Here is a 72,089-nt window from a genome sequence, read left to right on the forward strand (position 1 = left end):
CCATGGGGTGCAAGGCCCAAGGACTTTGGCCATCCTCCACTGTACTTCCTGGCCACAGCAGAGAGCTGGCCTGGAAGAGGGGCAACCGGGACAGAATCCGGCGCCCCAACCGGGGCTAGAACCCAGTGTGCTGGCACCACAAGGCGGAGGATTAGCCTAGTGAGCCGTGGCGCCGGCCTCATATGAAGTCTTAAACAGTCTTTCAAAACCTGAGTTGATTACTGAATACCAGGGTATTTGTGATAAACTGAATTTCTTAACTAGTACTTGGATACTTATTTACATCAAATAATTGTGACATTTTAATTTCTGTTTTCTTCTTGATAGGAACTACTTAAGTAGAAAATATATTGTTTTATCTACATAGTTATAAATGGAAGCATTGGGTTTTAAATTTCTGGTCCTTTATTCAAAGAATATAAATTCAAAATATTTACTCAGTTTCTTCTAAAGAATACATATTTTTGATTCCGGCCATCTTGGTTCAGTGGGTTAAGCTGTGTTGTTGCTTGCTTACAGTATCAAATATCACAATGTCAATTGGAATCCTAGCTGCTCTGCTTCCAATCCAGTTTCCTAGCAATGTGTGGGGGAAGGGAGCAGAAGATGGCCCAAGTGCTTGAACCTCTGCCACTTCTGTAGACCCTAGGATGGAGTTTCTGGTTCCTGACATTGATCTTGCCCACACCCTAGGTGTTGCAACCATTTGGAAGTGACTCATTAGCTGAAAGATTCTCTCTCTTCCTCAATTCTCTGTAACTCTGCCTTTGAAAGAGCAAATCTTTAAACACACACACATTTTCTTGAAAAGTTCTGCATCACTGTCAGAGTGAAATCCATACTTCTCATGAAGTCCTGCTGATGAACCTACCAAGCTCATTGGTAGTCATATATAATAACACTAAGTCATCAAAAACACATTCACTCCTCCAGAGGTACAGAATGACATACACATATCCAATTAATTATGACATTGTTCTCTATCTTGCATTATTTGACAAGGTCTATACAAATTTTCTTTTTTAAAAAGATTTTTATTTGTTCGTTTATTTTGCCAAAATGTTAGAGAAAGATCGATTGATCTAGTATCTGCCAATTAACTCCCCAAACGGCTGCAAAAGTTGGACTCAGCCGGGATGAAAGCAGGATCCAGGTTCTCCATCCACATTTCCATGCAGGGGTCCAAGTATTTGGATCAATATCTGCTGATTTCCCAGGTGCATGAGCAGGGAGCTTCATTTGAAATGAGGCAGCTGGGACTCAAACCTGCACTCCAATACGGGATGCCAGCGTAATGGGCAGTGGTTTATCAACCCAGGCCACAATGTCAGCATCTGTAATATTTTCAAAGTAGAATTTTTGACTCTCCTCTTTGACCTCCTAAGGTTCAGAATAAACTGTTGTTTTTTCAGTGATAGAAGAACACTTGCACAAAATTGCACAGACTCTTAGTGTGTAGCATGGTAATTGTCCATTCACATGTTAGACTCCATCAAGGACAATAGCCTAGTCATGTTATTATCCACTTAATGGTTACCTGGAATTATGCTTGTTCTTTTTTCAAGTTACAAGGACCAAGGCACTGCTTATCTTCCTTTTGCTCTCTTCCAATCATATAACATATGTTTTGACACTTAATAAAAAAAATCAATAATTGCTTTATGAGTGAGTTAGTTTGTGCATTATGTATATAAATAATGAGCAAAATATAGAAAATATAGCTTCTGACTCATGGAATTTATGGATCTTTGATGAAAAATAGACTTATAAGAGAACATTCAATCAAATAAAAGCAGAACAGAAGTTAAAAAGCTATAGAGAAAAATGTATTAATAATATGTTATTAATATAATATGTAATATTCCAATAAAGTAAAGGCAAAATCAAAATACAGAGACACACCACATTCGATAGAAATGTATTTCACAGGGCTAAAATGTATTACCTCAAATGGTGCTCATTAAAAACAATACATGGAAAAAAAGCATTGAGGTCATACACATTAATTGCTGAGTTTATTTTATAAGGGAGGTAGATTTTAGTATCGCTGTTTATTCATACATATGCATTATATCTAAAAGGCACATTGTCAGAAGCATTAGAATATTGTTAGTAAGTTCATGGTGTCACTGTTTATTGTCTTAAATCCTTTTTCCATTCAATTCATCAGATATTTATTGAACACTTGCCATAGAGAATGCCCTAAGTTCTGGAAATTTATTATTATTTTAAGATCAATGATGCAGTGACTGAACTTTATTTCCAGCTCAGGTATGAAAGACATGAAACGTTTGAAACATGAGTCCAAAAATGTCAGTAGACTGCAAGACTCTGACTGCTTCTATCCCTCAGAAATGTTATCAGTAAGAGGTGGATAGAGATCTAAGGAGAAGGTTTAGATGTAGGGCAATATGTTCCAGAGCCAAGAACAGATCAGCCTAGATGTAAATTCAAAATGGCTGATAGTCATGCCAAAAATAATTGAATTTAGAAGTCAGAGACCTAGGACTGTCTGAAATGTGCAGACATCATGGTGTGGCAAGAATGCCAAATGAATGAGCATGCAAAACTTATATTATAGACTTGGGTTTCAGTTAAGAGGCTTTTTTTTTTTTTTTTTGACAGGCAGAGTGGATAGTGAGAGAGAGAGACAGAGAGAAAGGTCTTCCTTTTGCCGTTGGTTCACCCTCCAATGGCTGCGGCCGGTGCACCGCGCTGATCCGAAAGCAGGAGCCAGGTGCTTCTCCTGGTCTCCCATGGGGTGCAGGGCCCAAGCACTTGGGCCATCCTCCACTGCCTTCCCGGGCCACAGCAGAGAGCTGGCCTGGAAGAGGGGCAACCGGGACAGAATCCGGCGCCCCGACCGGGACTAGAACCCCGTGTGCCGGCGCCGCAGGTGGAGGATTAGCCTACTGAGCTGCGGCGCCGGCCTAGTTAAGAGGCTCTTTACAAAGCACCAGAGCTTTGTCCTGGCAATTATGTTCCCATTTCTTCTTAAATAATTAAGGCTAAAATATTTGTCATTTTTGAATACAAACCTAAATATTGACTGTAGTTCAAACAAAAATATGATTAACACTAGTGAAAGTGCTAGCATGGAATCTTAAAACAAACATGCTAATTGATGATATTACATTATATGATAAGCTTCTGTTGTTCTCACCAACTGAATATAGAAATATGAATGATCTGAGGTCAAACTTAAGAATTTCTCTTCTATATTACTTTGTAGATGTATTCTATTTGTCTCTCTCATTTCCTCCCTCATGTATTTGGAAAGGACCTATTGTTTTTCCTAAAGTCCCAGTACCTCTCCTGCTCATTTCCATAGAGGCTGAGTTAGGATTCCTCCCTACCTCACCCTATCCCATTTACAAAGAACACGACCCACAAATGATGAATCAAAGTCTGATGCAGACATAGATGAGCTGAAATACTCCAATAAAACAAAATCATGGAATCTTCTAGGAAGAAGATGGAATATAGGCCCTTTCTTTCTCAAGAGAATCTAGAATACAAGTCCTCTCTATTCCACTGAGTGGAGAAAAAATATGTAACTTTGTCAATTATTGGAAGAAGACATATAAGCTTTCAGAAATACATTTAGAGGGGCCGGCGCTGTGGTGTGGTGGGTGAAGCTGCCGCCTGCAGTGCCGGCATCCCATATGGATGCCAGTTTGAGTCCTGGCTGCTCCACTTCTGATCCAGCTCTCTGCTATAGCCTGGAAAACCAATAGAAGATGCCGAAGTCCTTGGGCCATTGTACCTGCATGGGAGACCCCGAGGAAGCTCCTGGCTCCTGGCTTCAGATCAGCACAGCTCCAGCCATTGGGGTCATTTGGGGAATGAACCAGCAGATGGAAGACCTCTCTTTCTTTCTTTCTCTCTCTCTCTCTCTTTCTCCCCCTCTCCTGCTCTATATAACTCTGACATTCAAATAAATAAATAAATAAATATTAAAAAAGAAATACATTTAGAGACTCAAATTAACTGTGATATTTTCTTTACATAAATGGCAGACATTATGGCCTTCTCTATATTTATTTCTGTTTTTAAGGTTTATTTGCAGATCCCACATTCAACACATGCCACTTCTGCTACCTCTTGAATTTTGAATTTGGTTACACTCATGACTTTCTTTGACCAGTGGAATGTAGCATGAATGTTATTCCACCACTCCCAAGAACTAAACCCAGACCTCAAGATTCCTTGTATTTTTTTGGCTGTTTTTCCTGGAATCCCGACAGTGTCTTAGGATCACACCCTGGCTTAGTTTTTTGGGTGGTGAAGGACATGTGGTGCTGTCATCATGTAGCCTCAGCTGATGGCTTGAGAACATCAAGAAACAAAGCCACTTCATTGACTGGCAACAAAACCCTGAGCCAACGGAGAGGTGAGCTGAGCTGAGAACTGCCCAGCCAGTCAGACTAAATTCCCAAGGGGCAGAATCACAGGATGTGTGAAGGGTTATTCTCTTAGCCAACTACGTTATCTTGTGGTTTGTTATGCAACCAAAACTGATATTTTAACCAACGTGAAGTAGAGAAAACATATATTAGTGTAACTGCATAATCGCTGAATCTAGCTGTCCTTTCACTTGAACACTCTTTTTTGCTCCTAATCTTCCAAATGGGATTTTCCTGACAACAACAGTGAAGAATCTTTGTTGATTCATTTACTAATCAATGCACATGATCCTCTAATCTGATCTACTCCCTCTGCATATGATATTACCTTTTTATCACATTGGAAAGCTTGTATATTCCTTCTCAATTTCTGTAATACAATTCTTTTTAAAAGGGTTTTTTTTTTTTTTTTTAATTTGGAAGGCAGAGTTACAGAGATGGAGAGACACAAACAGAAAGAGAGGGATTGAGATATAGATCTTCCATCTGCTGGTTCACTACCCAAATGAATGCAATGGCCCTGGCTGGGCCATGTTGAAGCCAGGAGCCAGAAGCTTCACCAGGTTTCCAACATGGGTGATCCAAACATTTGAGCTATTCTCTGCTGCTTTCCCAGGTGCATTAGCAGGGAGCTGGATCAGAAATGGAACAGCTGGGACATGATTTGGCGCCCATGTAGGATACTGGCTTTGCAGGTGGTAGCTTACCTTATTATGCCAAAATACTATATAATTCTTGACAGCAACTGTCAACAGAAAGCTAACAATACACCCTACATCCTCGGAGAGCTATCCTAATCATTGCCATTAAAAAACACTGAAGCCCCTATCACACAACAACATATTTATTCATGATATTCTCTTTGTCTTGAATCTCTTTATCCCTTTGTTTCCCTTCCCAAATCCTACCTATATTTCAAGAATTATTTCCTTTAGCAACATTTAGTAAGTATCACAGACTTTGTAAGGAGACAATCTCTTGTGCTCTGTTTCTGTTGACACAGCTTTGTAGCTGTCTACTTTGGTACAGTTACAGGAAGTTGTCTTTAATAGATTTCTTCTTCCCATAACATGAAACAGGAAATGTCACATAGTATGTATTTAGTGTAACATATATATGCATATAAATGCATATAAATACAATATATACAAAATACAATATAAATACATACAAATATATGTATTTAATGAACATATATGCAAGTACGACACAAAGACTTTGTTTAGTTTATTTGTATCATATTTATATTTAAAATTTAAAGATATAATTTCAATTAAACATTGGATCACCTCCTTTTCTTTTTTCTCAAAAAAGTGGATAAGCAATTATTAATAAAACAATCTAACAATTACATTTCATGATTACATTATAAACTTAATCCAAATGAAAATATATTTGGAGGATAGTCAAGGAAACATAACTATGAAGTAGAAATTACCAACAGCACATTTGTCAATTGTAGGCTTTTAAATGTATCACAAGATTCAAAGAAACTGCAAATTAAATCCAAGGGCTAATTGTCCTCTGCCTGTGGTTCCTTGAACAGTTCTCTGTGTAATTTTACTAGACGTTTCTCATTTTGCATTCTTATTTTTACAGAAATCAACATCTGTCCTTCTTTAATTAGGATACTCTACATGCTTCACATTTGTTGTTTTTAATGATTTTACCCAGTGCTCTATGTTGATTGTATTTTTTAGCTTCACAAAATTAGACTTTTCCAAAACTTAATATCATTACAGTATCGTGACCTTGAACACATTTCTTTTTATAAGAAATTTGAGAAGTCCTTTGAGATGGTTAGATTGGCGTTAAGTGGAGGTAACACACATCCAAGAAATCATCAAGGAGAAATTTCTACATGGTATGTTGTCATAAAATGACAAAGGAAGAGCAAAAAGTGGCACTTTTAACTCATGTAATAAGGTTGATGACCACTGGGGGAAAGATTTTCAGCATTTAGGGTACAAATTAAACTTTGCATTTTATACTGTCTAAATAATAAGCATAGAAGTGAACACAATGTGATAAATCTTACAATATGAAGTGTTAAGAAAAAAAATAGTTGATGCTTTGAAAAATCATTTCTTTCTGAAAAGAGACATCGGAATTTAAACATTTGGCAGTAGCACTGTGGCTCAGTGGGTTAAGCTGCATCCCATATGAGCGCCAGTTGGAGTCCCAGTGTCTCCATTTCTGATCCAGCTCCCTGCTAATGCATCTTGGAAAGCAGTTAAAGATGGCCCAAGAGCTTGGGCCCCTGCCACTTGTGTGGGAGTCCTAGATGGAGATCCAGGCTCCTGACTTCAGCCTGGCCCAGTCCCAGCCATTGAGTGCCAGTTACACTCTTGGCTATTTCATTTCCCATCCAGCTTGCTGCTAATATGTCTCAGAAAGCAGCAGATGTCCCAATTACAGGGGACCATGCCATCCATGTGGGAGACTTGGATGATGGAGTTCCAGGATCCTGGCTCAGGTAGTTGCAGCCATATGGCTAGTGAACCACAGGATGGAAGACCCCTCTCTCTCTCCCTCTCTTTCTCTCTCTCTCTCTCTCCCCATAATTCCGCCTTTCAAATAAATAAAATAAATCTAAAATTAAAGGAAGAAAGTATTTATCATTGGAAGTATGTTTTACAATAAATTGTTAAAGGCAGTAATTTAAATAGAAAGAAAATCATATCACATGAAAACACAGATTAAGTATTGAAAATGACAACTATATGTTTAAACATTTATGGAAAAACTAGCAACAACTCCTCATAACCTCCTTCAAATATCTAAACAAGGACTCTTTCCAATTCATTCTATGATAACATTGTCATAAGTCATATCCATTATAAGAAAATTAAATTTAATAATATATCAAAGATTAATTCATAATGACCAAGTGGGTTTATTGTAGGAATGCATAACTGAATTATGATTTAAAGCTTCATAATGTAATTTAACATTTAATTTGCTAATAATTTAAAAAGAAAAATGACATATGAATACTTTCATAGATGCAGAAATAAATAAACTAACAGGATCCAAAATCCATTAGTGGAAAAAACTTTTCAGCAAATTAAGAACAGATAACCAACTGATAAAAAGCATGTGCAAAAACTGTGTACATGATCTCATTGTTAATGGAGGAAAGGTACATTTTCTTCCCCTAAAATCTGCAGGAAGATAAGGGTCACCTTTGTTTTTCAACAATGCCCTAGAGATTTTAGCCATTGAAATATATGTCCAGAAAAAAAAAATCCAACAGAGTATGATAATAAAAGATGACTAATAAAAATTTCTATATTCACTGATAATTGCCTTTGTACAGAAAATAATGAAACATACAAAAATTGTGAACAATAAGTGAATTTAAGAAGGTTATAGAATAAAAACACAATATAAATACATTTTTAAAGATTTATTTATTTATTTATTTGAGAGGCAGAGTTACAGAAATAAAAGAAGAAACACAGAGGGAGAGGTCTTCCATCTACTGGTTCACTCCCCCAGATTCCTGCAAATGCCAGGGTTGGACCAAGCTGAAACCAGGAGCCAGGAGCTTCTTCTGGGTCACCCAAGTGGGTTCAGGGGCTGAAGCACTTGGGCTGCCTTTCACTGCTTCCTCAAGCCATTAGCAGAGAGCTGGATTGGAAAAGGAACAGGCAGGACATGACCAGTGCTACAGGCAGAGGCTTAACCTACTACAACACAATGCTGGCCCCAATATTAATACTTTTATGTATACAGATATACTTATTCATATTACTTCTCTATAAACAACCAGTTCTGAATTTAAATTATGCCATTTTTAACAGTATATAATATGACATACTTAATATAATCTGATAATCTGAGGACAGGCCTGAAAAATCAATGCACAAAAATTTGGAAATTTGTGAGGGTTGGGTGTTGCGGTACAACGTATTGGGCTGACACCTGGGACACCTAAATTCCATATAGGAGTGCCTGATTGGCTACTCTACTTCCAATCCACCTTCCTGCTAATGGACCTGAAATGCAGCAGTTCATGGTCCAAGTTCTTGAGTTCCTGTCACTCACATGGAACCCACACAAAGTGCCTGGCTCCTGACATCAACCTATTGCACTCATTTGGAGAATGAACAACCAGATGGAAGATCTCTCTCTCTCTCTCTCTCTCTCTCTCTGTCACTTTGCCTTTCAAATGAATAAATAAGCATTTTTTAAAAGTATGCAAAAAATTAAGAAATAGATTTATTATAATTTTAGAAGGAAATATAAATAAATATTTGTATGTTTGGTCTCACATATAATGCCAAAAGCAGAAACTTAAAAAAATTGAAAAATTTAACATCTTAACTGTTATGAGAGCCAAAAGACAAGCCGCAGTCTGGAAAACATCTATGACTCCAAATATACTAAAACTTTCAAAGCTCAATAAAAGAGTACAGGAGTACCACAAAGAACTTAAAAATCCAAATATTTGAAAAGAACCCTGGTCATTAAGAAATGCAAATAAAAGCCACAAAGAAATGAAACTGTACACAGAGTCGAATGACCACAATTGGAAAGGTGGAGCACACCGAGATTTGGTTACAGTATTGAGTAATTGGAGTTCTCAAATCACAGTGACTGGCTTAAAAAAACGAATAAGCAACTTTACACACTTTTCAGCAGTTCTTAAAAAGTTATACATACACTACCATGTGATACAATCGTTCTACTTACTTCATTTTTCACAGTGAGGTGACAACACATTCCCATATAAACAATTGCACACAAAGAGCACTTTTACATGATTCAATTTCCATAAAATTCTAGAAAACCCAAACTAATCCATGGATACAGAAATCAATTGATTCTGGAGGGAGAAAAGGAAAAGGGAGAATATTAAAAGGAAATAAAAGGAAACTTCTGGTGGTGATGGATATATTTTATGTGTTGATTGTGATAATGATTTCACAGATGTATAATCATGCTAAAACATCAAACTATGTACTCAAAATATGTATAGTTTGTTATATGTCAATTATAGCTCAACAAAGTTGTCAACAATGAAATACAGGCCGGTGCCGTGGCTCAATAGGCTAATAGGTTCTAGTCCCGGTCAGGGCGCCAGATTCTGTCCCGGTTGCCCCTCTTCCAGGCCAGCTCTCTGCTGTGGCCCGGGAGTGCAGTGGAGGATGGCCCAGGTGCTTGGGCCCTGCACCCCATGGGAGACCAGGAAAAGCACCTGGCTCCTGGCTCCTGGCTTCGGATCAGCGCGATGCGCCAGCTGCAGTGCGCCGGCCGCGGCGGCCATTGGAGGGTGAACCAACAGCAAAGGAAGACCTTTCTCTCTGTCTCTCTCTCTCTCACTGTCCACTCTGCCTGTCAAAAATATATAAAAACAAAGAATTAAAAAAAAATGAAATACAAAAATAAAATTATATTCAGCAGCTACATTAGGGACAAACAGGAGGCGAAAAAGATAACCCAGGTAAGATCAGCAAGGAAACCTTGAAGGTAAAGCAAAACAGGAAGAGTTCAGATATATTTTTTAAAAACCTTTACAATTTTCTGGTAGTTTAAAAATGAGTTTGAGAGAAATAAAGGGCTCCAAAATAACTCCAGAAAGTCTACAGAAGTATTTTTGAGACATATATAGTAACTCTTTAATGGAGGTAAAGAGAAATGATTGACAGTAAGTTTTGTTTTGGGAAGTCATCAGGAGTTCAAATTTCGAGAGACTAATTTTAGATGTCTTTTAGATAATGAAATAGTAGTTCTTGCTTAAAGATAATTGAATGTAGATGTTTGAAGTTCAAGGGTAAAGCTTATATGACAAATATAAAATTGGCAGTTGAAATAGAAAAATATAGTAATAGTAGTGGTAATTTCAGCTGCTAGCATATATTGAGCTTACTGGTGTCAGGCTGAATGCTTTAAGCTAATTTTAATCAATCTTCTTCAAAGCTCTACAAAAGTGAATATGCTAACTTTGGATCTCACAGATCTTACAGACAAGTATACTGAGTTTTGATACAATTGAATTGTTCAATCGGTATGTGGTAGACAAAGAGCTCACGACACATTCTCTGAAATAAGACTGAAGGCCAAACTCTAGGACTTTTCTCTTACCACAAGGCACATACTTGCTCTAAAACCAGGTGAGAATTAGGCAATAGACGCAAGACTGAATGGAGTAGATGGATAGAGTAATTTGTGTCAACTGGAACAAAATACATGCTAGCAAAAATTCCCAGTGCTTTAAGAAAGAATGGGACAGAACTGTTCATTCAGAATGGGGATATTTGAGAAGAAAACATAAAACAGTGAGAGTACTGCAAACAGGAGGGTGCTGCTATCCATAAAAAGAGAAGAATGACAGTATAGATGACAGGACAGCAAGAGCAATGACTTGAGACATGAAATGGGCTGTCAAGATCAGACAGAGATAAAGAGTGGGATTTGGTTGGGTCGTAGGAACGTAGACAGATGTAACAGATGTACTTAAAGAAATCTAAGGGCAGCTGACACAGCGGTGCCTGGCAGGGTATATAAACACGCTTCATTTGGATCTACGGTGATCCACAGCTAGAAGCTAGAAGGGAAGGCTGGATATTCGTGACGCTTTGTTCTACTTCGTGCTTATGGTTGAACATCTGTGATCAAATAGCTCCTTCAAATCTAGGAAACTTCCTCTTAACCATAAGGCAGTGTTTATTGATGACATTAAGATAATATGGCTTATATAATATATTACTTTTGTGATGGTAGATCCTAACATACTATAATTGGTATTTTTATAGAAAGGAAACTGTGAAAGTTTTAACAGCTTTTATCTGCTTATTTAGTTTAATATTGGACTTTGAGCAAATTTTGTCTTCATAGTGTGGTAGATATTTATATATTAATGTATTATTATATGCCTAATATAATACAGGTTTTACTATATGTATATATTAAACACATTAATACATTTAATATTTCAACAGAAGTTTCCAATATTAAGCTATTGTCTAATTTTCCCATTTTTGAAATGAAAATGCTGAGACACAAGTAAACTGTATTAACTAACAAGTAGTGGAAATCAGGATCATTTAAAAACAGCTATTCTTTTATTATTCACTTTTTTTTAAAGATTTATTTATTTACTTGAAAGTCAGAGTTACACACAGAGAGAGAAAGAGAGGCAAAAAGAGAGGTCTTCCATTGCTGCTTCACTCCCCAACTGGACACAATGGCTGGAGCTGCGCCGATCCAAAGCCAGGAGCCAGGAGCTTCTTCCAGGTCTCCCATACGATGCAGGGGCCCAAGGAGTTGAGCCATCTTCTACTGCTTTCCCAGGCCATAGCAGAGAGCTGTATCTAAAGTGGAACAGCTGGGACTCAAACCGGCATCCAAATGGGATGCTGGCACTGTAAGCGGCTGTACCCGCTATGCCACAGCGCTGGCCCCACACTATTCACTTTTTTTCTGACAGAATTCTAGATAAATTCAAACTCAACCTGTTTCCTATGATTGGAGCACCTTGGAGAGTACTTACCTTGGAAAATAATATATATGCATATATTGTCTCATATGGTCTAAAATCAACACAAAAATGGAAACAAAAATGTGAAACTTGTTGAATATTTACTATGCTGGGCACTGTGCATTAGACATGTGAAGGTTTTTTAATTCATAGAATTATAAATATTACGTTTAAATACTTTCAACAACCTCCTAATATTTTGGCAGCATTATAAATATTCTCACTTTATGTATCAACAATCTCAGAGAGATTAAAAATTATACCTGTGATCTGACCAGAAAATAAATTTCCGAGCCTGGATTCCACGCTTTGTGCTAAAGCCTTTGATCTAAACCATTATGTAATATGGTAATCTTCATAGTCCAGCTCAAAAGGTAACCACACTGAGTTACTCCATTCTCTTCCACATCTTAAGAAACCTCTTCCTTTATCCCTTGCTTCATCATTGAGATCACAATGCAAACATTTTATATTGTTATCATTTTTACTTTTTTCTCAAATGGAATTTTGCATGTATAACTGCTATGGATGTGAATGTGCGCATGCAGTGGTAGGAGTATTTATGAACATCATACACACATCACATGCAGTTCATACTGGTCTACAATTTGTACTAACCTGGATTACTCCTCTATTGCTATTGTTCAATATTATCAACAATGACATTTAGATGTTTACCTTTGCTAATAATTCCCTAACTTGAATTTCATGTTTAAATTCAAATACAGAGAAATGGGTAAATCTAATGCTCATTTCTCAAAAAATCCAATGCTTGGGTGTGCCACCATATCTCTAGTAATGAAATCTGTGGGAGTTATTCTTGGGAAAAAGTGTATTAAATATGACTATCTGAAAGTTTTCAAATGATCAATGTATTTTCCAACTGTATTAGTCAAATAAATCCAATAACTGAGAGATAGTTGCATTTTCCTTCACACCTATACACAATGTATAACTTCGCCAGATGCCAAAATATAAATTTTGATTGTCTTTACTTTTTTTTGACCTATCTGAGGGGTTATTGGAAAGTTTACCTTGAGCTTCTCTCACAAAACTGGAGGCAGACTGGAAGTGTTGTTCCTGACTCAGCAGACCACAGCTCTGACCATTCTGGCCTGCAGCGGAATGGTTGGTACACTACCTTCACAGAATGAGCTTGAAGGCATTCACGAATATTGGAGAGAGGAGCAGAATTGGGAGAAACCGAGATGAAATCATGCAGGAAGAAGACAGATAAAAATCAAATGAGAGTAAGTAGGTGGAAAAATCGTGCTGTTTTAATTTTGTTGCTATGCCTATATTTTAAATTCTCATAAAAACATCTTAAGATTTTGCAGCAAAAATCCCGCCACCCCAAGAAATATTCTAAACTCATTGGGCCACATGAGGGCACTGTGGCATTGCATTCTGGTCAAGTGACCTTTTAAGACTACTCGGGGAGAATCATCTCATTTTTCAAAACCCAGGATGATTGCACAAAGATACTCTGGGGTAATGTCCCTACATACGGATGGGCATAGTTGTGTAGACATATAAATCTGTTAGTGGCCCGCTCAGGAAGCTCTTAGACCAGAGATGGCTTTCCACACCCAGCTGTCACTGTGTTATACAGAGATTTCCTTTACTGGTTGTTCAGGCTGAACTATGATATTATGATTTTCCAATTGCAGTGATAATGGATCATTTTTGGCATTTTTCTACTCATTAGAATCTGTGCCAGTGTGATAGATTAATTTAAGGACATTTTCTGTCCTTGGTATAATCATTGGGAAAGGGTTGAGTGTGGCTGCTGCACTGGGTAACTTATAGCACAGGGTCTAGGACTTAGAGGTGGAAAAATAGAGATTGAGGAAGAAGAAAGGAAAGAGAGGGCTTGGCATAGATTGTGCCACAAGGCTTAACTGAACAAAGGTAAAAATGTCAGCCTTCTGGCTGGGATCATAATCACTGTGCAGGGTCTGGCACTGTGGCTTAGTGGCTAAAGCCTCCACCTACAGTGCTGGTAACCCATATGGGCAGCGGTTCTAGTCCAGGCTGCCTGCTTCCAGTCCTTTTCCCTGCTAATGTGCCTGGGAAAGCAGCAGTAGATGGCCCAAGTGCTTGGGTCCCTGCAGCGTGTGGAAGACCCAGAAGAAACTCCTGGCTCCGGGCTTCGAATTGGCTCAGCTGCAGGCATTTGGGTTGTGAACCAGTGGATAGAAGACCTCTCTCTCTCTCTCTGCTTCTGCCTGTCTCTGTCTCTGTAACTTGGTCTTTCAAATAAATAAATAAATCTTTAAACAAAATCCAGCATCAGTGTGCAAATTACAATGTAATGCAGTGCTAACAATCCTACCACATAGTAACTCTCCTTTTTATTAAAAATAAGCCAATTGCAATAAAATCATGGAGACTTTTCATTTGTCATTTGCACTATTTTACATGATAATCCTGGTAATGAAATAAATATCAAAGTCCTGAGTTTTATTCTTGCTTCTCAAAGTGTATCAATTGATTTTTTGTTTATATATTGAATAACTATATTGTGAAAAAGATGGGGAATTAAGAAAACCTTAAGAGCTCTTTTTGCCTTTAATCAGCATACTTTGTGAATAATATAAATGCTTTTTTAAAAAAATGAAATAAATAGTACAGTATGAATTGGCCACTTTGTATTATATCTGTGATCACTTTGGCAGCCTTTCTCATTGGTATGATACTAAATCTTTATGTCTATGAAGATGTGTATTTCAATATTTAAAATACACCCAGATAAAATCTCAGGTTTTTCATCAACTGGAATGCTTTAAAAGCTATAAAATTCTGATTCAACATTTTTCAATCTTTAGTGAAGAGGGCTAAGATTTCAAAATACAACATCCAGCTTCACCTGTTGATTAATTACAAATCCAAGTGACATTGCATGAGCTTCTTGTGGCACTATTAAAATGGTGAGCATAGTCACAGTTTTTGATACATATATGTTAAAAAATCAGGAATAATATCCTGTTACTGGAGTCAAAGGAAATATATAATAGATAGTGGCAGATTAAAGATATAGAAAAGAATAGCTTATTTAAACATTAATAAATGACAAAGAACATTTAATACAGATTCACATAAAAATGTGGAATCGTTAAGATTTTGATGGGTCTTTAACACGACTTTGTGTATCATAAAACATGGAAGATGAAATATACAAAAATGTAAAAGTTCCAGAATTCTAATAATGAAGGGCAAGGAAAAATCAGAAAGAAAAAACCTGGATCCATGGACTGATACTGAGAATTAAAAAGAAAAAAAAGGTGCTTTCAGCTTCAAATAAGAGGACTCTATATTACAAATAATAAGATAGAACAAATCTATAATCCATAAAAAAGAGATTATAGGAAACGGCAGCTAAGAGAAAAATTTAACCAGTTAAGTGGAAATCTAAAAGGAATTATCTGAAATGTTATAAGTAAGCCAAACTGAACTGGTGATTTTTGAACAAAATGATTAATGCACACACTATATCTATCTGTCTACATGTACACATATATATGTATGTATAGATATAGATATAGATATGTTCTTTCCTATATATGTGTTCTTCACAAACGTCTTCAGCAAGCAGCACACATCCTGCTGATAGCAGTGACAAATAAAAACGAGATGACCATTTGATGATGTGGTCAGCAGAATTACTGAATCAGCTACTGGTTCTACTTATTTTGCCTGGAAGGTATTTTGACTTTTGTACACAAGAAAATGTATATACAAATACAATATATGCATACAAATATTTTATTACAGTCATAGTGGTATGTTAAAATACCTGGGTGTATTTTAAATATTGAAATACACATCTTCATAGACATAAAGATTTAGTAGCATACCAATGAGAAAGGCTGCCAAAGTGATCATAGATATAATACAAATAATCTCAAATCCGAAGGAAATTTTGAGAGATTTGAGATGATTCAAATTCTTATGTAGAAAAATATAAATGGAAAAGAAATAGAGGCCATTGCATCGTATTGACATTGCAATGTATCAAATGAGAAATACAAGACAATAGACATTATAGAGAATGACTCAGGAGATAAGTGAACTGGATAAATTTACTTATGTAGTAGGCCAATCATTGTAGAAAGAGTAATTATTCTGTAAACAATGCTGAGACAAGAGATTGCACATATTTTAATATTAACATATATCTCCTTCACAAAACGCAGCATATAAACTAAATAGAATTCATATTTAAAAATGAAACCCAGACCTTTAGAACTTTTTGAAAAGATAAACAGGAAGATGTTTCTTTTTCCTCAAGGAAGTGAAAGAGTTACTTAAATAATTCACACTAACCATTAATTTAGACTGGAAGCTTTAAATATTGCATTCAAACTAAGACATTAAAAATTATCTTCATCAAAAGATATCATGAAGTGTAAAAGAAAGCAAACAAGTGAGAGAAATTATTGTATTATAAATAATTGATAATTGTGCAACATATATAAAGAACAATCACAAATCAATAATAAAATAGCATTTTTATTAAGAAAAAAAAAGAACAAAACATGGTCAGGCATATCATAGGCAAGAAAAAGGAATGGCTGAGGAACATGGCTATAGATTCTCAATCTTTTATTTATTTATTTATTTATTTGGAAGTCAGAGTAACACAGAAAAGGAGACAGAGAGAGAGAGAAAGATGTCTTCCATCCTATGGTTCACTCCCAAGTTGGGCCACAACGGCTGGAGCTGAGCCGATCTGAAGCCAGGAGCCAGGAGTTTCTTCCAGGTCTCCCACACGGGTGCAGGGCCTCAAGGACTTGGGCCACCTTCTACTGCTTTCCCAGGCCGTAGCAGAGAGCCGGATTGGAAGTGAGGCAGCCTGGACTAGAACCTGTGCCCATATGGATGGCGGCACTGCTGGCAGAGACTTTACCTGCTACACCACAGGGCCGCCCCCAAGATTCTCAATCTTAATGCTTAAAAGGAAACAAGGTTAAAATTAGAAATTAGACCCGTAAAAACTGGAAGTTGTACATGATTGTATGCTGACAAACATATAGATAAAAATGGAAACAAAATGGGACAATCACTTTTAGGAATAGGTTTGGAGTTTACAAATTTAAAACTTGTTTACCTTATGACCAAAAAATCCCAGGTATATAGCATACTGAGTTTCTGACACATGTGGACCAGAGACAAAGAGCAGAATTTCCTAATAGCCTTGTTTATAATAGTTAGAATCTGGAAAGAATCAAAGATCTGTAAATAGTTAATCTAATTGTGATGTGCTTACTCAATAGAACATTATACAACCTCCCAAAATAATTAACTCAGATACAAAAGGCAACACTGCCAAGCTTTAGTTTTGTGACATTCAATTGAAAGAAAAGTCATACGCAATTGCATATATTGATAAAACTCAAAGAATAAAAATTAAGATTTTATATAAAGATATTAGAAAATGTATTGAAGGGAAAATTTTTTCATTTTAATGCTTTTTTAAAGGCTATTTATTTATTTGAAAGGTAGAGTGGCAGGAGAGGGAGAGGTAGAGAGAGAGAGGAAGAGAGACAGAGACAAAGAGGGAGAGAGAGAAAGAAATCATTCTTACTCTGATTCATTGCCCAAGTGCCTAAACAACCAGGGCAAGGGTAGGAAGAATCCAGCAGCCTGGAACTCCATCTGGGTTCCCCACATGGGTGGCAGGAGGCAAAGGCACATAGGCTATCAACTTTCCTCCCAGATGTGTTAAAAAGAAGATACATCAGTAAAACATCCAGGACTCAAACAGACACTGTGATGTGGGATGCAGACATCCCAAGCAGTGACTTAACATGGTGTACTACAATTCCAGACTCTATTTTGACACTTTTACATCATAATTCAAAGAAGTAATTATTACATGCTACTGCTCTGGGCAGTCCAGATATTTAATCAGACTTAGATCAACTTTTAAGAATAGAAGTTGAATAAAAAATTTTAGTAAAAAATCCCACGGATTCCAAAAATCCAGAAAATAATTCATAATTAAAACAATATCCATATGCCTACACATGTTATTTGTAAATATATAACTCCTAAGCTTTGAACTCAGGTGGCTGAGACTTGTGTAGACAAAGACTTTTTTTAAGTTTTATTATTATTATTTATTTGACAGGTAGAGTTACAGACAGTGAGAGGGAGAGACAGAGAGAATGGTCTTCCTTCCGTTGGTTCACTCCCCTAATGGCAGCCAAGGCTGGAGCTGCACCGATCCGAAGCCAGGAGCCAGGTGCTTCTTCCTGGTCTCCCATGCGGGTGCAGGGGCCCAAGCACTTGGGCCATCCTCCACTGCCCTCCTGGGCCACAGCAGAAAGCTGGACTGGAAGAGGAGCAGCCAGGACTAGAACCAGCGTCCATGTGGGATGCCGGCGCTGCAGGCAGAAGATTAACCTACTGCACCATGGTGCCGGCCCCAACAAAGTCTTTTCTTATATAGTTGTGTTAGCCATGGGTCTCCAGGTAAGTAGAATTGGCAGAATATATACATATATGCAGAAAGAGGTTTATTCTAACACATTCACTCATGCTATTATGCAGGCTGACATGTCCCAAGGTGGAGACACAAAAGAGTCAGTAAAAATATACCAGTCCAGGGGCCGGCTCTGTGGCTCAGTGTGTTAACGCCCTGGCCTGAAGCACCGGCATCCATATGGGCTCTGGTTCTAATCCTGGTTGCTCCTCTTCTGATCCAGCTCTCTGCTGTGGCCTGGGAAAGCAGTAGAAGATGGCCCAAAATCCTTGGGCCACCCATGTGGGAGACCCAGAAGAAGCTCCTGGCTCCTGGCTTCAGATCGGCACAGCTCCAGCCTTTGTGACCAACTGGGAAGTGAACCATCAGATGGAAGACCCCTCTCTCTCTCTCTCTCTTTCTCTCTCTCTGCCTCTCCTTTCTCTGTGTAACTCTGACTTTCAAAAAAATAAACAAATCTTAAAAAAAAAGAATCCCAGTCCAAATAAAAAAAAATAAGAACTAAGTCAATGGTATTAGTTATTGGAACCAAAGAAAAGTCAATGTTTTAGTTGGAGTCTGAATTAATAAAAACCACGTCTCAGTTTAAGGCAGTAAGGCAGGAGGAATTCTACAGGTCTGTGTTTTGGTTTTATTGAATCCTTCTGTTGACTGGATAAGGATCACTCACATTTAGTGTGTGTATGTGTGTGTGTGCATGCACTTTGAATTCTATTCATTCTACCAATTCAATGTTAATTCAAAACACCTTCACAGGTACACTAAGATTTATCTTTTTAAATATATTTACTTTTTAAATATCTTTTTAAATATATTTATCTATTCAATTGTACATGTGTTCATTGATTTGGAGGAGAGAGAGAGAGAGAGAGATCTCAACTAATTGCCTGGGCAAGAATTAACAAAAGGTAAGCACTATGGGATTAGGAAAAAGAGATCAGAAAAAAAGAAAGAATGATTGCATAAAGAAGGCCAAAATTTATAGTTGATTCATTTATCTTATTTATTTTAACTTCATTTGTTCTAAGTTTTGAAATTTCCCCAAAGTTGCAAGATCTAAGTCAAAACTGCTTTCCCTTTAGATCTTTTATACCAACTTTTCTATATTTTTACTTATTTTAAAAAAGATTTATTTAGGCTGGTGCAGTGGCTCAGTTGGCTGATCTTCCGCCTGCGGTGCCAGCACCCCGGGGTTCTAGTCCTGGTTGGGATGCCAGATACTAGTCCCAATTGCTTCTCTTCCAGTCCAGCTCTTTGCTGTGGCCCGGGAGGGCAGTGGAAGATGGCCCAAGTGCTTGGGCCCTGCACCCGCATGGGAGACCAGGAGAAGCACCTGGCTCCTGACTTCAGATCAGTGCAGCTCCAGCCGTGGCAGCCATTAGGGGAATGAACCAACGGAAGGAAGACCATTCTCTCTGTCTCTCTCTCACTGTCTATAACTCTACCTGTCAAATAAAAAAATTTAAAAAAATTATTTATTTATTTGAAAGGCAGAGTTAAAGAGGCAGAGAGAGAGAGAGAGAGAGAGAGAGGTCTTTCACCTGCTGGTTCACTCCCCAGATTGCCACAGCGGCCGGAGTTATGCAGATCCGAAATCAGGAGCCAAGAGTTTCTTCTGGGTCTCCCATACAGGTGAAGGGGCCCAAGGACTTGGGCCATCTTCCACTGCTTTCCCAGGCCATGGCAGAGAGCTGGATTGGAAGAGGAGCAACCAGGACTAGGACCGGCACCCATTACGGGATGCCAGCCTTGCAGGTGGCAGCTTTACCTGCTACGCCCCAGCACCAGTCTCCTTTCTATATTTTTATAAGTAGGTGATTGGAAAATAAACCTTGATACCATGTAGAAGGCATTTGATGCTATTTTACTTATTGCTAACATTGCTTTTGCTTTCCAGGTGTTTATACTTGGTTTCATGTTTTACAACTAAAGCAATACACGTAGTATTCAAACTGAAGCACTTCCAAAGGAGAGACCAATTTGGAGTCTCCAGAGCACACAACAGTCAAAAGCAGACTGTTACCCAATGAAATCAGAACAAAGATGTCATCGTGAGGTAGTAAGTTTCCATCCAAGATCCTGGAACAAAACTCAGTTGAACTCCCCGTCTTTGTTGACTACTCTTCCATACTTAACATTCATTCACACAAAGAACTTCCTGCTCATCTCTCAGTAGCAGGCTTCTTTCATGATGGCATTTTCTCACCTGGGATTTGTCTTCACCTTTATTTTCTTGTTCCTGAAGTGAGCATTAACTGCCCTCATCTCTCCATCACTCCCCTTTCTTCACTATAAGAAAAATATTTCACAGAAACTTTGGCAACCTTGGACTGCAGGAGTCACTGCTGTTATGCAACAGAATATTCCCCACCTTACTGTCCTTACCATGGACACACTGGGTAATCTTCTGATCCTTTCAATCAATCTGGATTCCTTATTTTGTTGTAATCCTTCCTCTCTTTCCCTACAGCATTTTAAACCGGACAATTACACCATGACAAAACCCTCACAGCAATGCCAGCCTATCCTTATAATGGATATATCCATTTCCATAATGATATTACAACTGATTGATTTTTAAGAATGTTCGTTTTTTCATTATACTTATAAAGCTATCACCATGCCCAATATAAAATGTCAAGTTATAACAGGTCTCCCTAAATACTTGTTATAGGAAGGGAAATGTACCCATTGATCCCTTCCAGCCTAATTTCTCAGAACAGTCTAACAGCATAGACTATCTCTGAACAAATCCTTTCTTTAACTTTGTAATTTCTGTTCTTCAGTCATCCTCAATTACAAGATAATTATTTCTATGACCTCTGACTTATTTTGCCTGTGGAACCTATGACTATTGACAACTGGAATAGATCTTGTCATCTCTCCAATATTACTAATTCCTTCATGCTGATTTATCATCTTCAATTTTCTTCTTTTCTTGAAATATCTCTCAATCAACTAGCTGCCTTATGCAGTTCAGCCTATTCTTACAATAGGAACAAAAAGAAGTGTCTGGAATATCACCTGTCTGCCTCCCTGTAGGTAATCTTCATTCCCTGGGAAACTGATTTAGAAAACAGAACTAAACAAACAAAAACAGCTACAGTAATGGGCCTTTGTTCCATTCATGTTTCCCCCTACTTTGGTGGGGGGCGGGGTTTGCAATATTTTGGACACCATCTGTAGAGATCTATCACCTGGCTGAAGAAGTTGTATTCAGTAACAGGATCATCTACTAGTTGCTGAAGCAGTTCACCACGCTCCTGGGCAACATCAGTTCTGGTCTCATATCAGCGACTTTCCCATTATGAGAAACCCAGTGTGCTCTGACCTGAATATAATTCTGGCTGTAGAAAGCGGGGTGGGCATTTGCAGAGCCATCAGAAGCAACTGCTGCATGGTTGTCTTTGGTAACCCAGCTCATAACTCATAACAATATGAGTTAGTCTCTCATTTGGACACCTCTAGCATCAGTTGAACCATCAATTGAGACTGATTTCTAATTGCTGCATTTTGCAATGCACAAAACATTTAATTGATGGATACTTAGGAAAAAACACAGAAAGACAAGGATTGGTGGCTGGGTGAAACTGTGTTATGATGATAGAAAAACGCGTCTTCTTCTCTTGAACAAGAAGTGGGATTGATAGCCTTTTTGCTAGTCCTAAATTAAAGCTTTTGAACATCCCCCTAGGCTTAGCAAAGAACAATGTTGTTTTACTTTAGCAAGAATACTGCCCTCTTAGTACCTGATCAACCTCATAGCCGATCAAAAGTCCACACAGCCTACCTTTGGAATCTGATAACCCTAACCTGCCTCCAGAAGAAATCTGGTTAAGGTGATTAATCTAGAAATCCCCAAGACTAGTAACTTTCCATCTACTAACCCACCTTGATCCTTGGCTATGAACTTCCACTTGCCCTTGCTCTATATGGAGTGGATCCTTGTTCTATACCTGGAACCTCTTTTCTCCTGTTGCAATAATCATGAAAATTTGTTTTTACCATGTTAATATCTGTTTGGTTCTTTTTCTTTGATGCATCCCAATTCAATGGTTAGTCTCCAGAATTATCCTATGATGGCTGGAATGTATTCTTGTCTTTTGATGTATCTTATTTATGAAAAAATTATCTTTATGAAATAATTTTGATCATGTTTATTGCTTATTTCCTTTATATTATTAATTATGCTGCAATAACTACTTCATTAATGTAGTTTCTCCTTTTGTTGAAATATTTTTAAGGTAACTAAATAGTGGAATTACTTGATTAATTGTTAAAAATATCATGATAGTTCTTGCTGCAAACTAAAAGTTGTTTTAAAAAGACTGCAATAGTTTAAGTGCTCTAGGTGATGAAAGCCTCTGCAATATCACTAATATGGGTGACATTTTGATATAACGACTTTCTTAGCTGTAAGTAATGTAATTTTTTTAGTTTTAATTTTTTATTACCACTATAATCATACTTTCTTGCTGAGGTTTATACAATAAATGAGATGCATTTGTTATATATAAAACAAGAGAAAGAAATTTAACATAAATAATATATTGCAAATTACAGTTAAAACAAGTAAGACATCTACAATAAAAAGTAAAGCAGAAACACAAGAAATCAGACAATATAATTTTTCATGGAAATGGAAAATCACTTATGGCAAGGCATTTAGCAAGAAGTTGGTCAAAATAGGTGTCCTATAAAGTGGTTTCATAACATTTTATCATTATTAACTTTACATTTTGATAAAGTGAATTGCTCTATAATGGATTTTGTGATTTATGTGATTACTTTAAATTTTAGCACATTCTGTCCATGCATGACAATTGAGAATCAAGGAATTGTATTTGAGTAGTGGTAGTAGCAGTGAGTCATAACAATGCATGGAGACCTACATTGTGACCTAGTTGTGACCTACATTAGATCACATGACACATATGATGCTTCCTTTCCCAGTACACTTGGTAGGCAGTGGGCAAGAGAACTGAAAGTTGAAAGTTTACATAGACTTGGATAAAGTTAGCTATGCCACGTTTAGATCAGTTACTTGAGAATTTGAGAAGTATACGAGAAGCATGAATATGTTTTCTTTCCTCACCCAAAATAGTTTGGGCACATCTATGTGGGAAATTTAGAATATCAATTCTATAATGTCAGCTTGTTTTTCAGCTGTGCATTGAGTTAAAAAGATGGCAAAAACATTATTTCCTAGACAAAGCCAGATCAAAGTGAAGAGATCTGGACTGTTAGTTAGCTGGTCTGCATTTTAACTATGGTTTTATAGTTTACTCTTTCTTGGCCTTTACCAAAATGACTATATGATGCAGCAGTTTTTTTTTTTTTTTTTTTTTTTTGATATGGTGACTGGAGATGAGAAACCTGCCCTGTCAGCAACACGGGTCTTTATGAGAGTTGGGTGTGATGAGATATTTGTTCATATAGTGCTTGGTTTCAAATATTGCATTACTTTCTTTCAATTGAATCTCACTATCTTCTTACATTGGGAGATACTTTTGTCTGAACTGTTCAGAGAAATACAAATTTAATTAATTATTTCAGAATGAAGTTACTTTTATATGTCCTACCAGCAAACGCATCCTTTATGTGGTCTGAGGTTTAAAAGGCATTTCTCCATAAATAATTGTTGTTGAAACAATGGGCTTTCCAACTCACAGAATTACAATCATGTTAGGCAAGCATGTCCTGCAAAATGCTGTCATTGTTAATCAGACATTAGAAATAGATGTTGAATAATGGAAATTTAAAAATGAAAGAAAAATGTGTCTTGATATTCCGGCAGACCTGTGCTCTTATATGAATGTGAACAGACATTTTCAAACAATATTATGAAACGTCCCTGAGCAATAACTGTAGTCTTCACTTGATTCCTCATTTTGCCCTTTCTCTCAAGATTGATTAAATGCAAAAAATGTATCTGAAATATATTTAATGTGTTATGCAGAAAGCATTGTGGAAAATAGATTTTTCTAAATCATTTCAGATGAAATTGAAGATTTACTACATGCCGAGGTAGATATGATTGTAAATGATTATAAGATCTGTCATGAGAAATCTGTTATTGAGCTTCTACATAGCTAACAACTAATTATCTGGCAGATGCTGTATATACATACACACATTTTCTCACATACATACAAACTCATGCATGTAATATAAATTACTGTATGTATATTCATTTATATGGTATCACACAAACATTGCTGACATTTAAAAAGAGAGAAATGTTTGTGTGTATCAGTTTTTCTGCAACATGGTGTTTTATCAAACTTTACTTTAATCTTTGTCTAAAAATGATAGGATGTTTTCTATGAGTTAAGAATATATTTAGATAATTTACCTGGTTATACTCAATTTCCAGGGGGCAGTTGTAGGCATCTTCAAAATATGTTGTGTCTCCACAAAGTTTCATGTAAGCTTTTGTTCTTATCACAAAAATACATTTATTGAAAGTTCATGCTTTATAAATTTGTATGTAAAACAATTGTAATGGTGGACAAAAGGGGAAAATTTGCACCATACTCACTTCTTGATCTATGAGGCTCTTTGTGTGTATAATGTCTTTGTTCATTTTTATACTAGTAGACTGGCTAATTTATAAAGAATAGAAATTTTTGGTTTATTGTTCTAGAGGCTGAATATTCCAAGTTCAAGGAGCCTCTAACATCTGATTAAGGTGTTTATGTTGCATCTTACCATAATGGAAAGTGGAAGGCCAAGACAGTACACCACAGGGGATAGAGGAAGACTAAACTCATCCTATTACCACTCCTACCTCTCATGACAACTAGCTCACTCCTGCAATAATTGTATTAGTCACCTCTTGAAGCCCTCCTTCTCAACGTTATTGCTTTAGGGATTATGTTCCAACACATAAACTTTGGAGTACACATTCAAAGCATAACGTATTTTTTTCTTCTAAGTCAGATGTATTTTTTTCTTTTCATAAATGGTTAAGCAGAGCCTGAAGAAATTAAATATCCAAAATCAGGAAGGTAAATTGGAAGGCACTGTGAATTAAATATGAGTCAATTTACCTCCAAAATTCACTACACCTCATTATATTTCAAGAAATACAGACATGATCTTTCTGCTAACTTGAAGGAATAGATGTTATAAATATACAGATAAATAAAATATGGCCTGGAGTGATATGGTGCTACAATCATACTGCAATTGCACTAAGCAATCAGGCATTGATTTTTTTAAACATATTGAATTTATCATTTGAAAAAGTAGTCCTAATGCTACAAATCTACCAAACAACCTGTCAAACAGTGTTTTAAAACCCACCAGCTTAGCTATTCCTCCAAAATACGTCAAATTCTAAATCATATCAGCTGATGAATCTCTAGGCTGAATAGAACATAAAGATGTTTTCCTAAAGGAAGCTAATCCTATAGTAAGTTTTAGAAGGTAAACAAAGCAACTATAGTTAAAATGAATGTGTAGGGTAGAAGTTTGTAATACATTTCATATATTTGGGCTCACATGTTTGTCTCTAGAATTTTTAAAGTACAGAATATTCAATTACATTATTTTCCTATTGTAATAATAATTGTCATATCAGAAAGTAAATTATTTTAAGATGTTTCAAATACACACAAGGACATGTGTTTTAAATTTGCTTTCTATTTGCTTATTTATTTTTAATTTTTTAAAGATTTACTTATTTATTTGAAAGGCAGAGTTACAGAGTGGGAGAGGCAGTGGAAGAGAGTCTTCCATCTACTGGTTCAATCCTCTAAATGGCCTGAACTGTTGGGTGTAGGCCAGGCTGAGTCATGAGGTTAATCTGTGTCTCCCATATGAGTGGCAGGGACCCAAGCCATCCTCCACTGCTTTTCCAGGTGCATTGGCAGGGCGCTGGATGGGAAGTGGAGCAGCCAGTACTTGAACTGGCACTCACATAGAATGCTGACCCATAGACGGCGGCATCAGCAGTCACACCAGAGCATCGACCCCCTATTTATAAAATTTGAAATGATTTCTTTCTTTACTATGCTAAAAGAAATGATCTTGCTTTAGAACAACCTGTAGTTTGAAGACTTTCTTAAAAATATCTTTTTAGCTAAAATTCAATTCAAATAATGTTTCCTTCTTGAAGCATTTTGTTATGGTTTGTCCCAGTGGAAATACACATTTCTAAGATTAATTGCCCAATATTACTTTCAGAAAGTAGGAGATCTGGCCATTCTTGTCATCTTAGTGTTTTTGTACCAGAAAGTGATATGATATTTTCCATTATGCTAAACATCAATTTTACATTAAAGGACTGCGATTCAATAGAAATTATGCATAGTTAAATGCAACTTTTTGAAAAAATGTGGAGGGAGGGAGGAATGGAGGGAGAGAGAGAGAATATTTATTAAGGAAGAAGAGAAGGAATAGTTCAAACATTGAATTATTTCAAATCTATCATTTGGGATGCATGTTGTATTTATTCCTTTTTAGACAAACCATGTATTGAAAGGTTTAATCAACTAAATATTACTTTCAGCAGAATCACATTTTCCCATTTTAATGAACCAAAAAGTAGATATAAATTCCATGTAAGCAGATACACCATGGCAAGGGAAGTGCTGTACTATACTGCAGTGGCATAAAGACTCTTTTATTCTGACCAAGTACTAAGCTTGGGAAAATTGCTGTGGATAGATTTAGAGTCAAATGATTATAATTTAGGAGGATTCCATGGAGAGAGTGAAACAAAATGTCAGAAGTCGGGGAAAAACAGGCACAAAAGAGTAGGGATTTCCAGTCCCTGAAGAAAAACTGGGGCAATGGAGCTTGCAGAAAAGAGTATTACACAGATAAAAGCAGATTTATGTCCCTGACTTCTAATGTTCTGGATATTTTGATTCCTCTTGCTGTGTTGGTTTTCAACTTTTGCCATTACTCATTGATTAATCTATGAATTTTTTGATAAATACCTACTTTGTGCTGAATGCCTCCTCAGGTATTTTATACATTTAGGTATATTTAGCCATATGAAAACCCCCATCTTTACAGTCCAGGAGTTTTTTCACAAAATTGCTAGAAGCCAAGCTCCATGAAAAGACAACTCATGTATTGAAAGTCTCATGTTAATTCTAGCAGGCTTATCTTTAGAGGACTGTAGTTGAAATCCATGAAACAAGCTCTAAAGATGCGTTCTACATGAAAAGAACACAAATAAAATTATGCTCACTAAGCTGGTGGAGGGAGGTGATATCACTGAGTTAGGCTTCCTTTGCTGATCACTGATATGATGGCTATTACTAATAAAACTGCTAAAACTTAAAAATGCCCAAACTAAAGGAATCTGTCCAAGTTTCCAAGATAGTCCATGAAATCTGTGACAAATAAATATAACTATATTAGATCCAATTTACTGAATTCAGTTTTCTTCCTGTGGTATCTAGTCAAGGTATTTTTCTACAAATAAACATATGCTATCACTCTACTAAATTCCTTTCTAAAGTGTCCCAACATCTTCAGAATCACTATGATGCCTTTTTATGACTTAATTTTTTTTGTTTTGAGTCCTACTTACTTCTCCAGCTATACATTTTAAAATCCCCTGTGTCTTGCTCTTACCTCCTTATGATTCTCTAAGATTCTCCTTATTCTTTCTGCATCTAGATTCTATCTTAGAAGCTGATCCTTCTGTCTAATATACTATTATTCTTATTCATTTCTATCCAAGAGTAAGGTCCAAAATCATTTTCTTTAAGAAGTATCTCAAGGTCTTCCACACCTGGATTTGGTTCCTATTCTATAACATGCAGATGCAAATTGGCTGCTCTTATGACTTTCAATGATCATAATCAATGACTGGATATTTGTCTATATACTCCATTATCTCACAAACTTAGGAGAACTGACACATACTCTCTTTTAATAGTTGTATTCCCAATGTTTTAAATCCAGAGAAAGCATTTAGTGAGAACTTACAGAATGAATGAATGAAATAATTGAGTCAAGGAATTTGGGTTCCAAAGTTTGCCTCTGATGTTTTCCTCTTAGTAAGAACTGAAAAAAAAGGAGGAAGAGGAAACTACTTTTTACCAAATGTCTTACTATAAAATATTATTATAAAAATATAAGCTCAATTTTCAAGGCGATTTCAATGTCAACTTTGTACCATGGAATAGTAAGATATTTCCAGTGATCTGGGAGCTACTGAAAATAAGCTGAAAACAAGATACAATAAAAATCCTCATTAGCAGTTTCCCTACAAGATGTAGGTTATATGAAATATATAATATATATTATATACATATATTATATATGTAATATATAATGAATAGCCATATGGGTTTGGGATAGGGAAAATGAATACATTATTATTTTATATGTTAATTTGTTATTATTATATGCATACTTATTTCCCATTTTTTTCTCAACTTGCATGAAGTTTCATAAATAGTACCAGAGATATTCTTAAAGCCAACTTTACAAATTTCAGTCAACACAGCACTCAAACAGACATAGATTGATCTTTATTGCATGACTATTACATCTTTACAAGAGTTTAAGAAGAATTCCATAGGTCTGGTAAGCACATGTATGTTTAAATTTATATTTATGTCATGATAGTTTTATGCTCATGGGCATGTGAACATTTAGCATGTCATGTAACTGAATCCAATGGAACTTGGTTGTAACATGAGCTATGTAACTTTTGATGGCATATCAGGTCTCTCTTTTTCTCAGTTTTGTTTATAGATGAGAGAATTGAAGAAAGCAATGTACAAAGTTTCCTTAGGTTGTATGATTAAAATCCTTTCAAATGAGAATATATATAAAGGTTACTCTCCATTATGATATGTATTATTAATTTCTGGAAAACAATCTATCATTGAAAATATTTACCTTTTGATTAATTTATAAATACATTTAACATTCACTCTGTTTCCAGCACAGAGTACTACAAGAGTAGCAGTTTGATAGGTGCTACTACTATTAGAATCAATGATGACTAGCAATTATTCATCAGATATCATTTACACAGTAGAGCTAATGTGTGTGTGTGTAGTGATATTTAGGTTGAATGGTATTTTTCTGCCAAAATCCTGTACAATGCTTTCAATGCAAACAGCCATCTAAGCTGTCCAGCACTTTCCTCATCTCTACTGTGATCACTGGTTATTTTGGAGACCATTAAATAGAAGTTTTGATTACTTTTCAATATTATTTAATGCCATTAAAATCTAAATATAAAAATCTGATATTTAAATAAAACTTTAACTCATTAATTTTTAAAAATTTTAGATATTTATTTGGGAAGCTAAGAAACAGAGAGAGAGAGAGAGATGTAGATACATAGAGAGACAGTTTCCATTGGCTGATTCCCTCCCCAAATGCCCAAAACATGTAGTACTGTGTCAAATCCAGGAACAAGGACTTCCATACAAGTCTTCCAATGGGAATCAGGAACCCAATTTCTGAAACCATCACCACTGCCTTCCAGTGGTTTCAATAGCAGAAGCTGGAATGAGGAGCCAAGTACCAAACCCAGATACTTCCATGTGGAACATAGCATATTAACTGACACCTTAATTTTACCTTACACACCAGCTCTCTCTTTTAACCACTCTGATACAACCATTATGATATTTCCAAAATGTGATTTGATTTGATTATAAACATTTTGTTTTAGAATTGGTTTAGATTTACTATATGTGAGTTTTCATTTACATTTTATGATCAATTATATATATATGAATGCAACATACATATTATTATATATAAGTATATATTGCATTTATATATTATATATATTCATATATATATATTATATATATGAATGCAATCTGGCTGTGAAATTCTAAACTAGGATTTCCTTCAAGATAGGAAGCATATTCCCAGAATACAAGAAAAGCTACTAAAACACAAAACACAAAACAGAGTAAATGTTCATTGTGTTACTTAAGAATAATGGAATGTGAGTTAACACACAGATAAACAACAGCACAGAAAACCAAAATAGCTTAGAGAAGATTCTTCTAAGACAGAAGGCAGAACTGGTCATTCAGAGATGTTGCTATTTTGTGAGAAAGGGAGTTAGATTAACGATTCAGAGACAGGTTGTGCATCTTTGCTAAATATGGAACACATCAGGGAAAAGGCCCACATGACCAACAAAGATAAGTGTTTAGAAAAGAATACAGAAGCTATATTTGAAAACAGCTGTTAATGTATACTTAAAGTTTTTTTTATCTGTATGCATTATTCATTTTATTATGAAGTATTATTCAGCATCATTTAAGAGGAGAAGGTTTTAAATGACTAGGCCCTTGGAACAGAGCCCTGGTACGTGACTGTCATATGTTATTTGCCATTTGTCACCCTTGCTATTCATTTTAATGATTCTATTAGCCATATCAAGAGTGTCCTCATAATCGGTCTACATTTCTCTGTAATTACTCCCATTGTTCCAAGGCAGAAGCTCAATGTGAGGAAAACATGGTACACATTTTTGAATCAATACATCTTTCCCAATGCTTTTATAGCATTTCATTTGTAAAATCGGCTTTATTAAGATGTCAATAGTTCCAGCATTTGATGTAAAAAGCAGAATGGAGTCTGTCAGACCTAATGATCTAAAATGCAATCTTTAATTATGTTTTCCCAGATTCATTATTAAAGTTAAGAGTTTTTAATGTCACTTAGCAAATGATTTGATTCTTTGAGAAACTGGAGGGAAATATGCTTAGTGTAGTACTTATATCAGGTTGAAAATGGTAAAGAAAGTATGTAAGTTCAGGCAATAGGAAGTAAAATATAAAGAGATAGAAGTTAACTTTTATAGTTTTTAATCAAGTAGCAAGTGAATATCCTGGAAAATTTGGGTTAAAAATAATTAACTAGAAAGACAGGAAAAGAAGAAAAAAAGCTCTTAATTTTCAATTTTTGTTCTATTAAGGTAGAAGAACTCAGGCAAAAGTCACCTCTTAGAGATTCAGGGATTTTTTAAGGTAAAAATGGGTATTTTAAGTTAGATTGTTATTATTTACTATGAGTAAAATAATAGATTATTCACATTAATATTTCTACTTAAGCATCAGGCTTGTTTTCTTGATTATGATATTTAGCATTTTTAAAAGCAAGAATTTTAAGGCCTTTAAGATTAAAAATCAGTATGAAATACCTATGAATATTACAAAGATGAGAAGCATCTGACTGTTGAGATGATAGCTGGATGAATTAATATCTAATAAGTTCTAAATGAAGTGTTATATATAAAACACTAAAAAGTGGGATGGAGTAAATGTGTAACAACAGAACACAAATAGTACTGCTATGTATGTCCCAAGTTGATTTTGACATTAAAATATATGTGAGGGCCAGCACCGCAGCTCAATAGGCTAATCCTTGGCCTGTGGTGCCGGCACACCGGATACTAGTCCCGGTTGGGGCGCCAGATTCTGTCCCAGTTGCCCCTCTTCCAGGCCAGCTCTCTGCTGTGGCCCAGGAGTGCAGTGGAGGATGGCCCAAGTGCTTGGGCCCAGCACCCGCATGGGAGACCAGGAGAAGCACCTGGCTCCTGGCTTCGGATCAGCGCGTCAGCCATAGCAGCCATTAGAGGGTGAACCAACGGTAAAGGAAGACCTTTCTCTCTGTCTCTCTCTCTCACTGTCCACTCTGCCTGTCAAAAAATAAAAAAATAAATAAATGATATTGAAATATATGTGAAATAAAGTTTTAGGGTACACAAAGTTCTCTGTAAATATTATGGCATATTTTAAATTTCCCTTTCATATCTACTATGAAGGAACAAAACACAAACTGTGGATAGCACCCATTCATAATTTCATTCTATTCCATTCATTACAAACACCTTTATCAGTGAGCATGATGAGCATGATTCTTAGCTTCATGTTCTTGCTTTGAGCAATGAAATAAGAAACAAGATATTTTTCATATAAAACTAAATAAGTGATAGAGTATAAGGTTGCATAAACAATGACACGCAGACAAATTATGAGGACATTCTTGATGTGGCTAAAGGAATCGTTAAAATGATTGTCCCCTTCACTGTGATGATTTTTTAAACCTCATTTGTTGCACTACTATTTATTATTTAATTTCTTATTTTATACACAATTATTGCATTGTGTTCTCATTCTTTCAATTTCTGGACTGTTTTCCTAGAGTCATTTTTTTCCTCACTTATTTATTTTTCCCTAAATTAGCCCTGCAAAATATAATGCTACATACAATGTACTTAAAATTATAGAAAAGCATGACAATTAAACTTGAACCCTCATTTATTTTTTTCACTGCTTCAGTAAGACAAAGGATGTTTATCGGTGTGAGTATTGGGTAGAAACTGGCAAAAAGAATGTCTTTCATATTGCAATGTATGTGGGAAAAAGTTTTTTTTCTTATTTATTTGACAGATGAGTTAGTGAGAGAGAGAGAGAGAGACAAAGAGGAAGGTCTTCCTTCCATTGGTTCACCCCCTAAATGGCCGCTATGGCTGGCGCTGCACTGATCCGAAGCCAGGAGCCAAGTGCTTCTTCCTGGTCTCCCAGGTGAGTGCAGGGCCCAACCAATTGGGCCATCCTCGACTGCCTTCCCAGGCCAAGCAGAGAGTGGACTGGAAGAGGAGCAACCGGGACTAGAACCCAACGTCCATGTGGGATGCCAGCGCCGCAGGCAGAGGATTAACTTAGTGAGCCACGGTGCCGGCCCCTGAAATACAGTTCTTTACAAAACTGAAAAAAGCTCATCTTTCCATCTGAACAAATAGATCTAAACATTGAATCTTCCACTAATAATGAACCCTATTCTTCGCATCCATCAGACCGTTGCAGAGATGACACGTAGAGAGCGTGGCCGCAAGGATTTGAAATCCAAGAATCATCTTTTCCTATGCAACATAGCAACGCTTGATGTCTACATGGAAATGCTATTGTAGAAAAGCCCCCTTAAATGTTTGGCCTTCTGAACATTTTATGAGTACAGTTCGCACTATTTGGCTCATTTATCAAGCACATAGGCACCCCGTTGGGGTTATTGCATTCAAGGTGTTGATAACTTTATAGAGGAGTTAAGATGTATAATATGATATTAAACTTCTAAAATCTCTGTCTTGCAATAATATGTAAACTCTTGGACACATTGCTTAATGGTTCTGAATTTTCAGTTTAACAAGAATATGAGCTTACCAACTGAAGCTGTTGTCAGTTTTGCTGTAACCAGCTAAACAAATTCACTCATACGTCCTTCTTTACCTTGAATCTATTCTTCAATTTGGGGAACAAAAACAGGGCAGGTTTGGCCTAGTTATCATCATGGATTTATTGTGAGCGGATTTTACATGAACTAATTTACAAATATAGAAATCTGAGTTTAGATCCATTACCTATTATGAATATTTAGAATTCAAATGTGGCAGGGTATATTTTTTTCTTTGATCATACCTTGATGACTTTGAAAAATATTATTGCTGAAATATAAAATTTGGCTAAATTTTTTAGTTAACTGCCTCTTTCTAAAACTTCTGGAGGAAAAAAATTAGTGATGAATCTTGTCCATGGACCAATGCAGGGTTGAAATTTCTCATCTCTCTAGCCTGTAAGATTTATTGGTGATTTGATAAACTTACATATGCACAAACAAGACATACATACACACAAACAAACACACACGTGTGTGTGTGTATATATACATATATATATATAGAGAGAGAGAGAGAGTGAGAGAGAGAGAGAAAGAGAGAGGAGTACTTCAAAAAAGTCCATGGACATGCATATTCTGAAAAAAAAAAAAGCCAGAGATTTAAAAAATTATGTGCCCAAATAAACATCTTTTTATCTCATTTCCATGAACTTTTTGAGGTATCTGTGTGTGGATGCTGATGTACATATATTGTCTATTTACACTGTATAGTCATACACACATTTTTGTGCATGTACATGTGTGTGTGTGTATGTGTGTGTGTATACACAGGCAATCCCCAACTACCAACTACCTTACAACATTTTGACTTTACAAGTAGGTGAAAAGAATACATATGCAGTGAAAACAGTACTTTAGATTTCGCATTTTGATCTTTTCCTTGGCAATATAAGATTCAAGTTCTCTGATGGTGCTGGACACCGTCAGTGGGTTACTACAAGTATTTGGAAGATAAAAAAACAGATAATCTGCAGTGTACATTGTAGTGTTTTTCCTTTTTGATACTGTGTTTTATGTTTTTACATCTTACTGTGTCTGCAGAATATCCATCTGTGTGTGTACCTGAAGTATGCAACTGTTTATTATAAAATAGGCTCTGTGTGAAATGATTTTACTTAATTTTAGGCAACTGTAAGTGCTTGGTGCCCATGTTATTCAGGCTAACTCAGGCACAATGTTTGATGCATTTTCAGTTTTAATGGATTCATCAGGATATAGTACAGTACTTAACAATTCAAACAGTAATTTCACATCTATTGTCCAAACTAATTTCATGAGACGTAGAAAATTACCACAACTTGAAATAATATAATAAGTTGGATGTATTATTTTTCACCATTATTGTCTTTCAAAATATTTGGTTTATTTTATTTATTAATTTTTACTTGGTTTTATTTTAAGTTATATGTGTTTTATTAAGAGAAGTCATGATTCCACGGAAAGAGATGTTGGGATAAACTCAGGACAATCTGGAGTGCCGTTTATTGAGAATCACAAATCTGCTGGTGGATATTAACACCAAATCCATTATCTGTAAAAATAATTATTACAACATTCACAGGCTCTCAAGAAAATCAAGGAGATCACATTTCCAAAATCATCAAACACAGGATTTGACTTACGTTATGATTTCTTAATTATCCCCTTATTCAGAAAGTATGAAACTTGCTACAACTGATAAATTCTAATCATTCTTATTAACAAATTGTATGCACATGTTATTTGTTTCCAAAGCAAAACCTGTCTCCCCTGCAGCAATTTATTTTTATCACATATTTTATCATGATAAACAGATACCAGGTTATATTTGTATCACTAAACTCTAATTTTACCTGCTGAGAAAGCATTTCTTGACCTCAAGCAATTTTTACTTTGAAAAATTATATTCTCTGTCAAGGCCATAATGGCAAATCTCATTTTCTATTTTGCATTCTTAGGGATTCAGTGACTGCTTAATTTGATGGTTTGGAATATATTCGTAATTATAATAAAATACAGGTTAGAACACATTTCTGAATGACATAGTTACTTAATGACCATCATTTCCATTGTCCAGAACTGGTAGCATTGTTAGCACTTGCAGAATATCATATAGAGTAGAGAATATGCTCTATATGGAATTTCTGCACATCCATCCCTGATTACTGCTTCACACTCCAAACTGCATGTACTTCCTGACTCAAGTCTTTATTCATATTCTAGCTTGAAACTAATTTTACAGCTATATTATCAAAATCTTCTTGGCTGGAATTAAAATCAGGAAACTAGAAAGGAACTATTTTGCAGTTAAAATATTTATGTACTGATTATATTTCAGAAATATTTCCCAGGTGAACAATTTTTGCATGATTAGGTTTAAAAAAGAATGGTTCCTTCTAACTCATATTTAACAAAGAAGTCTTCCTCATTTAAAAAAATCAAATTTTTTATGACAATAATATATTTATGTACATTGAGAAAGTATAACATATTTTGGATATATTAGAGGAATATTATATGGTGGAATCTTTTTGCTTTATAGAGAGAGGATGGTTCATTAGTTCTATAAATATTTCCTAAGGGTTAAAACACAAGTGGTGCTAATATGACTACTGTCTACATGTGATCATAGATTATTTCTGGTTGCAATAAGAGTAAGTTACACTACAGTGTAGTCAATTATGGAAGCATGTAGTAATATAAATTAATTCCATTCAGTATTGCTTTCTCTTGGCACAAGAATAGGACATTGCCAAACCAGAATAAAAGGAAAACATTAGGCATTGCATCAAAAATTGCAACCACAAGTGGTTCAGCATCACTAGAGAGTGTAGCAAGTTATGATTGGTCAGACTGAATAGGAAGCAGATGGAAGTAGAGTATGTGAAAAATGAGCTTTTAGTTCTCTCGTGAGATCAGTTCAGGATGGTAAGATAAGACAGCTTATGTAGGTATAAGAAATTTCTGGAAAATTAACCTCCTGCCATGGCTAAGTGTTTGAACTTTTCTCCTGGAAAAAAAAAAAGGAATCTGGAACATGATATGGTTTATTTAGTATTTTTTGAACACTAATTTCAGCAGTCATTTCTTTCATGTTTGCTGTGCCTGTTCCTTATTATGAAACTGGAGCCTTGAAATTTTTCACTCTCATATTTGAAAGTGAATTTATCCTCCCATATTTGGCCTCTTTGTTTAAAGTTAAAGATTGGAATCTCAGGGGAACAAGCATTTTCCTTTTATATGGTCTTCTCTTGCACTATTTTTCAACTCTACTGTGAATTTTATAAACATAACAGCGATTGCATTGGAGAAAATAGACTTTGATAGCCTCCTTTATCCCTCAGAAATCCTAATATAGCAATAGGAAGTGAGGAGGGGTCTACCAATATTCAAAGGTGTCTCCACTGTGACATTTTCCCTTGATAAACAGTAGAATGGGTCTCTTTGAGGTCATGGTAAATGGGATGGCCTGTCCCTTACACAGTGATGTCTCCCTTACAATTTCTCTTGCTGGATAGTCTATTTATATGCTCCAGAGCACAGAGACTCTGTGTGTTGTGCACCCTAATGGTTCTCTTTGTTTCTGTATCTCACTGTTTCTCTTTTTCCTGTCTCCCTCTTATGCTTCACCTCTTTCCCAGAATTTTTCTTTGATTTTCACAGAAATATGGAGGGATACATGCACAATTTTTTATGAAATACAGGCCACCACAAACATACACCCATTCAGGCAAACTCACCCATGATACCATGCATTCCAATTTTAAAGTTAACAATGTTTTGTTTTGCTTTTTGCTTTTCCAATGAATAGGCAAGAACTCTGTCCTAGAGTAGCCAGTTTGCACACAAATCCTGTGACAAGTTCTTTGAAGGAGATCAAGCCTGCAGAATGTTAACAGCAAGGACTTCACATTTGTTTATTTATGGTTTCAAAATTCTGAAGCCTTTGAAATTATATATAAGGCCACTAGGGATCTCTGAGCCGGTCATAACGCAAGCATACTATGGCTTTAGAAAGGCAGAGCATCTCATATTCCATTATTGCCTGTTCTCTCTGCCCTTATCTTATAAGCATCTATGCTCACAAGCATTTCAGTTGAAATCCTATTATTTCCTCTTCACCAGATTATATAATTTTCCAGTCTATTTTCTGAGAAATACTAGCATCTCAACAAATTTTGATCCTAAGTCAAATGGGGTTTGGAAACATTAGTGTTAACAAAATATTCCCTTCTTAGAATTTCATTTAAGGAGAGAGAATAAATTCTCAAAGTGGACGCTGTTTAATCTGTTTTATATAGAGCTTTTTAAACTTATTTGTCAGCAAGATCTTCCTCCTCCAACTGTACCCGCTCAACATACACACACAATACCAAGTGATACCATCAGATTCAATGTTTAGTATCACTGACCTAGAGAAATTTCTATCTCTTAGTATGGCATTCAAGGGCTTTGTTGGTTTGAATATTTTTTCATAATCTATTTGGCATAGTTTATTTCTCATTAAGAACTTCCCTAGCCATTATTTGAATTACAGCTGGGTCTTTGACCATCTCATAGCCACCTCACTTTATCCCAATACATGGTGACTTCTGCAGTTGATAGAACCTCATTGTTTTCCATTTGGGTCTTCATGATCTTGTACTTCTCAAACTATAAAACAGTAAGAAATAAATTTCTGCAGTTTATAAATGACCTAACTTCATGTTAAATATCAGGCCTTCAGGAAGAGTTTATGAAAGTCAATAGCACAAGAACCTGAGGCTGAAGAAGGGGTCGGGGGAATGACTGAGGAACACAAAGAGTGAAAAAGATGACATTGAACTCACATCTCCCAATGCCTAGCCTCTCATCTGCTTTTTTTACTATTACAGAAGGCATAAAAACTCATGATATCTACTCTTCATCCTTGTGATTATTATATTATGTATTACTGTTAACTATATAATAGTAAAGTGCTAAGTACATTTAGATGTTATTATTTATTGTGTTGGTTACTTAATATTCACAAAAGGAGGAAAATGTAATACAATTGCTATGTAAATGGTTTAGTAAAAGTTCAGAGAAGTTACTTATGCAATTATCCAGACTCCCTGGATCCACTTTTGTGTGGCTGTTGCTCTTGGAGCCAGCAAAGCAGAGAGGAGGAATGTAGGAAACTCTTCAATCAGACGAGAAAAGGGATGCAGAGGGCTTCTAAAGCTAAACAACAGACAGACAGGGCAATGCAGTTAGGGATGCCCGTATCCAGTTTTAACCATTCATTAAATCAGCTGCCTACAAAAACCTACAGACACTGTGGACAGTAAGAACAGGCTCACAGTGAATAAATTGCCCCGCAGATTGGACATGATTGACAATGCGCCACTTATATCCTTGGATGCCTTCACCTTGCTGCCAAAATGCAGGTGATACTTTCCCTACCCAAACATGCTAAGTAAGGTTTGGCATAAGATTAATAGAACTAGAACAATCACCCCATAAATCCTAAATATTACTTACCAAGATACCCTCTCTTGCTCTAGTTGTGAGTCTCATGTATGTTAAAACTCACACTACTACAAATACACGGGTTATGCTTTCTTTTTTTTTTTCTTTTTTCTTTTTTTTTTTTTTTTTTTTTTTTTTTGACAGGCAGAGTGGACAGTGAGAGAGAGAGACAGAGAGAAAGGTCTTCCTTTGCCGTTGGTTCACCCTCCAATGGCCGCTGCAGCAGGTGCGCTGCGGCCGGCGCACCATGCTGATTGGAAGCCAGGAGCCAGGTGCCTCTCCTGGCACCTGCGCACCACGCTGATCTGATGGCAGGAGCCAGGAGCCAGGTGCTTTTCCTGGTCTCCCATGGGGTGCAGGGCCCAAGCATCTGGGCCATCCTCCACTGCACTCCCTGGCCACAGCAGAGAGCTGGCCTGGAAGAGGGGCAACCGGGACAGAATCCAGCGCCCTGACCGGGACTAGAACCCGGTGTGCCGGCGCCGCAAGGTGGAGGATTAGCCTAGTGAGCCGCGGCGCCGGCCTTTCTTTTTCTATTAAAATTGAACTCTGTGTTCAGTTGTATCCTGTAATTTGGGTCCTTTTCTCAATAACCAATAGTGTTAATCATTATACTGTCTCAGAGCACATTTTCAAAATAAATTGCAATCTATGGAACCTCCATATATTTGATTATCATGAATTCAGAACTTTTAAATCCCAATTTTTTTCCTCCAAGTGTCCTCTTTTTTTCTAATATTGATTTGTTTGAAAATAAGAATTACTGACAGGCAGAGGCAGAGGGAGAGAGAGAGAAGTCTTCCATCCACTGATTCACCCCCCAAATGGCCGCAACAGCTGGTGCTGCACAGATCCAAAGCCAAGAGCCAGGAGATTCTTCCGGGTCTCCCACATGGGTGCAGGGGTCCAAGGACTTGGGCCATCTTCTACTGCTTTTCCAGGCCATAGCAGAGAGCTGAATTGGAAGTGGAGCAGCCAGGACTCAAACTGGTGTCATATGGGATGTCTTTACTTCGGGCAGCAGCTTTACCCACTATGCCTCAGCGCTGGTCCCTCCAAGTGTCCTTAATTTGGTACTCCAAACAGCAATGATTGGTCTTCAATTTATGTGAACTAGGGATGACAGCAGTAACGTAAATCTTAACCCTTAAGATAATAAAATATTTTATGAGGATATGCTTAGTCACCATATATGTCCTTAGCCCCAGCTTTAAAGATGAACTCACTTAATTATTAATTAAATATCTGGGCCAAGTTCTTGAATGTTTATACAGTAAAGGACCAATTAATTACTTATACGATCTTAGACATGTAACTCATCCCATGGTTATATATGTCGTATTCAGTTTCAGGAACATAGAGAATGCTCCTATTTCTACAATCATAAATGACCAAATATCTCTGTGAGATTTTGAAGTAGACCAATTTACAGGTGATTAGTTTATAAGTATGAAATAGATTTAGCTGATCAATATTCACCCATGGACACTTACCTAGATTGAAGTGGTGCTTTGTGGATGGAGAAAGCTCTGCTCAAGGTCTGCTGTCCCTATATATTCATGCCACAGATTCCTTAAGGTTTCTCAGCTCTACTTGTGTTTTCATGGTGCCCAAAGCCTGCTGCTGCTGGCCACTTGTCTCCTATGTAGACACAAAGTAAGCTAAATATCTACTTCTATTAATTTGCAAGTACCTTATTTCTCATGTCTATGACTTTTTAACCATAGAATAGGATGGGTTTGAAGAAATGAATAAAGCATATGAAAATCTACCTAAAATATGTGCATGTCACATCATTTGGTATATGTTTACAAATATTGTCTTTTCTGAATTGTATTCCTTACATAATAATATATGTTTCTTTCCTCATTTTATGATCTTTGTTGTAAATCCCATACATCCACCTCTACTTTCAAAAACTTAACATGCTTGTTTGTATTTCATTGTTTTTATTTACATATGAAGTCAATATAAAAAAATTAAAAAATTTTAAACCAATGTACACTCAGTGAACTCTTCCTTATATTTTTCTGTATTTAAAATTAAAATATAATAAAAAGAAACTGCATAACGTTATTCAAAATTTTGAAAAGCCTATCACATTCAGGGTAAAAAAGTTTTGTATTTATTTCTTAAATAATGGGTGGGAGCATAAACAGTGGGACCCTGAGATGCCAGAGTCAGCAATTGTAATGGGCCCAACCCTCACATTCTCTGAGGTTTATAAGGCCTGCCCAGGAGGCCAGAGTTCAGTTTGAATTTGTCTTGTTCACAGCACATAGATCCACTGCACATCCCCATATACTGCTTTCTGTCAACATGCAGTGTTTCTCCTGGGTAATACTAAAGAGACCATTAACAGTTCTCATTAGATCTATACTGTCACTCATCTGCTATGAACATTTTTGGAATTATTTTTTTCAGAACCTAACAAGAGAACACTCATACAGGCAAAAGTGGATTTAAAATGAGCCAAAGCCAAGAGTTACAAGATATCCTTTATCAGTGAAAAAAAGACATTTTGGGGCAGGCCATGTGGTGTAGGTGGTTAGGCTGCCCCTTGGCATTCCAGCATCCCACGTTAGAGTGCCAGTTCAGGCCCATCTGTTCCTCAGTTCAGATCCAGAATCCTGCTAATGCATCTGGGAGGGAGCAAGGGACTGTTCTGCTCTTGCCACCCTCTTAAAAGACATGGTTGCTGGTTCCTGACTTTGACCTGGCCCATCCTTGGCTGCTGTGGGCATTTGGGGAGTGATTCAGCAGATGGAGGATCTCCCTGTCTTTCTATTGCTTGCTGCCTTCCCAATAAATCAATAAACTTATAAACAGAGAGGTTCTTGATAAGTAACACATTCTTCCAATCCTTCCATTTATTCTTTTTTAATCACAATTGCTTTATTTAGGTATTTTTATTTATGTATGCTCATTTTATTTCAGAGAGAGAGATACAGAGAGAGGGAGATTGTTCCCATCCAGTGATTCATGCCACAGATGTCCACAATGACTGGGCTATACCAGGCTGAATCCAGAAGTCCAGAAATCTATTAAAGTCTCCTACATGGGTGTCAGGGGTCCAAGCACTTCAGTCATTTCCAACTGCCTCCCAGGGAATGCATTAGTAAGAAGTTGGAATCAGAATTGGAACTGGGGGGCCGGCTCTGTGACATAGTAGGCTAAGCCTCCGCCTGCAGCGCTAGCATCCCTGGTCTGTGTCCCGGCTACTCACTCTATCTCCAGTACAGCTCTCCTCTATGGCCTGGGGATGCAGTGGAAGATGGTTCAAGTGCTTGGGTCTCTGCACCCATGTGGGAGACCCAGAAGTTCCTGGCTCCTAGCTGCAGATCAGCCCAGCTCAGGCTGTTGTAGCTGTTTGGGGAATGAGCCAGTGCATAGAAGAGCTCTCTCTGTCTCTCCCTCTGTCTGTAACTTCACCTCTCAAATAAATAAAGTATTAAAAAAAAAAAAAAACAGAACTGGGACTCAAACGCAGACATTTGATATAGAATGCATTCATCCCAGCAGGCATTTTCACTGCTGCCCCAAACAGCTGCCCCATCCATTTATAATTCTTTTTTTTTTTTTACCAGATCAAAGGGAAATTACTGGTAATCCACATAACCACAAGCTTGATTAGCTTTATGAAGTGGCCTCTTCAGCTATTCATCAATTAAACTAACTGGTTTTAGCTAACATCTAACTCTCATATGTTCTAGTCAGTATTGAAAACACTTTGGCTATATTAATTTAGATTGTACTTCCAGTGATTCCCATAGGTGAGGACTGACATTATTCTGTCTGATAGAAAATAGAAAGGAAGCAAAGAAAATGTCAATGGGAGCAATGACTTGAATGTTTTTGTACCTGGATGGACTCTCAGGAACGTCCTAAATTAAGGGAAGAACTGATGTTCTTGCAATCAGTGAAATGAACTCCCCCCAGGTAAGAGGTAAGCCTTGGATGAGGGACATCCTTCTGTTGAGGGGGATTCGTAGGGAAGTTCTTTAAGTATGAGCACTTAGCAGGAAGCTTCAGCTGTTGGGAGAGTTGATACTTTGGTCCTGAAGGCAGATCTGTGCCATGCGTGAAAGCATCTACACCCGGCTGAAAGGGTAAGCCCTAAATATGCTATGAAGCAGTGGATACATGAGAGCATACACTGATAAATGAGGGGATGGTTGAACTATATTATCCTCATTTATTGTTTGGCTGTGAATTCAGCCCTCCTGTGAGGAAGTATCCTATTCACCATGTTCAGCTTTCTGTCCTCCATTTGAAAAAGAAAACACAGTATGAAACATCATCACGGGATACCATATGTGGCAAATGATGGCTATGGAATATGAGAGCCATCTAGAAAAACAGGGACTATTCAACTTTTGGTGCAGACACCTCTGGCCACCTAAGACAAACAGAAGGAATTGCTGGCATGTGTCAAAACATTACCATGAAGAATAATGACTCTAGAAATAATACTAGTATCAAAACCAGAACAAAAGAGGGAGTGAATTGCCATATTGTGGGCTTTGTGGTAAGTATATTACATGTACCATCATACTTGCTTCTTAAAATTCCCTGCATATCAGGGTATCACAACCAGATGAAGTAATAGAAGTTTGCGAAGGCAGAATAATTTGTTCGATGTGACACAGCTTGACAGTTACGCAAAATATACTTGAACATGGATATTTCTAGATCACAATCCAGTGTCTTGCTGACAGAGGCTGTAACTGTATTTTTCAATCAATAGATACAACTAAAGCCTACTTTAGCCTTCAGAGACATATAATGCCTCTAAATTTCACAACAAGTCTATTGTTTGCAATGATGTCTGAGATATTTGATATTAACACTCATTTGGTAGTTTGCTATTAAACATTATTTTTGGAATTTATTGTTGTGTTTCTTCATCATAATTTGTCTGATAAGCGAAGCAGCAGTGTAGCAGCGACAGTTCTTGTGGTTCCAATGAGAAGGTTTAGGCTCAGATGAGGACTCCTTTTGTTGTTTTCGATTCTCTGGTCTGCTGCCTCATTCCATTATCCAGCTAAATTGGTGGAATTGCCGCCGTCTTTCCGGGCTGATACCATTCTGGATATTTTAAGTTATCTGGGCTGAATTTTAACAGTATAAAAATAAGCAGCATACAGACTGCTGTGACTTACTTCTGTGATGATTCCTGTCTCTAAGTCAAACACAGAGAGTTTCCAAGAGGCTAAGTGACTTCTACAAATATCACTGAGATTGAACATGGAGCCATAAAAAAAAGAAAGACAAAAAGATGTCTATCTCAAAGTTTTTTTTTAACCATGTGTTTTGCTACCACAACACATTTATTTACTTATTTTAATTGTTTATTAACTGGTAATACTTCCATATTTTATGAGTAAAGTACAGTAAGTTGACCAAATCAAATAACTGGCATTTCCCTTTTTTAAACTTTCACACTGTAAAGAGAGCATGAAGTATTTTTCTTTCTGTGCCTGGCTTATTCCCTTAACATAATAACCTCTAGTTATTAAGCATTTTGTTGCAAGCATCAGTATTTCATTCTCTTTTATGCCTGAAGAGTATTGCATTGTGTATATGTACCACATTTTTCTGTACCATGTATTTTAATTAAAATTATAATTATTGTATTGAAAGAGCAAGTGTGAGTGAGATCTTGCATCCACTGGGTAACTTCCTTAATGCTCACAACAGTTAGCAGCTGGAACACAATCTAGGTCTCCTACATGATTGACAAGAACCCAAGTACTGAGTCACCATTTCCTGCTCCCGGGGTGTGCATTAGCAGGAAGCTGGATTAGAAGTGGGTAACAGAAACTCATACTAAGTCTTCTGATAAGGGATGTGACCATCCTAAGCAACAACTGAACCATAGAGCCAAATTCCTGCCCCTACTTTCCATCTTTTTACAAAATAGCTGTAGCCCTTGATGTACTAGGAAAACATCACTTTTTTTTTTTTTTTTTTTTTTTTTTTTTTACTTTTTTGATCCCTGCTTCTGAAATACTTAAGTGGTGTTTCTATTAAGCTGATGGCAAAAGTGTGGAGCCACAATCAGGTGAGACTTGGGAGAAATCTCCTGCTTCAGATACGAACCATATGTGTCTCTCTGCTTCTGGGAACCCACTGAATGATACTGAACAGTGTATTTTTTCTCCTTCAGGAGTTGAGCTCTTTCCACCTGGTGCTGGATACTTTTATTTACTTATTTATTTTTTGAAAGGCAGAGTTACAGACAGAGAGGGAGAGTCCAAGAAAAGGGTCTTACAAATGCAAGTTCATTCCCCAAATGGTTGCAACGTCCTGAGCTGGGCTAACCCTTAGCCAGGAGCTTCTTCCGGGTCTTCCACATGGTTGCAGGGGTCCAAGCATATGGGCCAAATTCTGCTGCTTTCCAAGACCATTAGCAGAGAGCTGGATCAGAAGAGGAGCAGCCAAGACATGAACTGGTGCCCATGTGGGATGCTGGCACCACAGGCAGAGGCTTAGCTTGCTATGCCTCAGTGCCAGACTTGAACACTATTTTTTTTTAAAGCTACTGCTTTTTCTCTCTGTGTTGTATCTTTTACTTTACCAAAAACACCCAAAATCTTTTGAAGTAAGGTCATTACTTTGATCAGTACCAATTCTGTTGCATCTAATGATCTCTGTTTTATCCATTTTTCAATGTCAAAGGATTTGTTTCATCTTCAACTTTTTTCCATTTGGATAGTCAGAGAAACTTTCGTCTTTTTTCAGTCAAGTAATTCATATTTTTTCTGAACATTTGCTTAACAACTCTATTATTTACATTTTAGCAAAACAATTCAAGTTAGAATTTGCTGTTCATTCTCCTCTCTTCATCAGCATAATATTTATATTACTTATATTAACATGTACTGACATAATGACAAATAATTTCAACACATGGTAGCAGGAACCATAATAGCAATATGTGAACATAGCAATGGGAGAAAATTCAATTCTGATGGTAGAATTATATTTTTAAGATTTATTTGTTTATTTGGTTGGAAAGTATAGGGACCGAGAGACAGATACAGACAGAGAGAAAGAGAGCGAGAGAGAGAGAAGAGTGATCTTGCATCTACTGATTCACTGCATATATGATGTTACAGCCAGGGCTGGCCTAGGTCCTCCAAGTGTTCCACATGGGTGGCAGGTCTCAAGCACTTGGGGCATCTTCTCCTGATTTTGAAGGTGCATTAACAAGGGTCTGGATTGGAAACAGAGTAGTTGGGCCATGAATTGGCACTCAAATATGGGATGCCAGCATTATAGGTGGTGGCTTAATCTGCTGGACTATACTGCCCATCCCTGGTAATTCAATATAAGTGACTGTTTATATTACAAAAGACCCTTGAGCTTGATTGTACAAAGTAAGAAGGAGAGTATGAGAAAAGGAAGGGCAGATTAAATGACTCAAAAAATTGCATTAATGATGATTAATGAGGTTAAGACATCAAGGAACCGAAAATCTGTATCAGACTTCTGGAGATGCAATTACTGAGTGATTTTAAACAATAAAAATGGTTTTCACTGCCTTTACAATAGAAAGTGCAAGCAAGGTTGTCTTCTGGTGAAGCCTCTACCCTTGACTTAAAGATGGATGCCTTTTCTGTCTGTGTTTCTTTGTGTGTACACTTCCTTGGTGTTTCTTCCCTTTTTTCACAAGGATACCAGTTTTATTGGATTAGGACTCTAGTCCTGATATGTCTTGCACTATTTATAAGGGTTCCAGTGTTAATGGGCTCTATCTTATAGCCTTATTTGCCTATCATTACTTTCTTAAAGGCATAATCTCCACATGAAGTCACATTTGGGGTTCTGCCTTATACAAATACGTTGTTGGGGAACACAATTCTTCCCATCGCTCTTGCACTCTGGATCTTCCAAATCCACGTATTCCTTTTATGTAAAATCATTCACTCCATTCCAAAGAGCCTCAAACTGTAACACATTTCAATATCAATTCTGAGTCCAAAGTTTTATCTAAATATAATCTAAGTCAGGTATGATTCATTCTAAAGCATAATTCTTACTCAGTTGTGCACCTGTGAAACCAGACAAATAATTTGCTTCCAAAATACAGTTGTGACCCAGGCATAGGATACACGTTCATTCCAGTAAAGTAATAACAAGCAGAAGAAAGATGAGCTGGGTCACAAGCAAATCTAAAGCATCACAAGGCAATTCCATTAGATGCTGGAGCTTGAAAATAATCACCTGGCTCACTGGAGGTTTCAGCATGCCTCTGATGGATCCACGCAGGGATCCTGCTTTATTATAGGGTGATAACCTTGCCTGAAAAGCTATAGCTGAGAGCCCCTGCTCCCAGGGCTGGAGGTCACGGCCTTGCCCCTGAAGCACTGGACAATGCATTCTGCGCACCAAAATCGAGGACGAGATTGTCTCTTCATTCAAAACTGACGAGGAGACAGCCTCTGAATCACATTCAAGTCCGTTTTTCCATTTTCCTAAAGAATAAGGCATGTTTTACATCCCATAGCTCTACTATTCTACCTGGAGAATTTCTAAAACTCAAAATCCTTCCTTATTTCATCCTCCTTTCAAAAAAAAAAAAAAGTAGCATATTGGCTGGTGTCATTCGATCTATATTTCAGGTTTCTGTTTATATGGCTGTTTGAAATTATGTGTAATCTTTATGTAACAAGTGTTCAAGTATCCTGGTGTTCTCCCCAGAATACTTTTTTTTTTTTTTTTGCAATATGGATAGGTTGGTAATTTTCCAAATTTTTAACTTTCAATTATTTTTGCTTAGGGATTCCTCCCACATTTTACTATAAGCAGCAAGTAGAAAACAGAAGGTACTCGCAGTAATCTGATGAGAAATCTCTACAACGAAATACCCAAATTCATTACTTTACCATCCACTTTATAATAAGCATAGAAATATGCTTCACCTAAGTCTGTCGCCTTTCCTCCAATGTCAAGTGACATTATCCACATTTCCATGTGAGACCTCACCAGAATCACCTTTCATATCCGTATTTCTACAAGGCACCTTCGAGACAATCTTCATCTTCCCATGTGACATAACAAGAGCTCATCTGGGAAATGAGAAGGATTATTTTAATGGAGTAGGGATCAGAAAACTATAGGGCCTATACGTTCTATGAGAAGCTGAAAAAAGGTAGTGGATTCTGAAGCACAGAAATCGTATTTAGGCTGTTTTTATTTTTCGGACACAAAGCTCCTTGTGGGGTAGGAGTGGGTATACCATTAGGAACAAATGACCAGGGCTGGCATTGTAGAATAGTGGGTTAAGCTGCTCCTTCGACGCCAGCATCCCACGTGGGCAAAGGTTTGAATCTCGGCTGCTCCACTTCTAATACAGTCCCCTGCTAATGTGCCTGGGAAAGCAGTGAGTGATGGCCCAAGTCCTTGGGCCTCTGCCACCCAAATGAGAGCTCTGGAAAAAGCTAATGGCTCCTGGCTCTTGATTCCTGGCTTTGCACCAGCCTGGCTGTGGCTACTGTATCTATTTAGGTAATGAACCAGTGAATGGAAGATTTTCTTTCTCTCTCTCTCTCTCAGTCTGCCTTTCAAATAAATAAATATTGAAAAAAGGACAAGAAATGACAGCAGTAACAAAGGTAAAGCTAAAGGGTATATTCTATGAACTATCACATCAAGTTTCCCCTGAATTTAAGAGCACTGATAACTTCAAATTTTGTACCATAGACACATTGTAACTAAGAAGAGTATAGCATAAAATTCTCTTAACTGATAGGTATCAGCAGTGAAATTAAACAGTAGAAAGGAAGCGACAGAAAACAAGGTCATATTCATATTCCGAACTGTTTATATTTCATTTCATATTCCTATTATGAACTGTTATATTCTTAAGTGTTTGGCTGTTTCTCCTTACTCATCTTTTGGAGGTTTTTTTTTTCTGGAAGAACTTCAGGAAACAAAGTCTAGCTGAAGTCAAGCTTGTACAGGAATATATTGCCCAATGTATTGTGCACAATTGTGTTGTGCTTTGAAATCACCTAGACAATATTTCAGGAACAGATTGATAAATTTCATTCCAGAATTTTTGGAATAGGTATGGGAGAACCCAGGAATGTACATTGTTCTCAAGTGATGCTGAAGTTGTTGGTCTTCACTTTGGGAACCTTTGTCAAAGAGGAAGCTCCAGACATTTGTTCTACTGAAATGCCCAAAAGGTACAAATACTACAGCTAGCACACACACACACACGTGCACACACGTGCACACACAAACATAGTGTATACATAATGCATTTTCTATATAATATACAACTCTACAACTAAAGGAAACGCATAGATGTTTAGAAAAGGACAGAGAAATCTTAGAATCTAATAATCAGGTATATGAATTTGTGAGATCTGGAGAAATCAACTTTAAATTGGGACAATATAACCATAAATATTGTAGAAAAATGGATTTCTCCTTATAAGCCACAGCTCTAACAAATTAGAATTCTGATAGTGAAATTTTAAATGAAAGCTTTCAACTATCTATCATTTTATCCATCTATCAACACATTCACTTATTTATTTTCTAAATATTCGTGAGCACTTAATAGATTCGACCTACTAATAAATGAGTGCATTGCCTTGATTTTGTTTCAAAAGGTAAATATCTTTTTCAGAATATATTACTAATTCTTTTGGTTGTAATCTGACCACAAATTCTAGAATGAGGATAAATATTCTGAAATAAACATCCAAAGTATTAATTTGCTTTCTTTTATTATTTCTCTCCCCTAATTCTGTTTATCTGTCAACCTATTTTCACTTCTTTCCTCTTCAGATGCTCTCTTACTCTTAAAATGCTAGAATTATCCATTCATAAGCGATGGTCAAGTAATTTTTGAGTTTCTGAATATTCTTTGGTTTGTCACACACAAGTCTTGATGTAAGTTCCATATTTTTCTCTCATTAAATATACTGTGGGGGACTTCTTTGTTGAGGAAGGGCTATTTGTCTCCTATTGAAATGAGAGATGAAAACAAAGTAAAAGAGACAAAGACAAACTGACATTTATTTTACATTTATTTTCCACTAATTTAAAATAATCATAAAGAAGAATTACTTTTTTTTAAAAAAGATTTGTTTATTTGAAAGAGTTATACAAAGAGAAGGAGAGGTATAGAGAAACAGAGAGAGAGACTGTTTCACTCCCCAATTGACTGCAATAGTAGGAGCTGCGCTGATCTGGAGCCAGGAGCCAGGAGCTTCTTCTAGGTCTCCCATGTGGGTGCAGGAGCTCAGGGACTTGGGCCATCTTATACTGCTTTCCCAGGCCATAGCAGAGAGCTGGATCAGAAGAGGAGCAGCCAGGACTAGAACTGGCGCCCATATGGGATGCCAGCACTGCAGGTGGTGGCTTTACTGGCTACGCCATAGGGCTGGCCCCTGGAAGAATTATTAAATCATACTGATTGCCAAGAAAACTGAGGCCTTGAGAGTTAAAACGGTAGGGAATTCATTTATCGTGACACTGGGATTTACCTCAGGCGTGCCTTAATCCAAATGAAAGCCTGAACAGTCTATTTATATCTAAAGAAATCACTGGGTATTGTCCTAAGGTTGGAGCCCTGGCCAGGGTTCTGCTCCTCATGTTGGGCATTTATTCTGATTATTTCATCTGAGATTTCCCCCAGTAGATTTTCTGTTTCTCAGTACATGGGGCAATTATATCAGTGAGTGATCTCCTCCTCCGTTAGAGCAATTGGTTCCCTCCAGTTTACCTGTGTCTGTGTGTAATATTAATATGCAGAGGTGTGTCCCCCTCTGCACTAACCTCCTCTTCACTCCAATTATGCAGGTGCCTGAGATCCACCATTGGTGTTGTTAGTTGTATTTAATTGAGAAAGATTCACAGGTCATAAATCTACAAAAATGGTGCTCAACCACGAGGTACATACAAATTAAAGTTCTAGATCGCATTTATTTCCCACTTTTTCTGTGCTCACAATATCCTCCTCTTGTTCATGTAATGAATCCTTATTTTTTTAATGACAGTGATTTGATGCCTTAAATTACCAGAAATCAAATTCATTTCCCTTAGCACTGGGCTTATAGGTGAGAACCTTCAGTTGTGCGTTCTCCAAACTTCTTGTAATGCTACTAAGTACAAGCAAACAAGCATCTACTACAGTAATTTTAATGTTTTCTCTCTATGTACTTGAAATATATTAAAAACAGAATGCGTTATTTGAAATATTAGTGATGTTCATGGATTAGAATCTTTATTGGTGAACAGAGAGCATATACAGACCACCCAGTCAGTGCAGCAGAACATATCTTGCTGACTCAAAGGGAACATCTTCCAATGACTGTGCTTTTCACATTCATTATTCAGGATCATATTTCAAAGTACTTAAGAATCCACATCTACCAAAGGTCATACCTCTCTTTGCTTTAGGTGATATTAAAGAAAATAACTACTTCTCTTGAACTATCCAGAGATTCAAATGTAATTTTGACATTTGCTGCTTTGAAATAATGGTGCTGATTAAAATTAAAATTATAATAGAAATTGAAAATTAAAATGACAAAAAAAGGCCCTGGAGTGCATACAAATGTATATAAAATAGAATCAAAGAAGAAGAGAATACCTGCAAAATAGTATGCCAGAATTCATTTTTGAAGTAAAATGTTAATAATTGTAATGGAGGCTTAAAACGATATGTGAAATTAGGCAGCTCTTACCACACTATCTTGAGTGCATGGTCACTTGAATTGTAAGAAACTAGATGGAACATGAATTAAGGTGCTCAAAACTAGAAAGGTCAGGATGCAAAAATTATTTGAACATTTTTTCATTCATTTCATAGCTTAAAAATTAAGAGGGAAATACAGAATAAACTCACCATTTTAGACATAGTATTTAACTCCCAAAATTAGTATTATTTAACTCCTATACCTATGTATAATAAATTACTTTGCACTTCAATTAGCCAATAAGTGACTTTAACCTCCCCTCTACTATGTGAACTTTGGCAGTCTCGTGTTAAATATCTAAGGAATAGATAATGAAAAAAATTCAAGGACACCCTCTTGATGACAGTTTAATTAGTGATTGTTATGTCAATTAATAACTTAATACCTCACCTTCAAACAAAATATGTGATCTTATCCCTATTCAAGTGTCCTGTAATTATTTTTGAAGGTTTATTTTTTTCTATTTAATTGAAATGCAGAGTTACAGAGAGAGAGAAGAGAGAGAGAATCTTCCATACACTGGTCACTCCCCAAATGGATGCAATGCCCAGGGCTGGGCCAGGCCAAAACCAGGAGCCTAGAATTTCTTCTGTGTCTCTCACATGGGTACAGGGGCCCAAGGACTGGAGCCATCCTCTACTGCTTTCCCAGCACATTAGCAGGGAGCTGGATTGGAAGTGGAGCAGCCAGGTATTACAGTCAGAGGTTTAACCTACTAGGACACCATGCTGGCCCCTTACCTAATTGTTTGAAAGATTGTATTAGTTCTCTATTGTTGTATAAAATATTAACAGAAACTTAGCAATTCACCAAAATGCTGTTTGCTTTTTTTCCAAGATGGCAGAAGTATTTCTCTTTCAGGTCTTCTAGAAACAGGTGGATTAAATGCTTTGTTTCTCAAAAGACTCACCTGATTAGGACAGCTTCACTAAGCAATGTTTCCCAGTTTTAAGATGAACTGCTTTGAGATCTTTTAATTATATCTGTAGAATTTGTTCACAGCACTATATCGATTAGTATTTCATGATATAAGATAAAGTGTCTATAACCTCAGTTCTTGGATCATTGAGGATATGTCAAAATTCCATCTACCACAAAAACTATGAGTGAAGTCTTTTTACATATCAAAAAGATTTTATAATAGACTTTCACTGGAGAACAGCATGAACTTGAAGGATCACAAAAAGAAATTTGAGTTCACACTCAGACTATCTTGTCTTAACTGTCAGGTTCTATCTAGTGAGTAAAACTTCTACTTCCCTCTGCGAAAGCAAATTTCCACATGCCTATAGATAGTCTATCTATTACATCTTGGCACATGTCTGCCAATATTTTAAAAATATATCCTATTGTACAGTAAATCATATGGTCTGTTTATGTGACTATTGGTATATAATAAGAAAATATGTATAAAATCTTGTAGCATGTTTGACTAATAGGAGGTACATAAAAAATAGTTGTGTTGATGCCTCTCTTTCACCAGCCTAGATTTGTAGAAATACTGTTGTGGAAAATATGCCACATCCAATGAAGAATACAAAAAAATAATCACCCACAGTTTAAGTTAGGCTAGGGTTGTCAGAAAATTAGGAAAAAACATGCAGACTCAAACATTTTAAGTAAATTCATTTTAAAAACTCGAGTTATCAACTATTTTTATGGGTATTGCTATATTAAGGTTCTTAGAAAAGACAGAATTTTTAAAATTTTTTTAAATATGAATTTTAAAATATGAATTTTCTCTCTAAATCAGTGAGAAAGAAAAGGAATGTATTCCAGCATGGAGAAACTTACATCAAACCCTGAGGATGAGCAACATCGGAGGTAATTAGAAGTTCCATGTGGACAGAACACAGCATTATGACAGAATCCAGTGACAGATGGAGTCAACAAGGTGAAGTCCATTACAAACAGTAAAGGATTTCTGACAGCCTGGCAAGGAATATATATGTTTTTAATAGGTGACTGACACAACCACAGCCTGTCAAATGATTGTAAGGGTCAAGAATTGAAAGAGGAAATGGGATCAGGAGAAGCTTCCTATTATTGAACAAAAATAATGGTGTCTTTAGCTAAGGTAGTAGTGGCGTAAAGAAAGAGGAAAGAGCAAAAATACAAGAATTAGAAGAATACACTTGTCCCTATGTGTGTACATACATGAAATAAAATAATGTGTATGTGTACACACAAGCACATCTATATACGCACATGTACATTCTTTTATTTCATATTTTTACATATGAATAAAAGTGCCTCAAAAACTACTCATGGATCTCCGGCAACTTTGCATCGAAATAAGCTTATCATTTAATTGAATTTTTGTTAGCTTTTTTTTTTTTTTAAACTTGAGAAGCAGAGAGACAGAGAGTGATAGAACGAAGGAGAGCTCTTATCTACTGGTTCACTGTCCAAATGCCCCTTACAGCTGGTTCTCAGCTGAGTTGAAGACAGGAGTCAGGAACTCATTCAGGATCTCTGATGTGAGTGCCAGGAGCTCAACATCAGCAGGCATTGGGGTCAGGATCTGAACCTGGATATCAAACCCAGGCATGCTGTGATGGGACTCAGGTGTCTTGCAGGCTAGGGTAAACACCAACCCCAATTCCACAATTTTTTGAAATGCCAATGTACACATCTTTATTGTTCCATCAACTCAAATAATTGCCATCGTGAATAGTGTAGGAAGTAGATAAAGTCAGGCCTGTTGTGGAATAGCAGGTGAAGCTGCTTCCTGTGGCACTGGTATCCCGTATGGGCACTAGTTCACATCCTGGATGCCCCACTTCTGATCTAGTTCCCTGCTAATGGCCTAGGAAAAGCAGTGGAGGTTGGCCCAAATGTTCACATCCTGGCCGCCTATGTAGGAGATCTGGATGAAGCTCCTGACACTTGGCTTCAGCCTGGCCCAGCCCTGGCTGTTGTAGTCATCTGGGGCATGAACCAGCAGATGGAAGATTCTCTCTCTCTCTCTCTCTCTCTCTCTCTCTCTCTCCCTCTGTCTCTGTAACTCTATCAAAGTAAATTAATAATTAAAAAATAAATAAAATCAAAGACAGTACTTTTGTGAATACTAACCAGATTTTGCACAATGCAGAAGACATTTACATAGATCTTAGATGTTTGAGTCCACCCAGAATGGCAGTTGACAAAAGGCAAACACTATGCACGCTCTCAATTTCTTGTAAATATTCTATCTATGTGACTTAGTATTTCTCAGCTCATTACTTGCAGGGAGAGTATAGGTTTTATGAGCAATCTTGACTGCCTTTTTTGTACTCCTCAGAAGTGTAATGGTCTCCCTCTGCATCTGGTAACTGATACCATTAATTAGACCTGACAAATTAATGATAGGTTATATTAACCACATTTGTCTAAGTGCTTCACAGATATCTCCCGCTTTCAGTGGAAAGCATTGCGACTAAAGGCAAATATTTAGAATTCTGAATTCCCCTATAGAGTCAGTTTTTCTAATATCAACATTATCTCAAACAGAATTTTACAAAGGGCCAGGCTAAAAATTCATGTCATGCTTTTTATCCAAAAGAAGCAACCTTTCTGTACATGATTCAGTTTGAACTCTCACCTAAATGGTTAAAAATCATCTATAGTTTCCCATTAGTTACCAAGTAAACATCATTCTTAGCTAGCTAAAGCACCACATGTTCTGTGTTTCCTAACATGTATTTTTTTATACAAACTATATAACTGCCAAGTTGAATTACTGGGTTATCCATGAGTATACCTTGAGATGTAATATCCTTTTAAAATTTACATCATTCACACTAGCGAGATTTGGCTGTTCTTACTTAGATCACCTTTGCTTTTTATCTTGAGAATGCAGCAAGACAAAAACACAACTTCATTCTTTGGTTTTCCAATGACAGCAAATATGTGGGTATTCAGGATAGACAGATGAAAGCACCAAATTCTTCATTTCACAAACTATGCACTTAGTACAATACCAAGATTGTGTATCAGAGTCAGCTACCAAGAAATGAGTGGAGAAAATTCAAGTATGTGTAGAATTCCCATTTCCTTGGCTCAGGCATCAGGTAATGTGGAGATTAGAGATGGAAAATTTAAAAGAGCAGCAGACTTAGGTTCTGAAGAATCTCCTTCAAGAGGAAAGCTAGGGTCAATAGTGGGTTGACTTACAAAGAAGGTATAGCCTGTTAGCCAAAGTCTATCTAGAATCTTTATCTCCCTACTCTACCCCAAGATGAGAGCTAGATCAGTGTGTCCTACAATCTAGTATCAGATGCCTTAGATGATTCATGGCCAAGCAGAGAAGGACTCATGCATCATTGAATGATTTTATTACTTTGTCTCTGAGGTGTTTCCTAATGATCCTCAGCACTTAGCCACAGCAGCCAAATTACCCACTCTGAATGGATCACCTGATTGGAGGGAGTTAGAAGGAACAATAAAGGACGGTTATATGTTGATAGAACGAGATGTGTGATCAGTTGTAATTCTATTTCACTGAAGCTTATTGACCAGGATGGAGAATATCTGGCCCATGGGCTATATGAGTCTCATGAAGTTATTTATATTGGCTTTGCTGGGCAACCTCAGAGGGGACTCAAAATTCAATAAATCTATAGCAGAGTAATTTTAAGTTGATAATTTTGTATGGCTTGTAAATGATGTTATAAATATACAAATGGCTCTTGACAGAAAAAAAGGTAACCACTCCTTTAACAGACCAATATTGAAGTTCTAAAAGAAGTTACCATTCAAAATTCTCATTGTCTAAAATGGAAAATTCAGGCGTGATTCAAAAAGAATGTGTGCACATGTATGCAATCACAAAAATTGCCTTTTTCTGTAAAACTAGGGAATTCAAAATGGACGTATAGGAATTGTCATTATTAAGGCTTCTGATCCACATTGAATTCACTGTACCTGCACTGGGTTATTTGCATCATAGAAATAACTTTCTCACTCATCTCAATCTCCTCTTTCTCTGCACAAGAATTTTCTCCATTGCTGACATGCAAGGAGATCTCACATTTGAAATATGAGCAGTTACCAGCTAGAGTGTAATCCATCACCATTAGGGAATGGGAATTGGTGTACCAATGACTCAGTCTCCAAGCCTCTGATCCTATAATTTTGAGCATGTGCCAACCATTTTTCAACAAGTTCTCACTGTCTTCCAAATTTTTTTGCCCAAAGGAATAATTAACAAATTTTACATGAATTTTCTTCCTTTCTTTTTCATTTTACTCATTTCTTCAGTTAAAATTCCTGGAATCACATCCCAACTGAAATATCTGAATTCAAAGTCTTAACTCAGTGTCTTCTTTTGGAAAAATATAAATGAAGATAGTACTGTTTCCCCCTCTTTTCCCTTCATTCCAATAAGAATTGGTACCCATTCAACTATTTTATTGACTCTCCTGTTATCAATGATTCACAAGTTTATTTCCCCTACAAAAATTTAAGTTCCTTAAATATAAAATCATAACTTCATTCAACATTGTAACTTTAATTCTCATGACATCAATAAATGGTTGTTTAAGGAATAAATGAATGGAAGAATTTAAAATGTGGAGATATAAAATCCGTGACTTGTTCTATGCATTATTAAATATTCCTCTGACTAATATGGCAATAACTGAGATGATAATAGCAGATGGTAATTTCCATATCCCCTAAGTATTTAAATCTTGGCTACCATACAAGAGATTTCAAAAAACTAAGCTGTCCTCTTTCAGGAGAAGTAAACTAAAGTAGACAAAATTTGAAGTATTACAGTAGTGAAAACATTTGGCCATCACAGCTAGGTGCAAGCAGGTAAGACAACATATTGGACTAAGGAATTCAGGAGCATCTGGGAAAGTTTAGGAAAAAATGAGATAAATAAGATTACTTTAGTTTCCATGTTTTTCACTCTAGTAACTAACCCTCTATGTTTAGGCACTTCTTTCCATCTGAAATAGTTGTTAACTAGTGGGAGCAGACAGTATACAAAACTTTTGTTGCCATGTGTCAGGTAGCTTGCTACATTTCATGCCTGAATAAATGCAAATGAAATTTTAATAGAAGGAGATGGTATAGCAAATGGCTCTTTATACAGCAGGGAATAAGAGAAATGTCTCCCATGGAGAAGCTCATGGTGACAATATGTCTGATTCATATTTAAATTGCCAGAATAAAAGCAAATATCCTTAAGTTCAGGCATGCTAATGAGCAAGAATCAGAATTGGGTTTTTCTTTACTGTTGAACTGTCTAATGTTTGTTGAAAGAAACAAACAAAGCATAATGGCTCCAAATATAGCACCAAGGTGTTATAAGCATTGTAACTTGCAGACTAGCATGGAATGATCTTTTACAAGACCCTTTGAAATGGCAATGTTTCTTCAGCAACATGATTTCCCATGACAACATATGTTGTCATGGTTTGCTGAAATTTTCAACTGAATTTCTTTAATTTGGGACATATGATGGCATTTCAAAATGTTTGTGGGAAAATGGAATTAAAACATAAGTTGATTTTGGTACAATTATTTTTCAAACTCCCTGAGTGTGAGGAGTCTTCAAAATGGTAATGAAAAAAATACGAAAAATTATGCATGGATTTCAAAATCTTTTGCACTAAAACAAATGCATCTTTTAGTTCCATTTTTGCCATGAACTTTTTGATGGCAAATTTGACTTTTAATACAGATAGAAATATTGACTCGTACAGGCATTGGTTTCCTTTTTAACAAAAATAGCATATTTTTCTACTTCCCCTCCCCTCAAAAAGATATCATTTATGCATTTTATTTATTAAAGAAATATGACTTTTATTTTGATCTATTAATAATATAAATATTGCCAATCAAGACTTTATTTTATGTAATTAGTTTGTTTTGCTAAAATGAATCAGCATAATTTTATATTAATAAAGAAACATATTCAAAATTTTAATTGGTTCATGTGGTCTAGTTGTGGGAAAAATACATCAATTACAATTTATTACCTGGTCACAAACTTCCTTTGGAAAAATTCCATTTATTAGAGAATTTTGATGTTGTTCTTATAGGTATGTTATTATGTGAGAATGTCAAAAGTGGGGTCCATGTTCACTATATCATTTGCTAATTGCATAATACACATTTTACAACTATTGTATAAAGATATACTCTGGAAGACCCCCAAATCATCTTGTTAATATTCTCCTCTATAAAAAAAAAACTTTCATGCGTTTCTCAGATTTAGAAGACTGACAGAGGAAGATGGAAGAGTAGTGCCCTATCTCCACACCCGCATTTACACATACAGTCTAGGATATGAGGAATGTAAAATTTGGGGAGAATACTTGGCAATTTGGGATGTCAGAGATAAGGGCGCTAGGATCAGAAAATGTAAGAAAAAGTATATGTTGGTCATGCATTGTTATACGTTGATCCTACATTTTGCTGTAAAATATTATATGTAACTACTTATGAATTCATTAAGATAAAATAATGCAGCTTTTGTATCCATGATAAGAATGATAAAAGAAGACATGGTGAAATCTTCAATTACTGTTTGTCTTTGTGTGAGTTTGTGTCTGTGTGCAGGCATACATACACACTTTTCTCTCTGAGAATTTAATTTAATTGCAGCACTTTTATTACCATGGTGTTTAGTAAGATCTAACAGACATAAGTGAAACTTTTTTAAGAAAGTAAATTTCAATGATGTAGAATTCTTATTACCCGGCAAGTAATTGGATCAAGGGAACAAGAGAGCCATTTATGAAAATCTCATTATTAGAGTGATTTTAATGTTATTTTTCCATTTCAAAGAATTCAGTTTTGAAGTATTATTCAGTCACTTCATAAATCAAAAAACCAAAGAACTGTGTGTGTACATTTGGACATATTTGTGTATTCACTACTGTGAAGCACAGTAGTTGACACTAGGAGATACATGTCACAGTCCTTGCCTTCATGTTTATAATGGGAGATATGACATCGCAAAAACCTTATTTTAGGGATTTTCATTTGCTATAATGACTTCTATCTTGGTTAGAATCTAGTAGGGCATGGAAGTACAATATAGTTCCAGGGATTGCTCTTGAGAATCAAAATGAAAAATGAGTGAAAACAAGATCTCCAAATAAAAATGTAGATCTGCCAATTTTAGGGTATATTGGGTATGAGAGATCATTAGCATCTAAATCACATGATGCCATAAAAGCATTTAATATACTAAGCTCCACTGTAAATATGCAGATTATTATAACTCTGTTTGGGCTAAATTATTATTATCACTTTTTTAATAAAAAGATTCATTTAGTTATTTGAAAAGCAGAGTTACAGAGAAAGAGAGAGAGAGGCTTCAACTTCGCCCAGCTGCTATTGCAGGCATTTGAAGAGTGAATCAGTAGATGAAAAATTCTCTTTTTCTTTCTTATCCTTTTTAAAGTTCTAAAATGGTATTTTATGATTTGTGTCATTGTTGTATTTCTTTTATCAAGTTACAGATATTTGGAGATTCTAACTCCTTCATTCCCACTGATGTAATTTTATTCTGTTCTCTCTCTTTGGAGCCTACGTAGTTAGTTTTAAATAAAAAGATACTAAATTGGTAGATTTTTCTTGAGCAGTTGTATTATCACAGAATACATTCACAGTAGGATAAATCTTAAAATAATTGATCAAGGAGAAGTCAATGAAATAGTTGTATTTGAAAAAATGAGTCAACTGAGAAAAGAATACAAATAATAAAAATGCAGTTTCTCAAGCATAATTATATTTATGTAAATGTCACACCAAAATAAAATTATTTCATTCAATTAATTGTTATCATATAGTCAAAATGCAAAGTCCAAAATTTAAAAGACTTCATTTATAAAAGCAGAAAGGAAAAGTTCTATTTGAAGGAATCCTAAGAGTCTGAGAGGAGGTTTTTGTGTTTTATGTTATAACTAACTCTAAACTCTCTAAGATAACTTTAATTCTGAATCTGTTGACAACTTGTGATATGGCAGGGAAAATTGTTTCTCCCAGTGCCTCATTTTTTTAATTTGTAAAATAACAAAAATAATAGTATTTATATTTACCTTTCTAAAAATAAAAGTATATTTTTAGAAGTATTTATTGGGACAAGCATTGTGGCATAGTGGGTTAAACTGGTATCCAATATGGGCACTGGTTTAAGTCCCTGCTGCTCCACTTCCAATCCAGCTTCCTGCAATGTACCTAGAAAAACAGCAGAAAGCGGCCCAAATGCTTGGGCCCCAGCCACCCACATGAGAGATCTGGAAGAAACTCCTGACTCCTGGCTTCAGCCTGGCCCAATTTTGGGAGTAGACCTGCAGATGGAAGATCTCTCTGTCTCTCCTAATTGGCCAGGTCTGGGCCAAGCCAAAGACAGGTGCCAGGAACTTCTTTCAGGTCTCCCATGTTGGTAGCAGGTGTCTAAGTACTTGGGCCATCTTCTTCTGCTTTTCCTGAACCATTATCATGGAGCTGGATTGAAAGTGAGGCAGCCGGGACATGAACCGGTACCCATTTGGGATGTTGGTACTGCAGGAGGCGGCTTTCTCTGCTGCATCAAAACATGGACCCTGTCTTGCTCTTTTTTGATATTACATAGCCACTCAGATTTTATACTGCTGCTCATTTAATGGTGTGTCTTTTCTATGCTTTCAATCTATTTGTATTTTTGAATTTAATAGATGTCTTCCGTAGACCATGAGTTAAGATTTTATTTTTTGTCAAGGCTTCTGAACTTTTCATAAAATAGTTAATTCTGTTTGTATTTTAGGTAATTAATATTACCACTTACCTATTTGTGATGTTTGCTAGTTTTTTATTATTTAAATTTATTTTCATTTTTTACTTTTTTATAGTACTTAGCATCCAGTGTCATATCCCTTCAGGAACACCTACTTATTTCCATCCATCTTCCTTGTGTGGTTATTCTAAAGTGCATTATATTTCAGTGTGACATCTAGACTCTAAACATTATTTTATAGTTATTTTCCCAGACAACTAACTGTAAAATCAGCTCAGAGGAGACATTTTCATGTATTTCTCCTTCATCTTTATCAATGATTCATATTTTACTTTTTATTGACAATTATTGTACATGTTTATTGGATACAGTGTGACGTTTCAAAACATACACACAGCATGTACTGAAAAAGATAAGGGTGATCGACATTGCCCCTTCTTAGACATTACTTTACGAGTGGAACAGTAGGGCTTCTTCCTTGTATTTGTTCATAAACTATATGGTAGGTTTTTGTAAACCCAGGTCATCCTACTATGCTGTATGGAATAAGAAACATTCTTTCAATATAACTGATTAAATACCTGTTACTTAAACTCTCTTTTCCTACCCTACCATTGCTGTCTTCTGATAATCACTATTTTGTGGTTAGAAGAAGTTTTTGCCTTCTGCATATGTGTGAAAACATAGAGTATTCGTCTTTCTGTGTCTGGTTTGTCTCACATAACATGATGTCCTCCAGTTCCATACATTTTGCTACAAATTACAAAATTTCTGTCCTTTTATGTCTGAATAGCATTCTATTGTGTGTGTGTATGCATTTTCTTTGTCCATTCAACTGATAATAGATATCTCGATTGAGTCTATCTCTTCACTACTGAGACTGCTGCTGCAATGAATATGGTCAAACACATATTGTTTGATTTATTTCCTTGTATGGATTTATTTATTTATTTATTTATTTGACAGGCAGAGTGGGCAGTGAGAGAGAGAGACAGAGAGAAAGGTCTTCCTTTACCGTTGGTTCATCCTTCAATGGCCGTTGTGGCCGGCACACTGCACTGATCCGAAGGCAGGAGCCAGGTGCTTCTCCTGGTCTCCCATGCGGGTACAGAGCCCAAGAACTTGGGCCATCCTCCACTGCCCTTCCTGGCCACAGCAGATAGCTGGACTGGAAGAGGTGCAACCAGGACAGAATCTGGTGCCCCGACTGGGACTAGAACCCGGTGTGCCGGCGCCGCAGGCACAGGTTTAGCCTATTGAGCCGCGGTGCCAGCGTTCCTTGTATGGATTTAAATGTTTTTCATCCTAAATATGCTCTGTTGGCAACAGATTATCTTCATTTTTTTATGAATGGTTTGTATTTCATATTTAATTCAAATAATAATTTTTTACTTCTTACAACTTTCTGAATAAACAAAACCACTATATTTGAGGTTCTACTTTGATAAAAGATGAGTCCAAATTTTATTCGATTCCTTTTGTGCACATTAATTTCCTTATGCTGATTTCAAGTTTTCTCTTTGTTTTCTTTATTGTTTTTACTATGACACTGTTGTATGTGAATCCATGTTTAACATACTTGAGAAGTTTTCAAATATTGTGTCTTTGAATATTGTACTGTTATTTTCTCTTTTCTCCTGGCATTCACATTCTTCATATATTGATAGATGCAATGATGTCCTAAATTTTATTTCTGAAACTTTATTTTTCTTTAGTTGTCCTTTTCCTCACTATTTTTTTGCATCCCATATCTGTATCAGTCTGTCTTAAAGTTTCTGATAACAGTCATTCCTCATTTAACAATGGGAATATATACTAAAAAATGCATTGCTATGTGATTTTGCTATTGTTACAACATCACAGAACCTACTTACACAAGTTAAGACAGCAATGACATCACTAGATGATGTCTCATGCTACCATCCATGTATATGCAGGTCACAATTGTGTGAACCACTGTTATCTTTCTGTCAGTTCAGATCAACCTTCGAGACTTTCATGAATTTTTCATGGCAACTAAAAAATTTCTTCCTGCATTTCAGAAATCCTTATCTACCATTTCTTGGATAGAAGCTCCACCAAATAAAGATGGGACAGGTGGAGACAGGCGGCCTCTGATCTGTTGGCTTCTGCTCACATGAAGTTTACCCTCTGCAGTATGAATCTGAGTGGTGGAGATGAGTAATTCTGGTAACCTCTCCCTTACAGTGGAATCCTATGGTGCTTGACCGGGCGTCAGGGGAGGAGGCTTCACCTTTTTCTCCACAAAACCTGAAACAACTATAGTGCTTAGCTGGGAAAAGATGAGTGAGGCAGTGGCCATGACTTATGCTTTACCAACTTTCACTCTTCCCATTGGGATTTATAGATTTTCTTGAATACACATTTTTTTTTATTTGCTATACACCTTCAGGAAAAATTTCATATACTTTACAATTTTCATCAGTTTTCGTTAGTTTCATAAGATCAGGTCTATGATGCTTTTCACATAACTATTCTAGAAGTTGTGTTCAGTTTTATTTTCACGTACTTGATATTTATAGAGTCCACAGAGTCTGATACTTATAAAGTGCTCACAGAATGCTTTGTGTAAAATAAAGGAAAGAAAAGAATGAGTGAACTAGGCTGAAGAATTCCAGTAACTTGGCCAGCATATGTTAGAAAGTTGACTGTCCCCACACACAAAGCCTCAATCCTACATATTTATAACTCCAGGTTGTTTTTTTACAGCTTTTGAAATGTTATGTAAGGGATATGTTTGATTTCAGTTCTAAACACAGCCGATAGCTCAGAATCTAAGTGTGCCAAGGAAGTGGGTTGGATCTCCATGGAAACGAGATATCCTTCCCCTTGACATATTTTTCAATGAATTAGTGTCTTTCAATATAGATTAGTCTGTGCCCCCTAGAGAAAGAAGTCTGGCTCATTGTCAATTCAAATTGGACAAGAGTGCACAGAGGAGAATCAACACCTTTCTCTTCTATTATTGTGTTCAGCAAAACTTTCCAAAGAATCTTTACATAGTATTTCAAGGGAAACAAAATTGTATTTGTATTTATTTTATTAAAAGGGATCTAGTCCCCTGTTAGCTAGCTGTTGTTATCATGTCTAACATTCCCAAAACCTGGGAATTTACAATTAGCCTAATGAGCACGATCTTAGTTCTAGGTCAGGGCTACCTAGGGTAAACAGGTTTTCTCTTTTTAGAGTCACTGCACATCTTTTTCATGGCAGCAATAAAAGAAATCCAGAGTGCAATAAACTACACATTGAGTTCTTATCCTTTGTTTTTGTTGCCCATCTATGAAAATGGTCTCCTTCAAACACGAAACAAAAATATCCTGGGGCTTAGTAAGAAGTATTTAATAAACTTCTAGGTTTTTATGCTCTTGTTTTGTTTGGAGATGTGTTATTCATTTTCAGCTTACCAGAAATCCAGCATTTAGATGGTCAAAAGCAAGGATAATTATATTTCTTTAGATATTTAAGGACAAAACAACTGAAATGCATTTTTTATCATTCATCTTGCTACAGTAATGAAAAAAATATGTGTTAAAATAACATAGTGAGGCAGAAAACAGGCTTGATAGCAAAGGTACCTCAAAAACCTTTAGGGCTCCCATTGTTTAGGCAGAGAACTTGGATAATTACCTTTGTGCAACATCATAAAACTGCCTTTATTATATCTTTCATTTATTTCATTTGGGCTTGTTTGTCTTGTCTCATATATTTATATGGGGGAAAACTTTATTTCTGAAAAAATCTCTATAATGATGGGAGAAAATGGGTCAATAAAAATATGAAATATCTTCTGATATAGAATTATTTCTTATTCATGCCTACAAAATTTATTTAACACGGTTTTTAGAAGTCTGTGAAATCTTTGGATTATAACAATAATATTTGTCAAACGATCATCTCTCAAATAACAACTGTTTGCCATTGACCAATTACGCTTTTATTGATCAAGTGGTAAATGATCATGTGGTATATGAAGAAATCATGACATCAACAGTATTTCTGGCACACACATGGGTAATCCCTGTGCTTTTAATATCTTTATCAATGAATGAGAAAAGAAGTATTTCCCTTTTTTAAGACAAAATATAAAATTTTAAGTCACAAAATATGAAGTATAGAAACTTTATAAATAACAAGTCAGAACTGTACTAAATATCTTTTAAATCACAATTACAGTTTCTAATTTTTATACTTTATAAACCCCATGAACACTTCATGTAACTCAATTAATTTGGTACCAATAGAGCATGTCCAAAACAAGCCTATCAAGATGTGAGGAGAGTTCCAAGCAAGACGTACAAGAAATATCAAAAATTACTGTTTCCTCTCCGTTCCCCCCCCCCCAAAAAAATAAGATTATACAGACATGATAATTCTCTTAGAACATCACAGAAATTTTCACGGGAAAGAATAATAGATTTTTGTGTCACTTCCAAACAAGATTTATACAGGAGAGAGGAGACTAATCTAAAGAAAAGTAAATATTTGTGGCCAGCGCCGTGGCTCAATAGGCTAATCCTCCGCCTTGCGGCGCCGGCACACCGGGTTCTAGTACTGGTTGGGGCACCGGATTCTGTCCCGGTTGCCCCTCTTCCAGGCCAGCTCTCTGCTGTGGCCAGGGAGTACAGTGGAGGATGGCCCAAGTCCTTGGGCGCTGCACCCGCATGGGAGACCAGGAGAAGCACCTGGCTCCTGGCTTCGGATCAGCGCGATGCACGGGCCGCAATGCGCTGGCCACGGTGGCCATTGGAGGGTGAACCAATGGCAAAAGGAAGACCTTTCTCTCTGTCTCTCTCTCTCACTGTCCACTCTGCCTGTCAAAAAAAAAAAAAAAAAAAAAAAAAAGTAAATATTTGTAACCACTAGAAGTGGTGGAAGAGAATTCAAGTGGGTGGAAATGCTGTTTAAGTACATTGAATGACAGAAACTTTCAAATTGAGATTCTAGAATTTGCTGATTCATACTTTGTCGCTTTTTAAAATGTAATTTTCATTGCTTTTTTTCTCAGAGCAACAATCCTGTCGCAAACCTGTGTACTATAAACCCAGACTTCGATGAATTAGTTCCAACTTTGTATCATCTTCTCTCCTTCCCGGAAGAATTTCACATTTTATCTTGCCCCTTTCCTGATTCGTTGTAAGATTTCCACTCCAGGGCTTCTTTCATGTTTATTTCTCTGTTAATGACATTAAAATCTGTGAAAGAGTACCATTTCCTCTGTGAAACCTGAACTCAAAGCTTTTTTTTTTTTTTTAACATAAAATATCTTGCTGTTCCTAATGAAGTTCACGTTTTCTATCATCAGTACATTTGAATTACTTCAGACATCCAAATATATTTAAATATCTAAAGACAAAAGTCGGCAGCTTTACTTGATGTTCAGAAAAATTCGCAACTCTAAAAGGCACTCTTCACCAATCTTGTTGTTTAATCTGTGTAACAGCCAGGAAAAATAGAGATTATTCTTATTTTAACAGAAGATAAGGACAAAGCTCAGTAGATGAGTAATTTGGTCTGTCTTAGGCCTGCTTTGACTCCCATTTGTATTCATTTCCCACAGGCTTCCTACATGTTGTTAGCTCTCCTGATTTTTAAGCTCAAGGTTCAAATGAACTACACGCTTACTCATTCTCAGTTCTGGTGGTGAATTCTGGCTACCTCTTTGTATCCATTTCTCTTTTGTTGTTTGTTAAGAGATCTACCATCCTCTGGTTCACTCTTCAAATGGTTGCAGTAGCCAGGGCTGGACAAGAACAAAGTCAGGAGCCAGGAACTCCATCTGGGTCTCGCACACGAATGGCAGGGACGCAAGTGGTTGAGTCTCATCTGTTGCTTCCCAGTTACTCTGGCAGGGAGCTGGATTGGTAGAACAGTCAGGTCTCAAACAAGCATGCGAATGGGATATGGGAGACCCAAGCAAGGACTTAATTTGTTGTTTCACCATATCCACCCCCTCTTTACACACCTCTTTATATCTTTTAAAAAATCTTTAATTAATTAATTTATTTAGAGGCAGAGTGACAGAGGGAAACAGAGAGAGGAACAGAGACCAATCTTCCATATGATGGATTACTCCCCAGAAGGCCACAAGGACCCAGGCTGGCCCAGGACAAGGCCAGGAACTAGGCATTCCACCTGTGTCTCCCATGTGAAGACAGGAATTCAAGTACTTGGGCCATCTTCTGCAGCTTTCCCAAGCACATTTTGAGAAGGCTGGACCAGAAGTGGAGCAGCTGGAGCTCTGACTGGCACTCTGATAAGGAATGCCAGTATCACAAGTGGTAGCTTAATCCACTGGACCACAATGTCATCCCTGAGATGCTGACTGGCTGTCCTGTCAGGCAGTTTATTAGAATGCCTGTTTGTGGAGCCTGGGATTCTTTTTTTTTTCTTTTTTCGTATTTTTTTTATTTAGTAAATATAAATTTCCAAAGTACAGTTTATGGATTACAATGGCTTCCCCCCCATAATGTCCCTCCCACTCACACCCCTCCTATCTCCCACTCCCTCTCCCATTCCATTCACATCAAGATTCATTTTCAATTATCTTTATATACAGAAGATCGATTTTGTATCTATTAAGTAAATATTTCATCAGTTTGCACCCACACAGAAACACAGAGTGTAAAATACTGTTTCAGTACTAGTTACAGCATTACTTCACATAGGACAACACATTAAGGACAGAGATCCCACATGAGGAGTAAGTACACAGTGACTCCTATTGTTGACTTAACAATTTGACACTCTTCTTTATGGCGTCAGTAATCTCCCTAGGCTCTAGTCATGAGTTGCCAAGGCTATGGAAGCCTTTTGAGTTCGCCGACTTCGATCTTATTCCGACAGGGTCATAGTCAAAGTGGAAGTTCTCTCCTCCCTTCAGAGAACGGTACCTCCTTCTTTGATGTAGCCTGGGATTCTTTACAACACTGAAGCCTGCTTTCAAAGACAAGAACTATGGAGCAGAGGAAGGGAAAAAGAGGGGGAGGCAGGAAGAGTTGGAGAGGGAGGGAGAGAGAGAGAGAGAGGGTGACCATAAAGAAAAGATATTGTCTCTAGTGACCTGGCTATGAATACCACTCAATTTCATTTCTGCTACAGTCTATTCATTGAGACAGGAACAGAAGGGAAGAGACATAAACCATTGTTTAGCCAGATATGAGCAGGGCATTTGTTGTTGCTACATCATAACGGGCATTTTAGAAATATATTTAGAAAATATATTCTGCTGCATAAACGAGTTTGTTCATAGTCCAAAGCAGACTTTCTCCTTCTATTCTGCACTATTTTCCTTTTTCACTTGTTGAAACAGAACTTGGAGACTTCGGAGATCAAAAACCCTCCCAGAGATCAAATTGTGTCTCATTGGGGCCATCGCTGTGGCTCAGTGGGTTAACACACCCTTGCCTGAAACGCCAACATCCCATATGGGCACCTGTTCGAGACCCAGCTGCTCCACTTCCGATCTAGCTCTCTACTATGGCCTGGGAAAGCAGTGGAAGATGGCCCAAGTCTTTGGGCCACATGGGAGACCTGGAAGAAGATTCTGGCTCCTGGCTTCGGATTGGCGCAGCTCTGGTCGTTGCAGCCAATTGGGGAGTGAACCAGCAGATGGAAAACACCCCTCTCCCCCGCCTCTCCTCTCTCTGTGCAACTCTGACTTCAAATAAATCTTAAAAAAATAAAATAAAAATAAAAACAAATTGTGTCTTATTAAGAGCAACTATTAGGTCTATGAATGTTGCCTTACCAATTCTTGTTAACCTTGGAATCAACCAGCAGAGTACCACACAGATTTTCTGATGCTGGCATTTAAAATACCTGGATTTGCAACTAGTGCCAAGAAAAAACAGAACATCCCTTCACTCCTTGTATCATATTGTGATTGCATTGCAGGACAATTTTTGACGTTTAACATAGCTACAAATTTCTATCATTGTGTATTGTGATACATGCATAGAATATGCTGTCATAAACAATATCAACAACACATTTCTCTCTGAAGAGATGATTATTTTAAAAATATTAGCAAAAGGTCAGGGTTAAACTGCCACTTGAGATGATGGCATCCCGTATCAGAACCCTGGTTGGAGTTCTAGCTACTCTGCATCCAACCTAGTTGGCCGCTCGTACACCTGTGAGGCAGCAGATGCTGACCTGATACTTGGGTTCCTGCCCCCCATATCAGGGACCCATATGGGGTTGCTGGATCCTGACTTTGTCCTGTCCCAGCCCCACCTACTGCTGCTGGCATTTAGCGGTTGAACCAATGGATAGAAAATCTCTCTCTCTCTCTCTCTCTCTCTCTCTCTCTCACTTTCTCTCTCTTTCCAACTTTCAAGTAAATAAAATGAATAAATAAACATTTAAAATACTGTTTAATTATTAGATAGTCTCTCATTTTCTTTAACACCAGTTTTCAGAAATACTAGAGTACTACAACGTCTTGTTGTACCTGTATGTATTTTTGAAATAATCAATGTGCATAATTAGAAGAATATGAAGTATCAGAGCTGAGATGATTAGGGATAAACAGAAACATAAACAAGGCTAACATTATGAAACTTATGATGTGCGAATGTATAAATTTACTCTTTCTTTTCCATAGATCCAGCACATGTACACAGCTTGTGTTTCCTCACAGTGGTGTATTTGAAATTCCTTCAAACACCCTCCTCTTCACTTCCTGACCCTCCCCGACTCATCCAGTAAGTGCTCTCACGGGAGGTCATACTTCATGAAAATGTATATTCTTGAGGCTTTCACTTACAGGAAGGCAGAATAAACCTTTTCCCCCTTTCTCCTGTTAAGTACAAATAAAAACCTCAAGCATTTTATATAAAAACAAGCATAAAGAGGTTCTGAGAGGTGGAAAGGGGAGAGAAGCCAAGCTAGGGACTCAGGGCCCAAGGAATGCCACAATGGTAAGTTCCTTGGGTTTCTTTTTTGCTTTATTTACATCAGATTGCAAACTAAAGAAACCACAATACCAGAAATGCCAGTGGGTACAGAGAAAACCACCTATGAAAATCTACTCTCTGGCCAAAAGACTAGGAAAGGGACCTCCTTGCAAGAAAGAAACATTTTCAGAAAATAGTCAATCTACTTTGCAAAATACAACAGCAAAAACTATAGCCCTACTACCACTATCATAATGAATAGGAAATATTTCTAAGGAAATAAGCAAAGGCGAAACAACTAGTTGCAACACATCGTATTCTTATTGTTATGTAATCAAAGCCAAGGTAACAAAGTAGAGAATCAAGAAACAGAGTCACATATTTTGACAAAGAGTAAAAGCTGTTAAACAAGTAATTTTTCCAAAAATGGTACTGGATCAATTGGACTTCATTAGGCAAAAATTATCCCCAAACAAAATTTTATCTCATGAGAAAACTTTATCTAAACATGTTGTAGACTGAGTGCAAAAGCAAAACCGGAAAGTTTTTTTTAAAGCCTATTTTCTTTCTTTCTATTTTTTTTTTTTTAAAGATTTACTTGTTTGAAAGTTATACAGAGTTACAGAGAGAGAGAGAGAGAAAGAGGTAGAGAGAGAGAGAGAGAGTTAGAGAGAGAGAGAGAGAGAGAGAGTTCCTCCATCCCATAGTTCACTTCCCAGTTGGCTGCAAGGGCCAGAGCTACGCTGATCCGGACAAGGAGCCAGGAGCTTCTTTCAGGTCTCCCACGCAAGTGCAGGGGCAGAAGGACTTCGACCATCTTTACTGCTTTCCCAGCCCATAGCAGGGAGCTGGATTGGAAGTGGAGCCGCCGGGTCTCGAACCAGTGCCCATATGGGATACCAGCACTTCAGGCCAGGGTGTTACCCTTCAGCACCACAGTGCTGGCCCCAGGAAAATTTTTTAGAAAATAAAAAACAAACAAACAAAATAGAAGAAAATCCTTGGCATCTAAGGCTAAGCAAGGGTTAGGCTTACAATTAATCTGACAGCAAAATTACAATGTATAAAATGAAAATTCGATAAAATATACTTCATGAAAATCAGTGCATTTAATTCTATAAGACTGTTAATTCAGAATTCAGAATGGGAAAAATATTTTTATTTATTTATTTATTTATTTGACAGGTAGAGTGGATAGTGAGAGAGAGAGACAGAGAGAAAGGTCTTCCTTTATTGTTGGTTCACCCTCCAATGGCCGCTGCGGCTGGCGCACCGCGCTGATCCGATGGCAGGAGCCAGGTGCTTCTCCTGGTCTCCCATGTGGATGTAGGGCCCAAGGACTTGGGCCATCCTCCACTGCAATCCCAGACCATAGCAGAGAGCTGGATTGGAAAAGGAGCAACTGGGACAGAATCCGGCACCCTGACCGGGACTAGAACCCGGTGTGCCGCCACCACAGGCGGATGATTAGCCTAGTGAGGCGCGGTGCCGGCCAGCAAAAAATATTTACAAATCATATATGAAAGGGCCAGTCTGTAGAACACATAGAGAATTTTAAATACTCACCTTTGAAAAAAATCTGGTCAGAAAATGACCCAAAGGAATAAAAGGCATTTTGTCAATGAATATTTCTGTGATAAAATATTGAAAATAATTAAGCATTATTGAAGTACAGATGAAAATCATATATGATA

General features: G+C 36.8%; 1 long non-coding RNA gene across 2 annotated transcripts; it reads right to left on the minus strand.

Annotated features, from left to right (window-relative positions):
* Positions 1-24,646: 24,646 nt before the first annotated feature.
* LOC127491313 (uncharacterized) lies at positions 24,647-53,948 on the minus strand. 2 transcript variants are annotated; one of them, XR_007919937.2, is made up of 4 exons: positions 53,551-53,948; positions 47,962-48,108; positions 40,528-40,675; positions 24,647-28,408 (listed from the first exon to the last, which is right to left on the minus strand). It is a non-coding gene; the product is annotated as an uncharacterized lncRNA (long non-coding RNA). The 2 variants fall into 2 exon arrangements; XR_007919938.2 differs by lacking the exon at positions 24,647-28,408 and adding an exon at positions 34,896-40,147.
* Between the last annotated feature and the right edge of the window lie 18,141 nt (positions 53,949-72,089).

The sequence above is a fragment of the Oryctolagus cuniculus genome, chromosome 18 (assembly GCF_964237555.1).
Source record: "Oryctolagus cuniculus chromosome 18, mOryCun1.1, whole genome shotgun sequence".
NCBI lineage: Eukaryota > Metazoa > Chordata > Mammalia > Lagomorpha > Leporidae > Oryctolagus > Oryctolagus cuniculus.